Here is a 72,089-nt window from a genome sequence, read left to right on the forward strand (position 1 = left end):
CTGTCGTATTTGCTTATTAAGAGGTCGCTATAAGTACTGCTAATTGCTATAACATATATTATATATTATTATTATTGGATAATATACTTGCATAATACATGCACCTGCCCACGTAATGGTGTAATACATATAGATATTCTAAATGTATATTTGTAAAACCATATCACCATTATCAACTATCATCATCATCATATATAAAAAATAATGTCGTGTGTTTGTTATATATAGTTTATAGGTACTCGAAACTCGGTATAATCTTGGAAACCTCAAAAACAAAGCCATATTATAGTCACGGTTTGGTTGGTGCTCCCATTATTAGTATTTATGTTGGGATCTACGTCCGATTGCAGTGTGATACATTTTGGCTCATAAGCATGAATGAATTTTGTTGGCTAACGAAAATTGAAATTTTTTTGGTACTCATATAGTGTTGTCACTTTGGTTATAGAAAATAAAATAGTTACTAAGAACCTATACAACCAATGGTAACCAAACATAATAACCATTATACTAATAACTATAATATAGTAGATATACTAAATACTTAGTATTTTACTTAGTGATACATGTACTTATAGGTAGATAGGTACTGCCCAAATAAACTGCATTTTAAAATGTCATTATTTGTGAAAAATATATTAATATAGTTTAAAATTTTCAATTCCTTTACATATTGTTCAAATTTTAAACCTAAATATCTATAAAAGAAAAAACTGTTTCTATAATTAAAATATTTTTTGCAGATTATAGTAACTATGATCTATAGGTACTTATGAGAAACTTAGAGTCAGTTTGTACCATCTCCAATAAAAGTTAACCGGAGTTAAATTGGCCAAATTTGCTCGGTTAAATATCTGTTATCAGCTGCAGATTAAGCGTAATCGAAGTTTAACCACAGAATAGATTAAATTTACCGTAGACGGTACAACTGGCCATCAGTGTCATAAATGTCCAATTCTTAGCTATACAAATTTAACATTTTATACATTTTTACCTAACTAAAAAATAATTAGCAAATTTTTGGAATTGAAATGTTATGGAATGTCGTTAATACTTCAAAAGTTCATCAAAATTTCAATTTGAATTTCCGGTAAACTTTGTATGCTTGTTTAAGGTAGGAAAACTGAGGAATCTTCTGTTAAATTTTCAAATCTTAAACATAAATAAAAGATTTTTTATGAATTTCTAACTCGAAATAATTTGCAATTTTTCGTAAGTTTGAAGAATTTTTTCAAAATTTTAACTTCAGATGTTCATGAAAAATTGTGGATTTACGCTCTACTTTTTTTTTTAATTTCTACTATCAACAAATTATAAGGAATCTGGTATTCAATTTTCATAATTTTAACTGAGCAAACATTTTTTTATCGACAAAAAAAATTAATTAAAATCGAAATATTCTCAGGCCTATAAATAGATCAAAAAGAGTCAAAATGTTTTGAAAATTATATGGTGTAAATAAAATGGTAATATAAATGTGAAAATTTCACAAAGGTGTCTATATCTGGTCATTTTTTTTTATATAGTTACGCCAAAAAATGAAATCGATTTAAATAGGTATAGGTACGCTCCTGTCATACCAATATATACCATAAATAATTATATAAGCTACTATTATAATATTGCGATTATAATTTATAAATATGCATATAAGCTGCAGTAGGTATACCTATTAATACAATAATAACAATACATTTAGCGTATTTTATTATTGTATATTTTTCCTGGGGTGAAGTCGTATAACATAGCTATAATAGATACAGGCACATCAAATGTTGGGCCCCTGTGCTAAATGTCTTTGCTGGCCTTATACAAACATCCAAAATAATACATATAACCGTTAAAATATAGCAATATGGGTGTCCTATACCTACACAATTTCCAAGTCATAATAATGTTTAACCTAGATCTTAAAATAACAAAATTACCTATACTATAAAACAAGTAGGAATTTCTATAAAAGTTTCAAGAATTACAAATATATTTCAACGGCCCCCGCCTGTACTCCAACAGCCCTTGTGGGTGCCCTAGCTGTAGCTAGACGATATATATAGTTGTATTATATAATATATAAATCATGGCATCGGATTTTTCACTTCATTATAATAATATATTCAAAAAAATTTGAATTACATATTTCTAAATATTTAAGTTTGACAAAGATTGTAATTTTTAATACGCTTTTATTTATATTTTTAACTTAAAAAATTAATTATTATATATTTATATATATACGTTCATATAGGTTTAGCTATATTGATAATATTATTTAGATTTAATAAACTTTTAATATGTATATGTACCTATAAATATATATAGTTGGTCATATCGATCCAGCTATATATTATATTTGCTGGTATACTATAGGTATATAATATATCCATCACAATTTTTATAAAACATTTAAATATGTTATATTATGGTAGGATATATGCATGCTACTTTATTTGCAATTACACAATATGTTGTTTACAACAAGGAATTAAAGAGTCAAATACCACATTTTTTTTCTTAAAACAGATTCGAACACATAACTACGAGACATATGTCTAGCTAGTGTATATGTGTATAAACCGCTGCTATTGCAGCTATCGAAAATGTACCTATATAATCCCTATTCCGAGGATACCGAGGTTAGTGTAGTTACCTAATGTCTAATGCCTATATATTTGTACGTATTATTTAAACTGTAAACATAATATTTATAGGTATAAGTATAGCTATTAGGTATTATATTATATCGTCCCCGTTCATGCAAAACACACCAAGTCCAAAAACATGATTTTTGAGTATGAGCTTTTGCAATTTTTCCAACCTTTAATTCCATAATATTATGTAACCAAATTTTTTTTTTGCTTGTTTTAATTGATTTTCTCTTAAGTAAAGTAGTCATTTATAAATGGCTGTAAACAATATTACACTGTGAATTGTATTATTCTTATTATAGTTAAAATACAATTTACTAAGTTGGACTTAGTGACTTTTGCATAGTTTACATGGACTTAGTGTGTATTGCAAGTATCTAATTGTTGACCTGCAGAATCTAAATAATATAAAATAAAAACTCATTTTAATACAATTTAATTCTTTTTATTTTTTTATAATCAATAGGAAACATTTTATATTTTTTCATAATATTATAATGATATTTATAGGTATAAAAAATGCATAAACTTTAACATTTTAAAGAATAACAATTAAAATAACATTTTAGAAATTAACATAAGCAATATACTTTAAAATAAAATAAAAAACTTTAAAAAAATATTATGTAATAACTTTTTTATTCTGAAATCTTATCAGAATTTCTTTCAAGTCCTGAATTTAAATTTAATTCTCAAAATAAAATAAAATGCATAAACAAATATAAAATATAAATTAAAATAACTTTCACTTTTAAAATGTAATTAACAGAATGATTTTAAATAAAAAAAAAACTTAATAGAAATAGGTACATAATACATATTTTTTATTCTGAAGTCTCATCATAATCACTTTCTAGTATAGGATTTAAATCTAACACTCTTAATGTGGATGGGAGAGAAGCATACCAAGCATGGTATTGAGAAGGAATAACATTTTGCTTGCATAACTTTTGCAAATCATTGTACTTAGCTGTTGATATTGGTAACATACTTGTATCGGCTTTTTTAAGTTGATCAGTTTCTTTAGGTACAAACTCAGTTCGTGCAGTTGACCTTCTTTTGACTAATTTTATGTTTATTTTAGAAAACTCATCAGAATAATCATATCGATATAGCAAATGATTTGGATATTCTTTGTCATATCTCAGTGTTTTTATTAAATTTAATTTTTAAGTTTAAGTAGTTTAACTATTTAACTAATAGTTCTTATCAAAATAATATTCTAATCTTCGCGAGAAATAACTATTTATAAACTTCAATAAATATAAAATAAGTATTTATAATAAATATTTATAATCAATTGAATTGTAACCACTAACCACTAACCACGATTAAATACTTTAAATCGTGATTCTAACTACTCAATAATGATAAAAAAAATAATAATATTAATAATTTATAGATTAAAAATGGACTTAATTAATTTTGCATGTTAGTAACTATATTCTATGAATCAACTCATGCAGTCATGCACAACGCATTAAGTCCACGTGTGGACTTAGTGTGTTCTGCGTATTAAGGAAAATATAGAATGGACTTAGTTAACATTTTGAATTGTATATTAAACATCTTTAAATAATATTGGGACTTAGTTGAATACAGCACATTATTGTAGATATTTTTAAACTGAATTTTATATGACAATAAACCGGAAAACCCGATTTTTGGACTTAGTGTGTTTTGCATGAACGGGGACGATATAATATTGTCATTACTATAATTGGGAACGGCATTATCGGTTCATCACTCGTCGTTACAGATTCGACACGCCCTGCAGACATTTACCTAAATATATAATATTATTTATATACATAAAAGGTATTAGTATATGCGTCCTCCGATTAAAAATTATATTTGAATACAGTATACATTATAATAGCTATATAGTATATATGTATGTATTCAGTATACCACACTATATAATAAACGCAGAATAAGTAGTTATATTGCCTATATATAGTTAGTATTTTATAATATAATTTCTGTAGGTATATACACAAATAAATATGCATAAACATTACATTCATGACATTTTACAATATTATAATAATATACCTACCATATTCTGTTATTGTAAATATTATTATTATTTATTACTGTAATTAAAGTTGTTATCCATGTAATAAAGATAATTATTATTAACTGATTTCGAGCTTTTATATAATATTATAATCCAGCATATTATATTATATTAATATGTTTCTGTAATATAGAATATCTACCTATATTGAACAGAGCTGTAGGGATGTTGAATATTATTATAATTTGAAAGCGGGGATCGCGATCATTGTCCTTATTCTCCGCGTTTACCTCCAATCATTATATTCATATTATTAATAATTTAATCAAAATTATCCTTCGGCGATTTGTTCTACGTACGGGGTGAATATAACACTGACCACCCCAGATTAAGTCACTATATATCATTATACTATAAATAAAGATGATTAAAAAATATTATAATATTCGGTTGCAATAAATATTCGAATTTGGCGAAACCATAATAATATAAATACGGGCGGCGGCGGCGGCGGTGGTTTCCTCTCGCTCAGCATGCCAAATGTGGGCGTGTACGTCGCACTACAAAATGGCGTACAGATGGCCAATGAGGAGCAGAACGCCAGACCGCCCACCGTGCGGAGGGCGGCGACGACGACGGCGGCGGCGGCCGCGGCCGCGGTTGCGACGGTTGCGGGCTCGGTACAGGCACAAACCGGTCAGTGTCGATCGCACGCCGTCGTAACCGCCGCCACCGCCACCGCGTGACTTTTCTGGAATTTCGCCGCGACGTTCCGTACCGCTATTTCTGCGCCCCGCGAAAAGCGTCATTTCTCGGTACACACACACGCACACACATTAAGGGTAGTATTATTATGATATTTTTTCAATAATTCGAATACGATATCAATGTACGATCTACGTACACCGGATCTATACCTACATACCTAAAATAATTTATATATATATCGATAACGTAGTTGTTGGATATTATAATAATAATAATGTATATAGGCACATCGCGTCCGCGGTTGAATCGTGCGTGCGCTGCACACTAATCTATTAAAAATAATATGTTGACATGTAATATTACATTGCATTGCACTCGTACAATATTATATTGTGGCATCTGCAAATTTTAAGTGTATACGACTGCGGTTATACATAATAATAACGACGATGATAATATATACATATAGGTATACGCGCACATCATGAGTATAGTATATGCCTATATATAGATCAATATAAATGTACGCGACGAGTGCGCCGAAATTCAATATAATAATATATATTGCATAGAGTTACCTATATACAACACACGCGCCGCATTTATAAATATAATATACCTATATATATATATATTGTAATATTACATCAGTGAATTATGCGGCGGCCACCGCCGTCGATGCCTCCGCCGTCATCGGCGACCATCGCTACGGCTGTGCGACTCCGACTGCAGTGACGATCGGCAACCGGCAGCATTTGAACACTGCGACCGAGACGACGATGGTCACGTAATTAGGATGCCGCGGCCGTGCAGAGAGACGTACGGCGACCAAAAGCCGCCGTACAGTTACATATCGCTGACGGCCATGGCCATATGGAGCGCTCCCGAGAAGAAGCTACCGCTGTCTGACATCTACAAGTTCATCAGCGACCGGTTCCCATATTACCGGAAGAACACCCAAAGGTCAGTTATATACCCGTCGCGCATCAATGCAATGCACATTTAAATATATATATATTTTTTTATTATTTATCTCTGACAACGGCAACAATATGGCCATAATAGCATTTTGTAGGAGCTAGGGTTACGGTTGGTTGAGGAACACGCGCGTCTATACATGCCTGCCCCTATGTATATATTATATATGTGTGACGAGGATTTTTCACTATAAACACCCGGGTGGTCACCCATCCGGGAATTAGCAACGTCGGCCGATGCCTGACCTCGGAACACGTTAGTGACTGAGACCAACCACCGAGCCACACAAGCCCCCCCCCCCCCCCCCCGAATAATATATAATAATTTATTTATATACCGAAGTAGATATATTATACATACGCATTATTATATAATATAGTGTTATAGGCGTATATTGGTGTTTTGATATACGCGAACCAATCAAGTATAAAGGTATATTGGTATATATTCGTAATAATATAACGTATTAATATACACTATAATGTATAAATTATGAAAATAATACATAGCTATACCTATAATATGGTACTGATGCAATTATTGTATTTGGTCGTATATATTATATTATATATGTACCACATACGCCACGTTATATATAGGTATATACGTGCGTGCATATAAGTAAGTCCAATCTGAAATAGATTTAGAATTTATATCAATTTTTAATTCCCCGACTCTCCAATGTAGACCTATAAGTACGCAACTGGTCGTTTAAATTTATTTCAAATAATAGAAATAGGTATATAGGTAAAAATATTTTAAAAATATGTCGGAAATATTGTACTGTACATTATTTTGTTACTAGCAGGAACGCATAGATCCGAGGAGTAATTAGCAACTGTTGGTGATAGTTGGTTTTTTTTAATTTTGAAGGCGCTATTACTAAATTTGAAATCAAGTTTATAGCTGTTTTTATCGAATGAGGAGGTCTGAATGGAGGGAATAAGTTTGAGTGGTATGAGTATGATGGAGCATTGGTTATTAATCTGAACATTTTATTTTGAATTTTTTGTGAATTTAACTTTTTAGCTGAGTTTCATATAGGTAGATATTTTGTATGGTATTATACATTTATACATATCATATGGGTTTGGAGTAGGTTGTTAGTTTTAAGGTGGATTTTTGAATATTTAACTAGGGAACAGTTAAATCTTAAATAACATAGAATATACATACGTATTATATATAATAATATGTAGGTAAGGTATATTATACTAGCCAACTTGGAAATCGAAATTTGTACATAAATAACAGATATACAGATTAGTTAACTGATGTTTATTTTTTTTTTTTTATTAAAGATAAAGGCCTCAACATCTAAGGTTATTAGCCTACAATTGTAACAAATGTGAATAGAAATAACGTAAAGTATTTACAGATATTTACGATTTGTGATTTAAATGTATGTAATGAAAAAATTTGTAAATTGCTTCAGTGTTCTCTTCGCTGAGAGCAGGTCTGAAGGATGTTGAGTTTTTGAAAATTTACCGAGGTTCAGCGTATTTTGGGCATCTAGTGACAATGTGGTCTATCGAGAGGTGATCATTGCATGTGTTGCATACTGGAGCAGGTTCTTTGATGATGAGGAAGGAATGGGTGAGGTGTGTGTGACCTATTCTTGCTCGAGTTATAATGACCTCGTCTCTTATTTTAAGACTACAAGAGGGAAGTTCCATTTTTTGATGAGAAGCTTGATGTTCCTTAACTTATTTGAGAGGTGGACGTTGCTCTAATTTTTCTGCCGAGTTTCCAGAATTTTGAGGTTGATGGTGTTGCGTGACTCTGCGGATGTGGTTAAGTTTAATTTTAAGGCATTGTGAGAAATTGTGGCTTCATTTGCGAATTTGTCTGCTGTTTCGTTTCCAGAAATACCAACGTGTGAAGGGACCCATTAGATCAACCGATATTATATCATTAGAATTAATATATTTTAAAACAAATGCACCTATATATTCGTTAATTTATTATATACTAGTTATAAGTCAACTCGCTATATATGATTACTATTTGTCTTTTGTTTTTTTTGCGGAAAAAATCCCCAAACCCTCCTAAACTGATTACGTTTTATACTTCTTGGATTTGATTAACACACAGAGTTATAAAATTAACCTGTAGGTTTAACTTAAAACAAATAATAATAATGCCAAGTCATTCGCTATTCATTCAGCGGACATTGTTTTATTACTTATCAAAGGTAGGAAAAAACATGATAAACACATGAGATGTTTCTAGTGTTTCTACTATACCGTATAGCAGACATCTAACAGCGCTATATTATAATATGCAATATACAGTGTACTGGTACCTATACCTATAGCAATGGCCTTTAACCTTATTGGACTCGTGACCCATTTCAATAATAATTCATTTTTTACGACTCGTAAGTAAAAAAATCGTTGATATTCATAAATTCTATTATATACGTATATATATTATTTGTAAAACCAGACCAATTTTTAATTAATTTAGTATTATGTATTATTAAATATATAAATATTTTTTTGATCCGTGCAAACTGCAATTTACTGATAAGAAATATGAATTATTAAATTTATGGATTATTTGCGATTTGCAACTCATTTCTGAAGATCACACGGTCCACTGATTGAAGACCACTATATCATAATATACATTATACCTACCTCTTAGTAATAAATATTATACTATCATCGACTACCTATCAAATATATAATGGGTACATTTTAAAGAACTATTTATATAATACATATACCTATAGCTAGTATACGTACCTATAACCTACAGACTTCTTTAATATTTGATATAATTAATAGTATATGATAAGTTCTTATTGTTTTGTAAATCATGTCCAGTACCCAATGAGTAGTTACTATTATTTGTAATTTCATGAAATTCGAAGTTTTATTTTCAATATTGCCGTGTTTTTTTTACAGTACACTGCAGGATACTTGAATGACACATATTATTGGTACCTATACTTGAAATTTCATACTGCGCACTTTGTGCTCAAAAACACATTGCCTATTTTATGTTCGCTGTACAGTCTTTTATCAGAGAATCACTTCAAAAAATGTTTCATATCATATATATTTATTGACTTTTAATAAAGGCCTACACGAAAAACACTATACATACCTATTAGTCAAACAAAGTGGCACGTTTTGTCGTTATTTTCTTTCGCTAATAGTGAATATATTATATCAAAGTAATAATAGTATTTATAGGTACGAAATACGCTGAAACAACTTATATTTATTATGAATAAAGTAAGGTACAATAATAGTATTATATGTGTCAAGATACTGCAAATATATATATTTTACCTATACTTTAATTCAAAAAGACCCTGCAGAATAGTGATATGCGAGTGCACCCCTGGCCTTTCGCCTAAAATTATAGCGCCACTATAGAACCTATACCTATGGCTATTATATATCATTATATCCATATACATAAATGCTATAGGAATTAATGCACTCAGATAGTATATTATATAATATATTATAAACGTATTATGTATATAATACGCATAAACACGTGCAGTTTGATCACTGTTGGTTCGGCCGACATTGGCGCGGTCACCCATCGGAGTTGAGGGCGAGCGCGCGCGTTCGTGTGGAACGGATTGATCGCCGCGTGACAACTGAAATATATATATATATATATATATATATATATATATGTCTATCTGCTTATTGTATATTATAGTATACTTACGCAAGTTTTAGCATATAATATGTATACATTATATGCACATAGTCACACAGGTTAGGTTAGGTTAGGTTGGGTTACGTACACTGAAAACAATGGATATAATATGCGTGTGTAAATATATGTAGGTATATACTTATATATAAATTCAGTACGAATTATATAACTTTCATACTAAATCGTGTCTGTACGCCTAAATACACCAACTGATACGCAAGTATTATTATTTTATGTGGATATATATAGGTTACTATATAGGTACCTATATAAATATAATATAAGTTATTATGTATTTCTATATAATATTATAACCACTCTTGACTGGTGCAGTGAGTATATACGAATAGCTGTATTGCTGTATATATATATCAATTACTGTAAAATTAATAACTAAATTAGTATAATCGGGAAACTTTATTTTCATTATTATTATTACAATAAAGTACCTACTTTCTGACATTGTATGCGTATATAACTATATAGGTTTATATTGCAGCGGTATAACCAGGATTTTGGATTTGGAGGGATCAATCATTTTTTTCTTCTATGTGAAAAAGCTCAAAAGCAAATATAGACAATATAGTATACAACTATACAAGCATTCTAAAAGCAACCAATCTCATATTAAGTTGTTCTCACAGCTGCAGTTTAAAATTAACAAATAATATACATTATGAATTTCTAACTCAAAATATTTTGCAAATGTTTTTGATTTCGCAGACAAATTTTGTCAAAATTCATATTTCAAACGCTCATAAAAAATATTACAAATTTAAAAAAAAATATTAAGCTCAACATGAGTCGATATAGGTATTTTGAAAATTGGTCGGTGAAGAGAAAATGCTAATATAAACTTTCAGCAAAGATTTCATGTAGGTACATATCCTACGTGTTGAAAACCTAGTTTATTTTTACCCCCGACATAATATTACGGGGAATAAAAGTATCCTAGGTTTATTGTACCGCCAGTAAAAATATACTAGGATAATTTTGCCCCTGAGGGTAAAAAAATTTGATGGTATTAGAAATCTGGGATACTGAAGTTTTTGAAAACTTTACTGCAGGGCATTTAAAATGTTAACCTTCCGAATGTACCAACTAAATTCACTTTCCCGCTAGAAAATAAACTAAAGTTGAACACACAAAAAAAATAAAAACATCATTGTAAAATTAATGCATTCATCGCTCCGCTCAGAATCTAAAAGGTTATAAATATTGCATATTATTTAATATTTTATGAACTATAATTATAGTAGGTACTTAAATTTCAAGATAAATATTATATAGTTATAATACAATAATATAACAATATTAAATTAAATGCACTACCTACGTATTTTTATTATACATGGTTAGGTTTAATTTATTTATTTTATTTTATTATAAAAAGTATATTCACGGCAGCAACGGCCTTTGGAGATTTCAGAAAAAACGTACAGTGATACACTTTAATTAAAATAAATATATTACACTATTATTTTATATTTCATGGTATATTGAATATTTTGATATATTTGAATAGGTTGCAGATTAAAGCAGTAAGGTTCGGTCCGAGATTTACTTTAAGGTGGGTAAAGGAGAGAGGGATTCTTCTCGTACTTGTTGGAAATTCCGTTATAGTATAGGTATATGTTATACTGCAAACTGTACGCCACAAGTGTAGCAGATGGTAGAATCATCCCTTGACATATTATGGTATCGGTGGGTGAATGATGTGTGTCCTATTTTGAGCTGGTTGATAATTGTTTCTTGAATTCTGGAATATGTTATTGTAGATGGGCCAAGAGATGATACGTTTAATTTAATTGTATATTATCATTGAATTCATGACATTGTTGTGTACAGACCACGGATTCTTATGCAATAAAAAGTATCACAATATGCCATATGATATGAGCAATACAAATTGTAAAAATATTCAAACATTTGAAAAAAATGTATTTATTACAAATTTTCAAATAGACATTAATTTTATAATTTATTATTCATTTATATTTATTATGTATAAAAATGAATTTAACAACATATAATTATGTATAGGTACCTATACTATACAAAAAAATCATTTTTTCAACGAAATTAGTTGACAAGATTTTGAAAAAATATGTACTCGTTTTGTTAAGAACGATACAATTATAATATTAGGTTATCGAAATATACTATATAGGTACGTAGTTGAAAAAATGTATTATTACAATTTTCTGTTGACGAAATACAATAATTTTACATCTAGGTATATTATAGGTTTTGAAAACCTTAAATATAGGTTATAATATAATTTATCTTTAATATGAAATAAATATCAAATTGTATCGAAATATGCAAGAATATGCAATAATCATCAAATATGCTAAAAAATAATTGATGTCTATAGTTTGAATCTACTACGATTCGTAGGTATAACTAAACAAATTCCAAAAGCATAAATGTAAAATACTGCTCATATACAATGATGACTTAATCATTGTCTCCCATTTGCACAAATTAGTAGATATCACGACCACACACTAATTTACACTGATGCACCACAAAGTACCATGGTAGATGCGGCCCTTTTAGTCCGAGACTTCGTTCACCATCATCTTTGTATATATATATTATATAATTAACCACGGCAAATAATAAATTATACAGTGGAAACCCATGCGATTTACCAATGCTGTACAATTTACAGTTTCATCAAATAGTAAAATATAGTATGTGCTTTAATAATTAGCGACTCTCCTAGCGCTCTAACCTCACTTCACGAAGAAACACCAGAAAATAAATTAGTACAGTTCATCCAAAAGCTCATTTTCTCATCAAAAAAACAAATCAATTTTATATGGGTCTCATTTCACGAAAGAATCCAATGAAATTAAAAAAGCGGATGAAGTGTTTTTTAAGCCATTACCAACAACATATCGTAAAAACAATTTCAACTAAAGTCTCGGTAAATGAATTTCAAAAATTTATCATAAAAACATGAAAAAACTGCCGGGATTCTATGCAGTCAATGACAATAGCTGAGTAACGTCAAAAAGACAATAACCAAATGGGTTTATCCAGATAATGCAACAATAAGAGAGAACAACTGTGTTATAATTATGAATGTGGCCGGAATAGGCCACTGCCAGTGGCGTGTTGAACTCATTTTTTGGTGAGGAGCAAAAATGTATACAAGATACCCATCCACACACCCCCTTGATGTTTATAACAGCATTTCCAAATCAGCAAAAAAGTTTAAATTAAAAATTTACAAAATATGCCTACGATTTGTATAATTGGATATGATATTTCTACGATATACCTGCCTAGTTCACCTAGGTGGCTAGGTATTTTGTGGCAGGGGGACCACCCACCAACCAACAATTTTAAAGGAGCAATTTCTCCAAAATAATACCTTCGACATGCCACTAGGCCACTCACACCTTATACTCAATCTTATTTGATCACCGCGGAACCCAAACCATGGTGTGACAAATATGATATTACAAGTAAATATGCAAAACTCCTCTTGCAATCGTTCACATCATCATTCACAGCTCCGAGTACCAACTCAACAACTTATCTCATTAACAATCCAAAATCCCTCAATCAACACAACACCATTAATATTTTCAAATCTTTCAAACAAATAGACTCAGACAAAAAACTGTAACTAAACCTTATGTAACCTTTTTAGTCTAGACTAGTAAAGTTGTAATTGAAGCATTATAAATAATAATAAAAAAGCAAAAAACAAAAAATATACCTATATCATTGCATAAAAATATCCACGCTCAATAATATATGTGTAATGTGAATTCACTATAATCCTATATGATATAATATAGAGTACACAAGCACATTGGTCCGATATTATTTGGAAAAAATGTTTTAATAATATTTTAACATAATATTATAATATGTACTTAATATATATATATTTATGTTATAAGAGTTATTTTTAAAAATATTAATTAAATTATATTACAATGATTTGTATTGATTATAAAAAAATTACGTAGATATCGGTTTGTTTGAATAATCTATTATATTTAATAGGTTAAAAAATAGTTTTATTAGAAGAAAAACATTTCTTTAGTATAGATTATAATATAATATAATATATTATATAATACTAATTAGTGCTGCAATGGAAAATCCACTGATTTATGATTTATATATTAACCTAACCTAACATGCAGCAGTTTTGCATCAATGCAAATATGATGTTGTAGTGTTGTGTGTACCTATGCAATAATATGTAAGTATACATATTATATCAGTTATATTTTCACTCCTTGAACTTATATAATATATATATATATATATATATATATACTTATCATCTTGAAAAATACATCATATTATGTAGGGATACCTAATGATATATTGATATTAGGCGAAAAAAAAATAGAATACGACATTGTCTAATCATTTGTCTTAACTCTTAAATAATAATAAATTAGTTTATTTTAATAATCTTTTAGTATTTTTTATATATAAGAAAAAAAAATAATGCAGCTATACCTATTATATTATAGAACTGAATAGATAAGTATATCTAGGTCTACTGCAGTCTTCATTCAAATATTATACCTATACCTGTAGTGAGTTTTAAAATATTTCTGTAGAAATCCAAAATCATCAAATAACAGGTATATATAGGTACCAACTAGTACCTATAAAGTATACATATATATATATTATTTTTATATTTATAACGAGGGCTGTGAATTTAATGATTATCTAGAGGTATTATTCTTTATTCATGAATTTCAATCTCAATTCACAATTAGTGAGTTATAAATTTCAAATTTGGTTTAAAATATTAGTATATACCTACCTATATATACCATTACCATTTTAAACACGAAATTTATTTCAAATGACATAAGTAGTGCAAATTAAATTGGGTATATATTTGTATGTTTTTATTGCTTAAATTATTGGGGGAAGTATGGCTATGTCTTGCACACTTAAAATTATATAATGAACCTATATAGTAATCGATTAATGAATATGATATTTTAAGATAAAAATATTATTTTAAATTCTGAGCCTTAAACTCCATACAATAAATCAAAAAATGCACTTCTCCGTGAAGCAACTTGATAACATTTCCTAGGTTGAGTAATTGAGGTCCCACACCATTTTTTCTAAACTTTTCTCTTTAATCCAGTATAATCATTAATCGGCACGAATGTCAAAATACACGATTGATTAATTTCGAATTGCATAATTAAGGTGAAATAAACAAAATAATCTCTAAATTAAACCATTTGTAGTCAACAAAATGATAACACCCCTTAATACGAGAGAACGCATTTTGAAATGTATACTTAACTAAGATCAACGAATATTGCATATTTTAAGGATATTTAAACTAAAGATTTCGAAATATTAGGTACCTATCGTTTCTTAAAACTGCTCTCAGTTCAAAATTAAAATTAATGTATTTCATATTCTACAGACTGCAACATATTGTAAATTGTTTTCATAGAACAACCAAATTTACTCTCAATATTGACATTAGCTTAGAAAATATTAATACAATCACCTATCTGGCTATCTGATATATGTTAATGTTGCTATTATTATATTTCATTAAAAATGGACTCTAATAACTATATATTTGTTACGCATGCATAAATATATAGTTATATATCTGCATAAATATATACTCCATTATTTCATGTATAAGAAAATATATTAGGTGCGTATGCACATTGCACATTGCGCACCTAATCGTATTCGCACGAACTAATATAGGTACGTATAGTATAACTACCTATATAATATAATGATGAAATTGCATCTAATCTCGATTAAATTTAATACAATTAGTACACGCATGCACTGCATTTCTGATAAAAAGCAAAACCACCGTACGCATTGAACTTATTGATGCAAAAAAAAATGTAAGGTCGAATTATATTTTTACGTTATTTATCGATCACGCCCATTTATCGAGTATGAATGCAATCAGGTTAGGTGAAAAAAAATGATGATCGTAAAAAAATCGTTGTTCTGTATGTACCTATTGTACGTATTAGCTGACTATTGTAGGTATAAAGTTTAAGAATAAATATATCAATATTTGTCCTGATCTTTTATTTGCAATAGGTAACTAATAACTAATAACTCTTATGTATTTTTTATTATTGATATTTCACGTGATATACAAGCGATTATAATAAAAAAAAAAAATCAATTTGCCCTTCAAATATAACTCGTACCTATATATAGGTATGATATAATAAAAATGTTATTGCCTATTGGCTAGTTTTGATTTAATAACCAATATTTGCTTATATTATTATATATGTGTAGGACGTGGATATACCTATAACTACATAATTTTACATATCAATAACAATTTTATATATTTGAAATATTACGTGAAATTCTGGAATTAAATATAAAATTTGATTGCATATTTTTGCATGCTTTGTTATATTTTACGAAAAAAGTATAGTCGACAAATTTAACAATAATTTATTAATATCATATTATAGTATGCGTATTGCGTACCTATATTTAAAAAACATACTTTTTTCCCACATTATTTTCTATAATAATTGTAACTGCATTTTTACCTTTTTCGAGAATATTTTTGGTACCTTAATGTAATTGTATATTCACATGAATATTTCCAAAATGTTTAGTGTAATAACAGAACAGAAACCTGGCGTCGCTTAACAACCAGGGTATATATTATAAAGTAAAAAGTTTTGTCTCCTGTTTTATGAATATCAAATTGTTTTGGTTAACGGTACCTATATTAAAATTGAGCAATTTATTTTAATACAATGCTGTATGATACACGAAATTATATTAAATTATTATAATATATTAAGACTTTCCTATACACGTATGGATACCTATAGTGGATGATTATATACTGCAAAAACTGCACGTATAGTACAATACCTATATACATAAATTGTAAGGCTGTGTAGTGGTATAATAATATATAATAAAAAATAAAATAAATATTGAATACCGTGCAGCTAATAAGCGATGACTATACACAGAGGCATAATTGTCGGGAGTGTTGGGTGTGCAATTCACAGGGGCCCCGAGATATCATATAGTATGACATAATATACGATATTCACCCTTGTTATCGAGTTGCACCACAGGCTATACAATACAAACAGCTATATAGTATATAATGTCTATGGAATCCTAGATGACTTCAAGAATTATCAAGAAATATACACCAATGGCTCCATATGAAAGGGTTGGATCGTAATCGTATTCAAAAATACAAACTGAACATTCAAACTTCCAAATGAGTGTTCAATCATCTCTGCCCAAGCACAGTTTTATTGATACAGTATTGATGATTCTCTCAGCGCCATAAATAGCATAAAAAACTAATCCAACCCAAGTGCGATATCGCAATTTTCATCAAAATAAACTTGATGAAGATAAAAATTTGAAAAAAGGTGGACAAGTGGGTATCGCTCTGTTGTACAGTAGTTGTAATGGATGTGTTATATTTGAATACAATGATAAACCATTGTATACGAAAAATGATTCTGAGCGGTTAGCGTACAGTCCTTATAATATTATTATTTTTTATTCGTTGCTATAGCATATTATATGGTGATAAAAAAAGCGTTAAAAATTAAAATCCCAGTTTTAGCGGTTTTTTGTAATTTGTCGGTAGTTTTTCTCGACGCTTTCTAAAACTACTTGGAATTTTCAATTTGACCTCCCAAAAGTACCAACTAGGAAAAGATGCTGATCTCAAAAATCAAAGCATGCTATCCAAAATGTTGCTGACAGACAGAAAAAAAAACACACACATCATTGTAAGATCAATACGTTCTTTCACTCTGCTCAGAATCTAAAATAAAATAAATTATACTCGTATGGATTTTAGGACATACCAGCATTGTAGGTAACGAAACTGTGGATAAATATGCCAAAATGTCTGTTTCCAACACTCACACAACCGTACTAGACTCCCTCACCTACTGGATTTCTCGTGTCAAAAGACGAACCTCCCAGCTGCGACGCTTGTGGCCAACTTCTCACGGTCAAGCATAACCTGACGGAATGCCGTCTATACAAACAGGAGCGAATAATGAACCTAAAATTGACCAAAGCTCTCGACTCAACTCTCGGACCCGACCCAGATCAGAACAAGAAAATCCTGAAATGTCTAAAAAAAAACTAATTTAATATATAGACAACATTTAATCGTATTGCCAATTTAAGAATGTAATGTACAATAATTGTAAATATTAATTACTAATTAAGACATGTTAACTAATGGCCTCTGCTGCCAAGATATATATATGAGATCAATAAAAAAAAAACAGCTATTTTTTACAGAAAAAATCTAATTAGCAACAGCCAACAGAAGTGTTTATTTTTTTAAATAAAAAAACGTACACTTGAAACTGGTGGATGTACTAGAGCGAGTAAAACTATGTAAATAGTTATCGAATTTACTCATCGGCGTACAAGTACACTTCTGTCAGTATAGAATATATAAATATATTATAATATCTCAGATAATATGATAGATATGGGATAATATCTCATCGGACTTACGAGTTACGAGTGATAATAAATACAATAACTGTTATTGTTACGTATACCTACTTATGGCAAACACTTAAATTAAGAGTTATATAATATACCTAATCTTTATATATAAATACAGAAACACGAAAATTAAATTAAAACAAATTAATTCACTGTGATTGAAACCATTGACATGAAAATCTATATTGTTAAATAATATGTTGGTATGTTATATCTCTGTTGTATATTGTACAATCACAAAATCGTATTTCTGTGGGTGCGATGACTTCCTGCCTCTTGGGGGTGCGAACATTTTGGTTCGTACAATATGTACATGTAATACATAATATATATTTAACATATTATAGTTAAAGATGAGTGTTTTCAAAAAAATGTTTGTGTGTCTGAAAACACTTTTGTTGTAGAAAAATGCTTCGATCCCATCAATTTCAAGGGCAGTTTCTGATAGTAAATTATATCTAGTTTGTACTTTGGTGGATCAAAAATATAGAAATTCCTCAGTGATTTTTAAAATAATGGCGTGAAAAAAATTCAAAAATTTTTTGAAATTTCAATAATAGTATCATTAAATTAATCCATTTGTAACTCATGGATATGCCAAAAAGTTAGACCGTATACGTTCAGCAGAATACAATCATATGATATAAATGAATTTAAATTCAATACATCCATTACAGTGATCCAATCATTGACGATGATACTACGATAGGTACTCGTCACCTACTATATAGCAGAGTGGTTGTCTATACTTTCCCAGTTTTTTTTAAATTGATATTAGATCATTAAAATCCACACCGATACATAGTTATAACTAATATTATAAATTATATAACAATATTTAGTGATCCAGTCCGTCACATATAATATTAGGTATATACAAACTAAATTCTATTCTATAATACACTGCATGTTTCAGGTGGCAGAACTCGCTGCGGCACAATCTGTCATTCAACGACTGTTTCATGAAGATTCCCCGGCGACCGAACCAGCCGGGTAAAGGGGCGTACTGGACCCTGCACCCGCATGCCCTAGATATGTTCGAGAACGGATCGTTTCTGCGTCGCCGCAAGAGGTTCAAATTGCCGGCCGCCGACCGGGCGTTGTTGGAAGCTACGTTCGGCAGGCCGTCGTCGTCAGCCGCCGCCGCCGCCGCTGACTTTGATACCGATTCGCAGCCACTGCGCCCATTGCCGGTCGGACTTCAGCTGCCGCCGCCACTTCCACCCTACCGGAATAACAATATTGTTATGTCAGCGGACGGAGCGACATCGCCAATCGGCACCGAACAGTCGTTGTCACCGCCGTCGATCCACACAGCCATCGGCGGCACCACCGCGGCCGTCGCGACCGCCACATCAATGGGCAACCACCTGCACCGGCAGCACAAGCCCAAACCGTTCACCATCGAGAGCATCATCGCCCCGGGCGGCGCCTGCAGACGTCACTCATCCGATGACGACCATCATCACCACGACCGAGACGGCCGCGGTGACGATGAGGCCGTGCTACCGGATGTCGCACGGTCGTCGTCGTCGCCTACGCCACCGCCGCCGTCACGGACCGAACGACCTCACCGCCGGTATCCGCCGCCGGTGAGTCTGCTACCGGGACAACCGCATCACCTAGCCGACCATCACCAGCAGCAGTTCCTCCACAACACCCACCATCACCATAATGGCGGCGGCAGCAGCAATGGATACGCGGAGTTGTACGCGTACCTAATCCAACAGCAGTCGTTCGCCGTGGCCACCGCGGCCGCAGCCGCCGCGTCCAGCATATTTCCCGGGCCGTCCGCCCCACTGCCGCCGTTCCACTACATGCCGCACCACCACGTCACCACCGCCGCCGCCGCGGCCGCCGTCTTGCCACCGTTCCCGCAGCTGGCCAACTTTACAAACCTACACGACTGCGGTACGGCAAGTGTAATATAATATAATATCCCCCCCCCCTTAATGCGCCCCTGAATATACCAATATTAATATAACCAAGTACTATATAACATATATTATAATATAGTACCAATACCTACTAGTTGAAAAATTAAAACATAAATAAACTAATAAATAATTTAAATTTGTAGGTATTAGGTACTGGATTAGGATAATTTCGATCAATCGACATGTATTATTTATTTCATATGTTTAATAAGTATATGAATAATATGATAATAGTATACTAGTTTAATAGGTACCTACAGTATTATAATATATAACTGTTGTTGTACACCTGGTATAGTTAACAAATTATGAGTAATCTCACACGAGAGGATCGATGGCATTATATATAAATATCAATTAATTTGTAAAACTCATAAGTTTTTCACTTTTATGTTGTACCCATAGCGGCCATAGCCCATAGGTATAGTATACATATAGGCAGTTAGATTTATATTATATTATATCTATATACATAATACATTTATGCGTTTAAGCGTTTTCGGTTAACGATTTTTTTTGTTATTAAATATAATTTATTATTAAGTTATAGGTAGGTACTCTTTTTTTTCCTATATACTTCTTCTAAATGATTCATAACCGTCGGACCCATTGTCCGCGTTATAAACGTGTAACGAGCCCACTATTATATTGTATAGGCATAAGTGCACACACACACGCATACTCACTTACACAAAATTTCGTGTTATAGTTATTGTTGCACGCGTCGTGTAATATACTTCATAAAATATTATGCATTGTTTGGAAAGCTAATATTAATATGATGTGCTTAATTTATCATTACATATTGTGTGCATATGATGTAAGTATATAGTGTATACTGATGTGCACGCGCATTCCTATTTCCCACGACACAAATATACTTTATGGTGTTTTGTCTTCAATTCCGTCGGACGATATTTAAATTGTATATTTATATAAAACACGACCATCGTAACTTATTCGAAAGAAAAAAACACTCACAATCGTATATATTTTGTTTTGGTAGGTAAGTAGGTGTCACACACAAACGAAATCTCGTCCATTATACGTCATATAGACGCCTTGTTTACGTTTAATTTACTACTTCATATTATTATATTGTTATATAATGCTGCACTTATATTATAATACCTTTACATGCACACGAGACACAACAACAAGTTATAATATTTTACCACAGCAGAGACGACGAGTAGCGAGGAAGCACATGGGGTTCACATAGTCATTGACTATAATAATTGTATAGGTACCTATTATTTAATCAATTATATAATATCATACATACACTAGGCCATCCATTAATGTATGGTGTAGGCGTTTCAAATTTTAAAATACGATATATTCTATTATTACTGTGTATAATAATTTGTATGTACTATACGTATAAGTATATAAGTGCAATTTATGTTTGAATGTAATATTTGAAAAATCCTGCGCTTTTATACGATCATGAAAATCCATCACTTACTGGCTCAATTTATAGATGAATATAAAATGTACCTATCGTTTATGTAACTTTTGAATATAAATTGTTCACCGTTCGGTCTATATTTCGGTATACAAAAGGCGTGCGGTAAAATGTTGCAACGCAGTCGGTTGTTTTGTTTGCGGTTACCCTACCGGATAGTTTGAACACTTCACCCATTTTTAAACACATGTATTTCGTCCAATGCAGCTACCGTGTGCGTTTTCACCGTTGTACCGAAAACGCATAAAATTCCACTGGCCTAATAGACCCAAGGACCAACTGTGCAATATGTTTTTTACAGAATTTTTCACTCGAACGTCTTGAACATCCTGTCGAAGATTAATAAAAGTTAAATTTATTTAATATAGAACGATTCGCATTTAGGTAGGTACTTGTTTTACGGACAAATATTTATTTCGGCGTGGATACCGCCGCTCCTCTATCACTTATAATGTTAGATAATATATAAAGCACCTACCTATTATTAGGAAAAAATTACATAAAAATAGAAACGTTCCAAGGAATTTCTGGAACTGCCAACCTCAAATGAAATAAAAAAAAAGAATTTTATTTTAGTATTCCCTTGTATTAATTGGGTATAGTATAAGTTATACTCTATATAAATCTTTTAAATAATGAATTTTAAATATTACGAATCAGTAGATTTCAAACAATTATAATATCTGCGTTTTGAAATTTAGGCAGGGGTGGGTATATGTTCGCAGGGACAGAAAACACCCTAAATATACATTATAGTATAGTATACCTACAAACAATAATTACGATATTGTTGTATTATAATATTATGTTCGCAAACTCCACTCAAACGCGGGAAAAAGTAATTCTTTCGACTCGTCCCTCGAGTGTTGATGGTATATAGTATAGGTATAGTAGCTGTATACTTGTATATATATATGGAAAAACCTACTGTTCGTGTTCAATAATATCGACTTTAAGTCCACGTTCCACGCAACGGTGGTTTATAACTTACTAGTTCCGCCACTGGGGACTGCAGCGGTGAGGGTATACGCGGCCCGGCATAAAAATAATAAGTGACTTCTCGAGGGGCATTGAGTACTTCCAAACTTATTTTCGAGGGCGCTCTTCGAGCTAGTATGAGTGATTTGATGCAATAAAAAAAAAAAACGACAAGCAGAGTGCCAGAGTGGGTATAAAATTCGTACCTATGTCCTTAATACATTATATTATTCGTACATAAAAAATTCCTCCGTGGATTGCGTGACTACAAACTTGATAAAACCATTCGGATAACTTATTTTTTATAATCGCATATAGGTATATGATATAAGTATATGCTTTAGGTATATAGGCACTAAATATACATATTACGTAGGTACCTATTATATTATTAGCTCGTGCCTAGATGATATATTAAACGTCAAAAGTACGTATAACATTAGATATGCGGGTATAAAAACCTATACAGCCTATTGATGATATTATGAATGATTTTTTGTGTTTTGTATTTTGTGGAAAAAAATGTTTTTATTTCATAAAGAAAAACCGTGCAAAAAAAATATATATATACATTAATCTACTATTATTTGTTCATATATTATGATTCACGTTAAATGTTAAATCGATAATAATGTGACGGTACTTCGTTCGAATTGAATGCAATTCTATACTGATATGTACTGATAATTTAATTGCGATTTGGCAACCATCATATTATTATTTTAATTATCATCAGGTACTGGTTGAGTGACTTTCCGCAACAGACCAATTAGGTACTACTCAAGCGTACCTATATACCATAATATATATTATGTTTGTATTTAATAGTAGGTAGTGCTGTATTGTATATAATTTTCCACGGGTTTTTGTCCTCTGGCACCATTATACTAATATTTGCTTACTGGTTTCATTATCATATTGGAATTAAACAAATATCAATTATAGGCGGTACTTATATATATATAATATATATATAATAATATATATAATACATATATATACAATAATATATATATATAGGTATTATCATTATTATATAAGTATATACACCTTATGATAATGTATAGGTAGGACGTAGGTATAGTGACTAAGTGAGCAATGGTAAGAAATAAAATAATAATTTACTAAACCGATGATAATACGTATATTAAGTAAGTACGTAATAACTGTTTCATATTGATGCATGCAATGTGTGGGACTTTCATGTTGAGTTAGCTTTTTTTTGCATATGTGTAGTGTAACTATAATACACACAGACATACACGCGAATTTGTAAATATATATAAATAACAAAATATTATAAACCTGCTCATGGATGGAGTAAAAAATCAATAAGAAGATTAATTACCCGTTTATGTTTGCACATGATAAGTCGTCTTTTTAAACACACAGCTAAGACAATATAACGACTTGTATATGTATATCGTATGCTATATTATTATATATAGGTACTTCCTTCGTGTTGAATATTATATTATATGATACAGAAAACGATTTGGTGAATTTGTGAATAGTAATTATTTGAAGGTCAGTTGAAGGATTTATATCTTGCTGTGATTTAATTAATTTCCATAATATTATATGTGAGTTTAGGTATAGGGCACGCGTATATAATTATTTACCTACCTTCTTAAGACAAATATGGAAGATCAATTTTACTTTTAAAATAGGTTGACAGTTATTTTTATTTTTTTGTGATTTTGGAAAATAATATTACTATCTAAACTAGTATAAACTGAATTTACGATATAATATAACATGTGTGTACCTATTATGGAAATAACGTTATGTTCCCATATGCAATTATTTGTATACTTAACACGCTTTTAGAACTTTCGGTTTTAAAGTCGATTCCAGTGTTTTATTTCTTAATTATTTGATATTCAACAAGTCAAATGTAATCAATCTACACTCTGCATCAGTATAATTATAACATACCTATAGGTGTAGTAGCAACGCTAGCGTGAATGACCGGTTATCACTATATTTTTTTATTGATTTATTTTATTATTATTATTATTATTATTATTATACGACTAAACGAGCGTATTATCACAGCGCGAAAGTGGTTGGAACCAATAATGATAGAAAAGCAACACTCGAAAGGTGAAAAATGGTGTTTATAGGTACATAATGTAGCCACTTAAATTCTTATGAGATTAAGATCATCGGATCTAACGTCAGTTTTGTGGTGTAAAGAAAAGCAGATGTTTTATTTAATAATAAAGGTGTCTGACACATTACGCGCAAACGACTACACACTACTATATTATATTATATGTATATATATATATTTAGGTACACATAAACCCAAAATACATATTATATGCACCTGGAGCCCGGTGTTGATTTTCTTCCGTGTACTACAACAATACCTATATCTATATACATGTCGGCTTCCGGAGGGGGTAACAGCGAGTATCAAATCTTAGTGCTGAAGGCTTTATATAAACGTGTAATTAATTGATAATCATCTTTTGGGTTTACACTTTTTTTGTTATTATTACTTACGTATATTACGTAATATCTTTTTATACATATATATATATAATATAATAAAATACTTTAATAGTACATAATATAATTGATATTAGTTTTACCATTGGTGCACGTGGAAGGCGCAACAAAAAATACACACGTTCAAGGTCGTGTTTGTATTGTTCATATTATTGCAGTGGACAATAAAAATATTCGACAAAAACTGCAAATTGTTTTGTCACTTCATTGGTTTATTTCATTCAACAGTTGGTAGTACGCCAAAAAAATAATTGATCATATAAAACGTATATTTTAAAGGGACATCATCATTGGTGAATTATATTATAATTGTTGGTATTCACAACTGTTAATTAATCATATATAGAAAATGCTAATATAAACATTCAGTGGAAATTTCATATATCTACGGTAATTTGTTTTAGAGTTACACCAAAAAACAAAATCGATTTTGTCGAGAACTGATTTTACGTAAAAATTTGCTTTTTTCCTAAATTTGTCTTTTGTTTTTCAAGGCGCTTTTGAAAACTACTATGGAAATTTTTACTTTTGACCCCCAAAGTACCAATTTGATTCACTTTCCTGTCATAAAAGACACTGTTGAAGAAAATATAAGTATTTTTACTGTCCTAAAAGGTGATGACAGACACAAACATTTTTTTTAAAAATTTAAGAATTAAAAAATAAATGAAAAAATAAAAAACACACATCATTGTAAAATCATTACATTCAACGCTCCACTCAGAATCTAAAATTGAGAAAAGTATTTTTTAATAAAAATAATACTCAATAATAGAATATGTGTTATACATTACCTATATGTTTAAACTTTAAACTAAGACAATAGATTTTAGCTTTACAATTTTAATTCCTAGAAACGTATTTTATCTAGTTTTATGATATGTATAGTTGGGCGCTCTATATTCTAATCTTTGACCAATTAACGAAGTATATTTTAGCAATATACAGAGTAAGCTAGGTTAAATACCTATACTAAAATTTACATTTACATTTTAGAAATTTTCAATAGATATATTCCAATAATTTGCATATAATATACAATTTGAAAATTGAATAATAATCAATTTTTTTTTGCTTCGTATGAATATAGGTAATAGGTATATACAACAAACGTGAAAGTATAATAATGTACTAAAATATTATATTATATGGACAATTATTGATTATTTGTTTTTTGGTTCAACATTTCAATGTATTTCAAACGTCACATTAAATTTAATATAGCAGTAACTACATTGACATGATTCATTTTATATAGGTAGTATAAAATATATTAATTTTGTTTACGAAACCACTGATCAACAAATGCCCACCCCAAAACATTTTATTCTTTAAGGCTTAATCCGAGGGAAGACTCACTCAAATAAAATATATTATTTAACTTTCAAAAACATTTTTTTATGGCAATTAAAATAATTAAAAATGTTTTTTTTTTGTCCAAATGTGGTGGCTATCACATTAATTAAATTATAAGGTATACATATAATAAAGTATATAGTAAAAATGTATAGTAATTCATGTGAACTAATTCACTTAATTGTTTTTAATTTGTATAGATGTAATTCATTAAATATTTAAATGCCTTGTCTTTATACAATACTCTGTATAATCTGGCCGTTATTTCAACACTAATCCATCAGAGCAAAACAAGTTAGTAAAATTATAAGGAAGAAAAAATTGATTTGCCAATTAAAAAAAATATGGTTATTAATTTAAATTATTATATTAACCTAACCTATACATATTGTATTTACACTACGTATATAGGTACAACGTTAACCGCTAGTTTGTTGAGGTACCTTATTATTCCGTTTATCGTTTATGCGATTAATATTATCTACGTTCAGTAAAGTCGTATAGGTGAGTTTATTTCCGTATGTCATTAAAAATAAATAATAAACGATAAACCTTTGATGAATATACCTTCGCGTAGTTTTATTGACTTAGGTCAATACCCGTTATATGATTATCGAAATCTATTATTTTTCAAACTAGAACCAAGTTTAATGAATAGGTCAGCGTTTCTCAACCTGTGGTTCGCGGAAAGCTCATAAGTCATAAGTGGGGTAGCTCATATGCTAAGGATATCTCCCTTTATAACAAAATGGAATGAATCATTACCTATTCATTATTTGGTTTATTTAATATTAATAATAATCGTGCATATTTCATTTTCTTTTTATGCATTAAACGGTTATATAGTATAATTTTGTAGTATCTAATAAAATAAAATTCGATACATGTAAAAGAACGTATACGTTTTTGATAAGAAAAAAAAACGTTATTTGGTCAAGTGGTAAATGCAAATTTACGCGAAAGGTTGAGAACCGCTGGAATAGGTAGGTATAGTATAATAATTGGAAGGTTTAAGGTTTAATAGCCTTTGGAACAAAATACGTAATATATTTTAAGTAAACCATTATTCATTGATAACATGACCTACTTTGTATTATTGTTTTTATGTTTTTGAATACCTACCTACAAATATAATTTAATCAATTTTAATTAGGTACCTACTAAAAAACAACACAAACAATTTAATATTTTACGTTAAATCAAATATAAATGTAGATAAGTGAACACGATGAATTTTTATTTGTTGATTTTTTTTTATGATTTTACATATAGTACTATAAATAATAATAGTTCCATTTGTGTCAGTCACAAATTTGATTAATAACTCACATATAGGTAGACAACATTTTAATGATATGTCAATGTAATAAATAATAATTAATAGATACTAATAAGTGCATATTATTTATTAATTGTATTTATAAATTATTATATTATAATAAATTATATGGTGTATGGTGTATGTACTTCAAATTATTCAATAGTCAAGACAGTTTGATTACACAATAGAACCGTCTATAATGAATATTAAAGAATTCTACCTAAATAGTATTTAAATAGCTCTTCAATAATTATTGAGAAAGTTAATGAAGAAAATGAATTTTTTACTCTATGAGCCTATTTTTATTCATATTTTTATCCCTCCAAATAATTATTTTTAAATGATTTTGTTTTATTACTATTATTATTATTTCATATTATGTTGTAATTCATTTAATTATGCCACTTATTGTTTAATATAATTTATAATAATGTAAGAATATAATATTAAATAAAATACATTAAGCCCAGTGCTTTATCTATCAATAATTATCATTACAGAATATTGATGGGTATACCTATATAAAATAAATTACTTAATATTAACATTTTTGTTTCATATAATATTTTATTTATATTATATTAATATGTCATACATACATTTTACATAATTCTTCTAAATTGCTGTTTAGTATGACCATGTAAATAAATATTAGGTATTCATAATGATCTGCAAGCCTATATATAGTTTTCATTAAAAAGGTACCCATTAGAACTCTTTTAATTTTTTATTTATAAAATTTTAATTTTGATTTACTCCATTAGAAGGACACTACCTATCCATACATTAATTGTAGTCTCCGTCTTACATGCGTACGACATAGCACATTTTCGTTCACTAGCTTTACTAGTGTGCTGTTCGTTTTGATATTAGAGTTAATTGACATTTCGGGTAAGAACATTATCTGTGCATTATAAGTTTACAAGTATTAATCAAGAATATTATAAGTGTCGTTGTCTATTCTATATTTTAGTTTTCAAGTGAGATATGAGCATTTTCAGTTTGTGGTAATATACTGATATTTCACATACCCGTTTCTTGCTTGACAATTAAAAAACCAAAAAAATCACCGATAGGTAAGTTCAAATAATGTACTTAATTATGAAAGCTGATAACAGAACAATAAATTCGCTCTAATATCAACAATTCAAAACTAACATCACACTATTGAAACTATAGAGAACACGAAAATGTGCCATGTTGTACGTTTGTGAGAATGGGGTATAATTACGAATTTGGAATCAATAAGAAGAAACATTTTCGATTGTTTTTCACTTATAATATTATATTGGTATACATGTAATATAAAATAGTAGTACGCTATTATATCGAAGCAAAGGTGGTTTACATATAATAGTCACAGGCTGGCTGGCTGATTTACACAGAGATAATATAATACATATATATATATATATTGCGTCGGTATATATTATTTTCCAAACGCCTATTAGTTATTATACCTATATATATCATAAAATATTTTTTCTTACACTAAAACTTGAACGCTAACTCTACGTCTCTACGAAAAGTAAAATAAAATCGTAGTTTTTCGCATTTTGCCGCGGCGTAGTAAATAACAATAATAATAATAATAATAATAAAAATCCGTCTTACTCATTAACTTTGCCGCCTCTGGAAGGTCTGAACTCTGGGGCCATAAAAAATAAACAAGACTGAAAAGTAAGTTTATATATTTTGCGGTCCCGTATATTTGTGCTACAGCTCTACATCTATCATCCACACACACACACACACACACACACACACACACACACACACACATACTATAATAACAACTCGTGTAGGAGAAATAAGAAGAAGAAACCTTTTATTCTTATAACCGCAAATACGTTCTCCCGACACCTGGGCCCGTGTGGCTGCGCGCAGACGAAAATTATACGACCTGACCGCTGCCGATGTGTGTCTTAAACATAATACGCCATTGTATCGGGTCGGTCGGTACACATACACACAGACCGCTCGCGTTTATCTTTTTAAATTCCAATTACCCGCCTTACACACACACACACGCGCGCATTATATTATATGTAGGTACTATATGTTATACTGTTGTGCACGTATATATCACAGAGTAATAATATTTTTTTTTTTTTTTTTTTTATTGAGTAACCCGCGGCAACATAGGCCATTGGGTGTGGGGAGGGTACTGTAGGTTTTTATATTGGGTAGGTTTGGTAGGTTTTTATATTGGGTAGGTTGGTACACGTGTGTGTTGTGTTTGGCAGAATTTCTAATGGGGCACCCGTAGGTTTCTGCCGTGCCCCGGGGTGGGGGGATGGCGGCACTTGTTCTCCGGACACCGTGACTTGCCCGAAGAAAAATGCCGCCCAGTGGCCGGGAGTCGAACCCGCGACTGCCAGCGCCGCAGTCGACGCGTTAGACCGCTCGGCCACCTCGTCCCCCGTAATAATATTATACGTTTGTATTATAATATAATATATGTGTATAGAGACGTATATATAATATATATAGAGTTAGATATGGTATATAGGTATTATACGTGTAATATACTTGTGTCGGGTTGTTCGCCATCCGACCGCAAAACACTTCTGTGCCCCCTCGACGGGAATATTATAATATATAGGTACCTACCTATATAATGCAGGTACCCATCTTATACGTGTAGTATAATATGTAGCAGACGCACGCAGCCGCGTGAGCTAGCTCACCGCTCGCTAATAATAACGTTTTACTTCTTATGCTACGTATAGCTGGTAATATATTGTGCTTCATTTTTTTTGTTGTTTTTTTTTCACACGCCGTCCGTCAAACTCGCGGCGATGAGACGACCTACGCGATCGGTTCGAAAATACCCAGAGTAATAAACCTATACAATAATATATAATATTACGCGCGTATCTGTGTATATAATAATATTATGTATAACATGATATTTTATAGATCCAATCCGATTGGGTCCTCCTCTCCCTGCTGAACGGTAGCGCTCGGCGCAGGCCATAACGATATCGACGGTCGCAGAAATCCGAATTCCGAACATTATACAAGCGCTACGATATTGTGTGCTTGTAGACGATTATAATGGGCTCATACTGCGATTATAATTTTGCGCTTTTACATGCGCGTATTGAACGTAGTGGGTATACCTATAGTATGATCCAGACTCCAGAGACTTATTAAAACGTACATGTTTGGAATGTATACCATCATAAATGGATGTGAATCAAGGATCATATAATGTGATACCGAAAAGAAAAGACTAGAAGTCTTTGAAATGTTGTGCTGGATGCGCATGGAAAGGCGACAGTTTAGAATGGAGAATTATTGGAGTTTTATACCAAACTACGCGTTTGATAAAAAAAAAAAGAGCTAATAAAATATGTAAGCAACTGCCATATGTATTAGGTCATTAGGTAAGCATACCTAATGCTTCGGTGTATACTTATAATACTATTATAGATGCTGATGTCTTTATTTTTTTCAATTTAATAATATTTTAAATCTATTTCTATACCTATATTCAATTGCTAATAAATACAGTGATGTAAATTGTAAAATATCGTATTATACGTTATGTATAAAAAAATGAAATACAAATTGTATAAAAAATAAAAACCAATGATAAATGGTGAGCCGATTATGTTTAATTGTATTAAATCGTAGTCTGCTAAACGTTCTTCATAATTGTGATTTAAAGTAATTACTATAGGGCTTGTAAATTAATGCACTTAAAAAGTACTAAATATGCACTTGTGTGCTTAAAAAAGTAGGTACGAATATGCTCTAAAAATATACAATTATTTTTTTTTTTCTCATAATTTTCATTAATACAATAATTGTTATTTTATACTTCTTAGTAAACATTTATTAATAAAAACGGAACATTGTATGTCAACTAAGGATTTTAAAAACACAATACAATAATACCTAGTCAAAACTCTCAAGATAAAAATATACGTTATAATGTACTCTAAAAACCGGTAAAATTATGAAATATGCACTATAAACTTTTACTATAGTTTTCGTAGTGTCGTGAAAATGATTTCAAGCTTACTTAGCAATAAACCAGCTAATAGCTTACAACATTCAACAACTTTCGAGCCCTAAAATGAGTACCTATAGCTTACCGCAAACATTGAAAAAATAAAAAAGTTTAATAAAAACCAATTATCAAGTATCATTCTAATTTATAATTATCAGTTATCGTCCTTACTATACACTAGGGTATTTATAATTCACAATTATGTACTTAAAAACTAAACATTTTTTTTATTTTTTGTAGAATACCATTATATTATACACGTATAATACACATAATATATACGGATTAAAAATAAAAGACGGTATTTTTACATCACTGATTATAAATAATAAATGATTTATTTGACAGTATAAAATAATATTGGTCACAATAACAAGTACCTATTTACCTTTTGTATATTAGTTTTATAATATTGTTAACGATTGCTGCAAATGTTTATATTCGTTTTCCTGCGCATAGTCGTACAGACTATACCGAAGAATGTCTTTTAAAAGTGATTGCGTGCAGAATCTAATTCTGTAGTTCTGCAGTTATGCATCATAATTGGTTATTTTCCATAATCGTCAGGGATAGGTAATGTTGGTTTTTGCAGTTGACGCTATATTATATTGTGAATAAAAAAACTCACTTTTATTTGCTTCTAGTTTTCCCGCCAAGCGTATTTGCGTGTTATTGTATAGTACCTACAGAAAAAATATTGTCACGCTCCGGTTACGTTGGCGTAAAAATGCAAACGAATTTGCAGCGGCGCGATTTTCATTATAATATTATAGTCTCGTGCGCGTATAATATTCTAATATCACAAATGACTTGTAAAATATCTGATCGCGTTGATAAAAAAAAATTTGGAAATCATGCTGTGTTACGTACCTATAGTATTCATATATTTCTATTAATTAGTATATTATAGGTGTTGGGTAGAGATATATAAATTGTATATAGTCTCAATTATAGACAATCTATATAAACTGTATGTATTATGTACATCAATTATAGGTATATCGTATATGGATTTGTTATTATAATTTATATTTATTTAACTGATAAATTAAAACGAAAGGTGTGCTAATAAGAAATAGAAAATACTATAGAAAATAACAAGATTGTATAAATGTATAATATAAATCGTGTAATATACAGGACCGCAACTGACCCGATAATCATAATTTTGTAGTTACCTACGTCACATTACGCCCACCGTGATTTTTTGCTCGACGTATCCTGTGATTTGTTATGTCGTTTATCAGTTATCACTTATCACATACAATAAAATATAAATTATACAATTAGGCAAATAAACACGTGATGATTATTCCATTTTTGAATGACTGTGAGTACTTGTATATTTCTCCCCTTATATATTACAGTTCCTATTAATAATTGATAAAATCTAAAAAATTGCCAAACTTCTTTTGTACTTTATAGTTTTATCACATTTATTCATCCTTATCATGCAAGAAAAGGATCGTCTCCAATGGGCTGCCTAAAAATCCATGTATAATGCGCATGCGCAGTACCTATACACGAATATAGTTTTGAAAATGTTCGTAATAATTTTTTCCTAGGAGGGTTAAAAATACATCTGGGAGGTCTCTATAGTTACTCTGATTGACCCCCTCCGATTAAGGGTATACAAACTATAAACTACATAGCTGCAGCTAAAAATATGCGATATAATAATATAATCCCACATCAAATTGTGTACAGGTACATAGATTATAATATACGTCTTATATTATATTTAGAAAAATGGTCTGGCGTAAATATTGAAATATAGTATCAAGTGCATTGAAACCCGTTTAAGACGATCTCAGTTACTATATACGGTTTCCCGATCAACACGATCATTGTTCCGTGTGTCTCGATGAACAATTTCCCGCTACATACGATTTACCGCTTAATACGCGTTGGTCAATTAGAAGATCGTCTTAAACAGGTTTTACTATAGGTAAATATTATTTAATTAAATATCGACGACGAAACGGTAAAAGAATCGATTAGGCATAGATCTCATCATTCCACTTCGTTGCGTCCACCACGCGAGTTAATATATTATTATCGTTATAATATCATGTCTTATGTGACACATGAAAAGTTTGGAAAATGACGGAATGAGGTGAGTTTCACTTGTGAGTAGTTCTAAGATGCGAAAAAAGACCCCCAATAAAATCGTAACTTGGGTATGGTTCGTTTGTATCGTCTAACGAGTGGCGGTGACGATGATGTTTATCTGCGCAACTATGGGAACCACTATAGGAGGACAGCGCGCATATTATATTTTATATACCTACGCGTACGTACCTATATTATTATTATTATTATGTATATGTATAATACGTGTCCGCGTGTATCGCCGCCGCCGCCGCCGCGGTATACCCGAGCAACCCTATAATTACGGACGACACTCGAAGCCGTCAGTGTTTTCTCTTTTGTCGGCTCTCGGAGCGCACGTTGCGTGGGCGTGGCCAAACACTCCCGCGAGCCTTCCATCGTACACACAAACACACACACACACACACAATATTACATATTACGTATATACACACAAATGAACAAACACACACACACACTCACACAGACAGCTTGGACATTCCACAGACACGACGACCATAGTATATATACGCGATATAATAATAATATTCCAATACACCCGTAAGCTTTTTTTTCTTATATTTACACCTATATATATATATATATATATAATGCAATATATTGTTTGATATATTATGCGCACACACGCGCACGCATGCGCCGCACGCCGCCGAAGCGACGATATACGCACGGAAAAACAGAAACGTCGGCGTCGTCGTCGTCCTACGCCCTCCTCCCCTTGGCTGCGTGCGGGGGCCGCAAATAACATAATATTGTGTGTGTATGTACACGCCGCCATGCGCGGTTATTCGTAAGTGCCTGTACACATATTGTACCATGGATATTATAATTTTGACGAGACCATAATGTAATATAATAATATAATACCTCCTCGGGAATATGAATACTGCTTATGCACCCATATAATGTGTGTGTAACGTATATAGTATCTATATAATAATATCATTGTGAGCATGCGCTGCAGCCCTCCATAGAATAGTTTCTTTGTTTCCGTAGCGTACATTTTGTATTATACAGTATTGTAGTGAATCACAATACGTATATAATAATGATATTGTGTACTAGGCGCATATTACGTTATAGGTGTATTTAAATTTTAAATACATATATAATGAATATGTGTCATTTATTATGACATCACGAAACCCCCGCGTCCGAGTGCAGTTCGTGCGAATGGAAGACCCTTCGTTGATGGATGACCATGACAGCTATTGCACCACAAAATTGCAATTCTCCTTGTCAACCCGATATAATATGTATTATTTCATCCTTAAAAGTTGTGCATTAACATTTTGCCATACATCTGTCGATTACGACTATTTAATACACGACCGCGTGGTATCATTGTGCCGCAGTATTTTGATCGTCATTGGAAGTCAATAGTTATAGGTCGTTGGTAGGTACCTAGGTACATTTCGAATATTTCGATGCGTTTCTCGAAGCAAACATAATTTTAAACCGTTAGGGGTCGGACTCTTCGTCTAATAATAATTATGGCTGTACAGGTGCAATGGCACTCAATTTATTATATTTTATAATTCGTTTAATTTCATTATGTGTACCACAAAGTACGAACGCATTATTGACACTATATACAGGTACATAGTGAATGCGCCCACTACAGTCTAGAACACTGACGGTTTGTTTAATCGATACATTTAATACATAATTATACATAACTACATAACAACATCTGCAACGTGTGCACCTATTATAATACTGGTACTTACGACCGGCCGACGCCAGCCGTACGGCCGTATGTACAATTTTTTGTTTCCGTGTATTTGTCGTAATCGTAATTCGTAATTATTATACGCGTCAAACAGATCGTTCTGTAGTTGAGCGCTGTAAAAGAAAACCCGCGTACTAAAACGTATGTAAACACCTAAAATAATAATAAATAAAATAAAACGGTTTCCATGTGAAATAACTCGGCCATAAATTTTGAAAATATCGATTCGCTTAATCGTACAGATTTATAGTCGTTATTTTAATTTTGTTGTACCTATTATTCTTCGTGTACACACACGCATAACACACACACACACACACACACACACACGTATTATATTTTGTATTTTGTACGCACAGTGCCTCGGCAGAAACTATAATATAGTATTATTATAATATGACGGCGACGTTGGACGTCTTTAAGACGCACGCGTATACCTATCCAAGTCCGAAATAGATTAAAGGGAAAATCGGTGATTCTTTATTATTATTATTTTATTTTTTTTTTTCTTCGTTCTCCTCGTAAATTATTACCATAGAACGTATATACATAATAATATACACTTTTTAATACCAAGTCCGTTCCACATTATACGTACCTATAATACATGTGTATTCGAACAGCGGCGGCAAGGCGGCGTCCTTTGCTTCACACCAAATTTGCCGGGCACACAAACAAAACGCGCTCGCGGATAGGTCCCGTATAGAACCGGTTGATTTATATTATATATTATTATTATTATTATTATTATTATTATTATTTATACATATAACTAAACGTCAATGTGTATGAGTGTGTGTGTGTATGTGTGTGTGTGTGTGTGTGTGTGTGTGTGTGTGTGTGCATACAGCTCGAAACCGGTCGTGGGCCACAGGCGCAACACCTACCTACCGTATTCCCACACACACACACACACACTCGCGCGCCCAGATATATATATATATTGGGTAAAGGGAGACCGGCCGTCGCCGTTCGCCTTTATTACTATTACGATTGTTATTAACATTTTAATGGTTATTAACGCGATACCGCGGCGGTGGTGGTCAGTGAGAAACGCGGTATCCAAAATATACACATAGATGTTATTATTATTATTATTGTTGTTATATTATCATGCATCGCACCATGAATGTGATGAGCGAGAGAGAGAAAAACGAGTGAAATAAATATCAGTCGCGATGCGAGTGCGTGTCGGGGTGTCCGCGCGCTTCGGTGTGTATGTATGTATAATATGTATATATTACTATATGTCTATATATATATAATAACAATAGTAACGGCCTCGATATACATAATATTATATATATATATTATAAGTATATATTGCGGTGTACCTATATAAAATATATTATGCCTACCTACCTACCGTAGAGCGTAGAACCGACGAAATTTACGACTTTCTCGATATCGTATGAGTGGTGTTGTTTTAATAATATGACTACGGGTTACGATAATAATAATAATAATAATAATAATAATATTATATTATAATCGTATATTATATTCGGGTCCGTCGATACACAAACATTTGTTTTGCGGTTTCCATGCCGCCGTCACATTTCCATTTTCCGATACAATATTATTATTATTATTATCTATACATAGCAGACTGTGCACGCTGCGTTCTCAACGATAAATAGGATTCGGTCCGCTGGAAGTTGGCACATTATGTTTTGGAATCTCTAACGAAGACTATTATATGACAAAAATGTAGCAACAGGCTGTTTTGGATTTTAAAATTATTTAATCAGTATTAAATGATATTCACAACAACAAAATCGAATGCATATTAATTATTTCTACCTGGGAAATCCTTCCTTCTTCTACCTTCATCGGGTTTTTACTTATTTATGGTCACCCTTGTTCTAAATTTCTAAACAGAATATTTGTCTGAAAATTGTGTTAAGTATATTTATATAGATAAAATGTTTGTATATTTAATGGTTTACATCAAAATGTGCGCAGAAATATATTATGATTTAGAATATTAAGTTAAAATGTAAAATATACATTGCCAGTGAACTGGCAATCGCCTTAAAAAAAACCACATCCTGATAAAATTATAAGAGCTATATATATAATTTAATTTTCAGAGATGTAGCTTCTGTGCTTCTGATCTAGATCTAGTTACTAATATTAAGTATAAAAACATTGTAATATTATAATAACATTTTGTTGGCAGCCATGTCCACGTTAGACATCTATAGTGTAATATAAGTGTTACCTATATGAATACGCGTCATATTAGAATATAGAAATAATAAAAATAACAATATTGTAACGATTGTTACAATATACTCGATAAATGATGTTTTATTCGTCAATTCTGACTCTACTATAAATTATAATTTATATATTATATTGGCTATACAAAAAAATCAATACAAATAATACTTTATGGTGAAATAATTAATAAGTTAATAACAAACAGAAAACGAAATTATTTTTGAAATATAATATATTATTTTACAGTAGCCGTTTAGATGGCATAGAAAATTATACTATCCAACAATACGGTTCATATTTTACAATACATTTTAAAATTATTTATATTGTAATAATGCTTATGTCGTTTATAATATGTGCGAGGGTCTCCGATGAGGGTGATGATATGAATATTTTGGGTGGTCGCCGCGTACAGAAGTATAATATATTATACAATCGAGTTTTCCCATGTACATAATAATAATATGTACCTATTATATACTAAATAATTTAATGTTTATTATACACAATAATATAGCGATCGGAGGGCCCGGTCAAGTCTGACCGCATTGATTATACATAATGAACCTCATAAACACTACAGGGTGCCGTAGATTTGCGTGCTTTACGACCCGCAACACTAAATGTCCCATTTTATAATATTATTCACTAAAAAAAATAAAAATAAATAAATTATAGTACACGAATTTCAGAGTTGGGAAAATATTTTATTTGACTACGATGGGTATAATATTGGGTTGCTTCGTTTCAGATATTCAAATATTGAAAATTACAAAGTGTGTCTATATTGGTATATACCTCGCACACCGTATTGCATAATAGATATTGTACTGCTTTACGCTTACATTTTAACCGCTGGTTAACCTATATTATAAATTACATACCTATACCTAGGATATACCTATTTCAATACGATCTTTGTTCTTCGAGGAACATTAATTTTTATGCCATATACAAACACGACGTATAATACACCACTAAAGGTTAATTATTATTTAAACGGTGTGATTTTTGCGTGTAATTCGCGTGTTTTACGACCTGAAAAATACGTGCGTAGGTACATATTGTTATTATGCATTGTTTAAAACATTTTAATCACAAAACCAACAACAATGTATTATATTATTATGTTCATAATATTATATATTATTATAAATAGCGATATTATTTGCGCTGCAGCGTTATTGTTTTAATACTGCGTCGGAATAGGTTGTAGGTACATACGGGGGGGGGGGGGGGGAATCGATTTATAACACTAATTTGACTGTTATTATGTTATGATGAGTATCTTTCGTTAAATCGATCAGCCGACAGCCCGTGTATATATAATATATATAGCATTAATCATTATAAACTTTTAAGAAAAACAGCCACATAGATGTACTATGGTCTATGTGTGTATAATCGATCGTTTACATTGGTTCTTTAATGATTCTTGCACGATAAACTGCGTACAATAGATTATACATACCTATTTTAACTTACAGTGTTGTTAATTGATAGTATCGCGTATACCGCGGTACACAACGAGACGAAAGTTCTCGGCCAAACTTGTTCGAACTTGAGTCATCGAATAACGACAAACACCATAGGTAAAGCTAAATTGTTATAAAAAAAAAAAAAAATAATTGACGGTATTAAAACTAAATATTTTATTATTTGAGTTCAGCATTTATTGTTATAATATATTAATATTATAATTTATGATAGTTGTGTGGATAATATAATATAATATTATTATAATAGGTAGTTGGTCAAATATTATACTGCTGCTGCCGCGCAGTCGACTAGGTCCATATTTTAGTCGCAAGTTACTCGTTGTGGGACAAGTTAATGACGCCTCGGGGCGTATATAGTTTTTATTATTATCATCATTATTATTATTTTTATTTATTTATTATTTTACAGCCCGTACGCACGTAAACGTGTAGGCGATTAAAATGCAAGAACGCCCGGTTTTTTACGATATTTATTTATTTTTTAATTCTGTTATTTTTTTTCACGTCATCCGTTTCTTTCTATATAAACAAGTTATAATCAACACGGCGGCTCGGCGGCTCGACGTAAAAAGAAAACCAAACAACAGTAATTTAAAATATATATATATAGTTGCGCCGACGGGGATTGCGCGCACGTCCCGGTGCCGATGTTACGGATATGTATAATATTAAATAGTATACCTATATTGTAATGCGGTCACAGTAACACGGTCACTTATCGCGGTATTGTAATATTATCATACCTAAACGGAACGCCCGGAAAACCATTACGCCGCGGACATTGGCGCGCAGCGTGTCCCAATAATTACAGGAAAAACTGTCAAGTATTTGTGTACACATAGGTAGGTGTATATATAATATATATATACAGCCAAATTGTACCTACGTTTTGCGTTCCGTGTAGTATTATAATATGATATGATACTTATACCCACGGTGACACAGTATATCATAGTTATACATATAATACGATTGTAGATCGGTGGAGCGGTCAAATTATTTCGTCGCTGGGAGGGACGATGTTGATCTTTAGTACGCACTTTGATCGTTAAAATCATAACTTAAGTTGTATAGGAAAATCATTAATTAACTTTATTTAATAAATTGTACCAAATTAGTAAATCAGTTTTTTTTCGTGAGATCGACTAATGCTTCATTTGCATACTGCATCTCATGGGGTTGTATTTACATGGCCACAATGATCAGTTATTATAGCCAAGCGCATTGACACTAGAGTAGTAGAGTCTAGTTATAGACTACTGAATAACATAATAACCCTACATGATTTATAATTTTTTATAGTTTTAAATTAACGTCTTGGACATATTTTTTATCCATCTATAAAAGAAATGAGAAAAAACCAACAAAGTTATTCTTTATACTTTATGATATAAATGGTTTATGTTTGAATTGCTTATCTAATTATTTCATTTATACAATCATATTTATATTTTTTTTTAAACCTCGGGACGTCTCAGACACAATTTATTATCGGGAAATTCGAGATGGCTGGGTTAGGTAATTTTATGTTTTCAAATTTTTGATATTGTTTTCATGGACGTAGCCCATTCGTCTCCTGTCTTTCCCAAACGGCTTCCGTTTTTATTAAAAGGTAAATTCCCAAACAGCTCCGGTCTTTTATAACACAAATTCCTTCCCAATTCTGACTTAGGATCGAAATCGCTGTGGTTAAAAATGCGTTAGTTTTTTTTTTTATAGTCTAAGTAAATTATAAAAATTATATAATGTGAATTTTAGCGTTAAAAAATATGAAAAAATCATAAAACAATGTATGTAAGTATAAAAATATGTAAAGCACAATTTTTTTGCGTGTTATTTCAATCGATGAAAATTCGTCAATAATATGTTTCCAATGAGCCCCCGTTCTTTTTAATTTAGGTGTATTTATAATTTATATATATGTTTTTTCAATTTAAACTTAAATTATACAACGGTGGTATACGGTATATCGACCTTAAATCGGTATACCGGTATTACCGTCAGCCGTTTGGTGTTTGGAAATGTACCTGTTTGTAATACCTTTTTAAATGGGAGCCGTTTGGGATGCGTCTGTTTTCTTTTAGTTAACAAAAAGAAAAACTGATAAAAAAATGTATCGTCAAATGAGTGGGTGCGCCTAGTCAGAGGTAATAATCAATTATTAATCTAGGGGTCTAAAATATTTTAGCCACCAATGAGTGGGCCCATAATATATTGTTTTGCATAATATAACTTGCCTGCAAGTAATTGAATACAAGAAGCTCTACCAACTTGACGAGATTGTAAATATATCTGCAAGTATAGGCATTAGCTATACATTACAGATCTCACATCCAACTCATTTCGGCGTTCTAGAATCCGGCATCCTCCGCGGGAGCGTATTTTATACCGCAACAGGCTACGCACGCTTACATACATGATATAACATCATAATAATATTTTATTTTGGGGTGCAGGCGTGCTGCAGTATACGATATAACATACCTGCGGTGATGTTGCGGAGCGGTGTGCGCGTGTAAATACGCTACCGGACCCATATGGGCAGTGTGTGTGTAAACACCTGGTTAGGTACCGATTGTTATTGTCGAATTACATACGTTTTATACACACGATGTGGGTATTTATGACGATCCGATGCACCACCACGAGTCGAGAGACAAGGCGGCGGCGGCGGCGGTGACGATATGGGAGCGGGGGAGCGGAAGAAAAACCCGTCACGTCCACCTCCGACGGGCGCGCGGACCGTCTCGGCGTGGAGTGGCGAAGAAGCGTCGGCGGAATGCGCGGGGGGTGGAGGGGGGAGACGGGGAACAGACTCGCATCACGTCCGCCGCGTCGGCTCGCGCACCCTAATTACTGGGCACCGGCTAATTGCCCCACACCTGGACCTGTAGTATCCGTGTATAATGCGTACGCGTTACATGTTATGATATATTATAATGTTCCCTATATAGGTACCACGGGTACAGGTAGGTAGATCATACGACTATCCTCTGGCCCGCGCCGTAACACCCATATAATATTATATTATGTAAAGGTACGCGTTACAACAAGCATAGTATAATATTATACATATCGGACGTCTTGCAGAGCGGTCTCTCGCTGCTCAATCCTCATCGTCGTTCTCTGCAGTATACGTCATGATCCTATTCATATAAATATATAACACATGATATTATATTCGTATGTATACCCGTGTGTGTGTGTGTGTGTGTTTCCCGGTCTACCGTGTGTGTGTCTGTTTGTTGCCCGGTCTACCGCGTGTGTGTTTGTTGATCGCTAATGGCTCGCCGACGCGCAACGAGAAAAAAAAAAAATTATAAAACAAAACGTGTTCGTGTACCTATATAATCGAGTACATTATGTACACATATATGATGATAACATTACTGCGGGTACACACATAAACTGCACGATATTGTAATATTATTATAATATTTGCGTACAAGATATAGAAGGAGAAAAATTGTATACAGCGTGGCAGCCGTCGTATGTATATAGAGCCAGGTACTGAAGTCTGTACTTGTGTGGTGCGAAGTTATTATACCCATGCGGTCTATATGCATTTGCAGTATATATGAAATTAATGTATATTATATAGAAACGACGACGTCGATGACGATGATGATGATGATGACGATGACGATGATAATAGTCGCGGTATGGTAATCACCGCGGCGGAACTTTTTGCGCGTATAATATTTTACAGAAATTTTTCCACAGTCCGCGCCTTGTTATTTTCGGTATATACATATTATAATGTTATAATGTATATTGCTTATATATGTATATAACTGCGCAACGCACGATATAAATCTAATTCAATTTCACGCGTTTACATTTACGCATCCGTGTTAATAATCTACCATACATAATATGGTATGCGTCGAAATGTTTCCAGACTCGCGCCTCAAGTGGTGTTGAGGTAGCGGAGAGACATTTAAATCAAGCTTCAGACCACGGTTAACCTAATTGTATTTTATGCTGCGGGTAATTATTGTTTTTACGTGTGTAATTTTATGGTTTCGTAAATATTATTAAATCGGTTTGATTAAAAATATATCATTATGGGTAATGTATTCCTACACAATTTATATTGGTGAACTCATTGCGCACAATGCAGCAACCTATAGATTATGTATACATAATAAATTACTATTTACTATAGTAGCTGTTCTATATTATGCGGTTTGAGCGTTTCATGTTTTCTCATTACATCTATAGTATTGTATAGTCACAATATATATTACAATTTAATAATAAATAAATATAACATGTAACTAAACGGCTAAACACAGTTTATACATTTTCTGAAAATATTATTATGGTATTATTAATATTATATTATTAAGTTCTAGTTCAAAGTATATACAATAATTCGAATGCCTTAGGTATTATTTACTGTATTCCGTTGTATGAACATTCGGTGTCTTGTACTCCTATAATACTTGTAATATTATAATATAACGTAATATTATTGTGTTGTATTGTGTTGTTGTCTGTACCTTCGTCCGTCTGTAATACGTGCTCGTTGATGAGTAATTGACGGACCGTTTAAAATAGAATTATTTAAACAAACAGACAACAGTACAATATGGCGGGCATCGTATGTGCCTACTCTATTTGGCACCACGTTTGTTGGTTTGTTGGACAGATTAGTTAACAACGTACCTAATTGTGTTGAAGGCACCGTGTTCGGTACCTAAATACAACGTAGTTAAGTATTTGATTAATGTTCTTGTGTACATTGTGTGTACGTACTCAACTGATTTGTATAGTGTATACCTACTTAATGTTTACCTACATAATAAACCTACATATACACATTGTACCTACATGGTATAGACGTATAGTAATATTAGATAGAGTCACATACATATATGTCATAGAGATCAACAAGTTATTACATTGTTTGTATTATCATGTTATATTAAAATAAAAAAACGAATAATAAATTATTGATTTTTATTATATAGTCGATTATAATATTATTTGCAATCTCCATTAAATAATGTTTATTAATTAAAACACGTTAAAAATACCTTGGTACGAGTCATTTTATTATATAAAAAAAATGTTATATAATAAATAATAATACTTTTCTTCGGTAGAAAAATAGTATGTGAGGACAATGGACAACCTTAGCCATGATCTGAATAATAATAAAGTGGGAGGATCCAAAAACCCGATAGAGTTTATAACTTCTGATACACGATTAGCCGAAATTGGTTTTGATAAACGGTCGAATGTACAGTGTACATAATAAATTAGGTACCTATATTATAGGCCATGCCATAATGCCATATTATATTAGGCATAAAGTGATTAGGTACAAAAAGTGTAACGATGTATTGTGCTGCAATGTAATTACGTAGGAATATAAATACCTAATATAATATAATAGGGCGCATCTTAGATTGAAAAATTTAACAATACAATTTTCATTTGAATAATAATATGTAAGATCTAAACATCTTCCAGATACACTCTATATTATAATTTAACTGTAACTATACATATGCATGACCGGATAAAATGACAAAAAGTATAGAGACAAATTAACTTTTATTTATATAAATATTTCTCTTAGTGTCAAAGTTGACATATTTAAACAACTATACTATGTAATATGTATGCATAGTATCTATGTATTATGCCTATATTAATAACTGTACAACTGTACAAGTATATGTTTTAGGTATATGGGGTATACAATTTACAATCTTATTACGGTTTTGTCGGTCTAATTGCTACCTAAAATTGACCAGAGAAAAGTCAGAAAACGAAAATATTTATTTTAGTGTTACAACAGTATTTTTAACGCTCTATATTATTACTGATTTACTGAGATTATATTCTTTGCACCTCTTCTATACTTCCCATAAGAAACTTGTTCACCCGTTTTTTTTTAATCATACTGCCTCCCAGGTTATTTCAGAGGGAATTCAATATAATTTTACCTGAATGCATTTACTTTTTAAATTAAAAGTGGTTTCCAAAATGTTTCTTTCTAGAGTTCTATTACAAAAAAAACTAGTGAAATTAAATAAAAAGTACATAATAAATATCGGCTTTTAAACACTTAGTACAGTATACGCACTTATTATCCATAATAAATTTGAAACTTAAAACTGAATTTTTAGGTAGGTTCTTACATAATATTATATTTATTATCTAAGGCCAGTGGCCTTTTTATTATATAATTAGTATTCCACAGTCCATTTTAAATGAGATCCATTTTTCAAAATATTTTATTATATCTTAATTACATACAATGCTATCATTGTAAAATTATATTATTTTTATTGTTGAAGCATCAACTATAATGTTATTAGCTTACAGTTATTAAAGGTTGGACCTATAGATTATTTAGATGTATAAAGTGATAGCAAAGATTATTATATACAGATATATATTTCAGAAATTCAAATTATGAATCAAAATACCAATTAAAATAATATTCATTATAGCGTCACAAGAATAATTATACAACAACAAAAGATTTTAATATAATAAATAATTTTACTCTATACAAATATAAAATTATAAAACTAAAAATGAATTACGTTCTATATTATTCATAACGAAGTGCATTTATTCAGATAATCCAGGTATTTTGATTGAAGTTCGGATTTGGGCATTCAAATTTCCTGGTAATTAAGATATTCAGATTCTACTATTCATTCCTGAATCGCTCTAATATGTAATACGTTCATACTATAACTTTTAAATGTACACATTGTTACAGATAGCTATATATATATATAAATATAATTATATTTATTCACTGTTGATATTTGCGCATGTACGAACATCTAGTATCGGTACAATAATAATAATAATACTATAGACTTCAGGGGATATATTATATAGTATACGTCCGAGGTTGGAGGCTTTAAACAGTACCTATAGTATAGGTCCTATACCTATATCTATATACATTATATATATAATAATTATATAAATTATAAAATATATTTTCTTAATCTCACAAGTTGAAAAAAAATATTCAAAATCATATTAATAGTATTATTTGAAAATGCATTATTTACTATAATATACCTATGTTAGCGGTACAATTTTCAAAAGCGACCGAACGCCTCAACACGTTTGCTGGTGGCCCCCGAGGGCCGCTGTGGCCACGAGAGTCGATTAGCTCTAATATATTATACATTATAGGTATACCGTGCACATAATATAGTTTCATTTATTTTATCAGAGTCGGTTAAACAAATTGTGTTATAAGTCTAAACGGACGCGCACACTCACACCACTATTATTAATGCAACATAGTACCTATACATATATATTATTAAATATAAATTCGACAGACCGATACAGTTACATGAATGCAATATTGAATGTGATACAACACTTATTAACGCACAAATGCAAGTGCAGAGTGCAGTGCGTAATGGAAATTATCTATATTATAAATTTATAACTACATAATATAAGTACAACTGTACAAGGTATAAATACTATATCTATGTATATAGGCACCATGCAATATCATTGTATCTATTTCTCAATCGTGTGATGTTCCCGTCGTGTTTTGGCCATGGATAAATTTAATTTTTATTTTTTTACGATGTTTAAATTGTTAGTAGAGAGAGAGAGAGCAGAGATGTCAATGATCCAAACAAATTTTTGTTCTCAAAATTTATGCCAAATTAATCAAGAGTACAAAATATATAGTATTCATCATCGATGCTCATTATTAGTTTTAATTATGTACCTACCTATAATATAAATTTGTTCAAACACGATTCACATAATACATGTAATTATTACAAATTAGTTATTCATAATATGTGTTACGTGCAAGACATAATTTATATAGCTGTTATGTTATATTTACTCAGCATCAGGTACTATAGTTAAAATTTTACAAAATTAATTTTTAAATAAAGAATAGTGTATAGCATATTATTGAGTATTAATCGTGTTTGTTAGTTGCTACACCTAAAATATTTTTTCCTCCTTGAATTCCTGATACTACCAAACTTATTTGTTATTACTTATTATACGTCTTATTATCAACTCAAAATTACTATTATATAATAAACGACTGGAATAAAATTTCTCATACCTGTATTTTATACCTACGCGTACCTATATAGTAGTTAAATTTCAATAATTAATTAATAAATACATAATATATTATACATGCACATTGCATGTATTAATACTAAAAGTATACCTAACTATGAGAATATGAAATTAAACCTTGGATCGTTAATCGAATTAAATAAATAGTTGTATTATATGCATATATATTTTACAGTCGGTATCTCTCTATACAATACGAGTTCAATGTTTAAACGTAGCAATTAATGTTAAATTCTATAAATTATTATAAAAAATAGCGTATAATCGAAAAATTGATATTTTTAATTTTTGGCAAATTTTCAAATTATCTGTCTACCACTATTGAACGCGTAGTGTTATTAAATTATCATTTAAATGTGTCGTATGTATAGAAGAAATATTATTTATTTTTTTTTAATCTTAAATTGTATAATATATATTTCATATTTGGTATACCTATTTGAAAATGACACTATTAAATTAAAATAACCATCATGCATTCAATACTTGCAGTTACAATATTATTATTCCAAATTCATTCAATAGAATGAAAAATTGAAATTATATTCTTATTTATTTAGTAGATAATATATTCACTTATCTGATAAAAATTACCGCGGGGTTTTCACATTAAAAAACTGTTCTGAAACGACTGGCTTCATCTCGATTGCTTATACGTAGATCCACGGTACCTGTGCCTATATATGAACAATGTAAACATATAGGCACAATATAATACATTGTAAGGTGGTTTGGTATGACATTATATTATACCAACTACCTCATTAGCGTACCTACCCATAAATCATTTTATTTAAGTTATCATTAAGCATCAACGGCCATTGCTGACATTTCGAACCATTAACGATCAATAAAATAAATACTGTAATTATTATTACCACACGATAATTATAACGGCACAAAACTCACTAATGAATATCCTAATAAACGGGTACCCCGAACGGTTATTAAATTGTAGAAAAAGTACCAACTTATAATCAAATATTTACGTTACTAATTACTACAGGTACCTACTATATATACGTGTAGTATAATTATAATTTGTATTGTCATATACATGTGATATTGAAATGTATGATGTGTAATTCGAAAAAAACATATTTGTTGATTATTTATTAATTATTATACAATATATATATATATACGATTATACTGTAATTATAATAATATACACTATACCTTGCCGCGTGGAGGGTCTCTGGAATATTTAAATATCCTGCAACGGGTTAACCTATGAAAATTAATTTTTAACACGCAATTAAGTCGTTAACGTTTTGTTTTTATGATTTATTTATATAATATACTTTTATCAAGACGATTAATATGAATATACTTATATTTTTTATGGGTATACTGTGTACACTATAAGCGTAAAGTATAAATAAGTACTTATGTAGGTATATAACAGGATACTATACAAATTAGAATGCTTATGTTTAAATCTCCAATACATTACACCGGCTATATCCTATACTTATTCTTCATAATATTGAAATCAAGCGATTCTTTTGTCGTGATTGTCACTACCGGCATTTTATGCTAACATAATGACGTGTACACTGTACATATATTGTATATATTTTGATGTATAATATTATATGCTAGTACACTAGTAAACTATGGTCCACTACTTTTACAAACGCCGAAGCATATATCTTGAAATATTGTATGACCATATCATATTCTCATCATATATTCTTATAATATTTTTAGTATATTATATTTTCAGTGTAAATAATAATTAGCTGGATTTTGAGAGTTAAAATTAATAATAATATGTCATATTCGATAAGACACGAACGAAGTGTTTTTCTTTATGGTTGTAGGATTATGTTATTATAATATTACCTATATTATCATTATTTTTTTCAATTGTGTGTCATAATCCAGAGAATATAATATATAAATACTTCTTTTTAAAAAAGATACTTCATACAAACGTACTTGAATAGAAAACTTATAACAGTTTCTTACCATCAAGATTTTCAAAAAAGAAATGTGTATCGATATGACGTATTGTTTCAACTTCAACTTGAGTGTCTAAGGAGTCACACGCGTGCAGTATACAAGCGACTCGTATCGGACTGTGACTTCGATAAGAGTCGGTACGTAACTATAATTCCTATCGGTACGTTATACGTCGTACTACACGAATCTAATTTTTCTTCTTAAAAATCTTGCATCATTAGAGTGGTAAATTATTAAAAAAATAACTGATGAGCGTCGCGAATATGTTAATTTTTGAAATCGTGTTTATTATAGGTTTTTTTTTATTGTTATTTGTTTTATTTTATAATAATGAGCTGTAAACCTATACATATTGTGTATATACACTTTACAGTGTACTTACTATGCCTACTTCTACGAACATCTTAATATCACTATATACCGGAGACTCAATTTTTAGCTGTACATGCGTATAGTCGCGAGTCGGTTAGGTATCTACCGTAATACGAGAGAGTTATAAATGTTTTAATTTAATAAAAAGGGGCTGGCGAATCGTGGTTATAGCGTACGATATAATATTTTAACGATTGGTTTTGGCCATTTTGTCGTCCGCGAACTGAACTATTATCGTAGGTACTGCACATCTGCACCCATGTACCTATAGCATTTATAATTTGACTTATCTATGTACGCATAACATGCATAATAATTATATTTTAATATAGGTAAGTAGAATTATAATTATAATTATCTACGCGATGAAATTTTCGAAACGCGTGACACCGGCAGGTCTCAAAATTCGACAGCAGATCGCTGGGTGCCGTATCCGTGTTCCTCATAATATCATTGTATACCTGCTATGTTTATTTTAAAATATGAATTATTAAAAAATAATATGAACAATTATATTCGAAAATTAAAAAAATATTGTAATAAATAGTACAGGTTGGCAACGCGTTCCACTCATTTTCGTGCGCAATCGTGATGTTTCTAAGGGTCAGCAAAATATGCTGGTAGATATATCATAATATTATAATATCGTTCAAACGTACCGAATCGTGCTATACTACCAAAAGGGACAATATTATCGTACGCAATCGTATACCACTAGTTATATACATAATTGGCTAATACAATAATAGTTACACATAAATATATTTATACCTAACGCCTAAGTATTATTTTGTTGGCATATACGCGTGCGGGCGAGTATAATAGTATATAACAATATTATATACAATATTATAACATAGTGTCGGTCGAGAAGTCGTCGTGTGTATATAGTTTTACGTGTACGCCACCATCGGACCGACGCACAGACACACATGATATAATAACGCGCTGCTATATCTACAATGCGTACGCATAATATAATATTATTATATGTGTGTGTGTAATATGCCTACGAGACGTGTGTTGTGTGTGTGTATGTGTGTGTGTGTGTGTGTGTGTGTGTCTATATATTATTGTACCATTAAATGGAATGCCGTAGCGTCAAGCTGTCTGCTCTGTTCGGGCTCTCTGCCGTATATATACCTATTATACGTCCCAAATAATATTACTATATATTTTATAGGTACCTACGCGTCTGCGTGTTCGTATACGAGGGCAATGCACACACGTCGCGTCCTCACAGAACGCGGTGAAATAATAATAATAAATAAATAACCCGATGGAATATTATTATTATTCTTGTACGCCCAAAGTAAATTACGACCACCACGTGTGCATGTGCGTTGTGCCTATATGTATGTAGTAAACGTAGTTTGGCCATTACCGCGACGACACAAGACGTGTTATAGTTATATTTTATACATATATACGTGATCGTGTACATATTGTTATTGCTTTAGATCGTACACTTACCTTACAAGTACCTAAACCACCACCATATCGTTATTATTATTGTGTTTGTCGACGACACCTAGAATCGAGCTTTATCTGCAGGGTATCATCATGTTTTATATTTTGCGGGTCTTGATTAGCATTAAATGTTTTTTGGGCCTCAACATTCTTTTTCCAAATACACCTTTATTCATAAGCATAATATAGTGTATACTGTATGTCTGTATAGTCTATCTATTAAAGTTTTTAACAATCATTCCGTATTCTTGCAGCTTCCACTTGACCAACAAAAAATTATGTAAAATGATTGACAAATCTAGAAGCCATGCCACTCTAAAGTGTCAACTTAAATCGAATTCCATTATATTTTCATTTAATGAACACTATACTGATTGAAACGTAGGTACCTATGAAACAAACTTTTAATGCGAAATATATTTTACTCAAAATGTATTTAGTCTTCTGCGGAAATAATCCTCAATTTTGGACCGCACGTATTCGATCAATTATATAGACGATCGTTTTAATGACGACAATTGTACACACAGTCTAAGTAATTTAAATCTGTATGCCATTTACTGTATCGTACTTTAGACCAGCGGTTCCCAAACTTGTACCCTTGAGAAAATGTTTCGTGTTTCGTGGAAATCCAATGTCTGAAGAAGTAGAACGAATATTTTATAGCAATATTAGACTAGTAACTATTATTTAGGTAAACTTTTTTTCCAAGTATAATATAAAATAATTTTCTCAATATTTACATACATTTGGCGTAACCCTTATAGGTACCACACTTTGGGAATCGCTGCTTTAGACACAGTTCGATTAGTCGAAAAATAATCTAGACATAGAGGAAAATATTCTTCGACAGTTGCAGTTTATTTATTATTTCCAGTAAGATATACAGTAAGATGTACATGCACATGTATATTATAACTGCATCCATAATTTTATATTTTTCAATAAAAACTGAAAAATATAGGTACATTACCCGTGAAGACTTTTTTTCATACGCTATTTTTATTATTCGTAGAAAATACGAGTGTTTCAATATTCTGTGAAAAATACTTAAACAACCTAATCAAAGAAACCAAAATCATTAGTGTTTCATCTGCACATTTTTCAGCATTTACATAACTATATGCATTATACATAATAAAATCATATTATATACTATTCATAATATATTATTTATATTACATATTATATTATTGGAATTCAGAGAAACTTAATGTTATAACATCATTATTATAGGATTATGCAAATTGCATTGCACGTTTGATCTATAGAATAACTGCAATACAGCGCCCGCGTATGTTTGAATGCGTAGCGCCGCCTATAATAATATCATATTTATAGTGAAGATTCTACGCGAATCGGAAAAAAAAAATTGTGTAAAACCGATTTCGTAGCCGAGGTTAATGGCGTTAATACTGCAATCCAATGCCTAATTGACTTCTATAGGTATATATAGACTCAGTGATAAATTAATATTTTCGGATATTAAAACAATCCGGTTATCCGTACAGGTGACCTCGCCGCGTGCACCGTGGCAGTGGATTTATAAGGTGTATATTATTGTGTGTGCGTTGAGCGGTGTTTCAAGGGTATAAAAAATAATAGAGAAAAAAAAACTATAATCTAAATATTAGTTATACACGTCAATATTACATGGTATTATATTATATTATATTAGACGACGGGCATGGTGCATTCGTGTACGAGACACATCTTCTGACCTCTATACACACACGCTAATCGCCATATAAAACGGCTTATTATTAGTTTACAGCAACGTTTATTATTATTAGGTATTATTATTTTTTTTTACCCGTCGATTCGGTATTTCTATTTTTTTTTTTTTTTATATAGGTACTACGTTGTTATCCGCTGTCTTGTATAATATAATAAAGTTGAAATTCCTATGTATTTTATATACCTACACCGCGACCGTCGTCGTATATTATATTATATATATCATTATCTTTGTGTGTATAAAAACCAAATTTATAAAAAAAATAATTCCGTGGTCGCTCCTTATTTTATTCCTCCAAATTGATATGTTATAACGTTTTATCTACAGTAAATATTATTAGAAAAGCAATATGATAAAACATAGTACGAGTACATACGGTGTATAGAGGGTATCGATAAAAAGCAATAGAACACATCATTTGTTTTTAAAAATCAATACCCGGAAATTGTGTGATACTTAAATTAATTAACTCATTCGTATTTATAAATAATAGCACCGTATATTAATGGAAAAAAAAGTATTATCAAATTTTAAAACCAACTAATGCACAATTTTTAGTACTGTAATTAAATTACAATTGATGATTGTTTTATCATATTAACCTTGTTTTTCATCATTATTAATTTATCGTTATTTATAAAATGTATAAAATATATTTTTATTTAAAATAATATTATACAGTACAAAAATATTATTGACGCTTAATTAAAGTTAAACAGAATTTAGTTGATAATAGACTGTTCAGTGTTCATCACTTCACCATATTATGCATTTTTAAGATAATAATATAAATTACACCATGTTATAAAATATACATAGAAACCTATTATTTTCATTATTACTTTATACCTTTTATAGACGGATCAATCTTAATATTTATAATGAGTTAGAGACTTGAAATAATAATATATTGACAGTTATATCGTGTCTGATTTGTTAATAAAAACCTCCACGAGTAGGGTGATCCGTTTAAAATATACTACAATTAATGAAAGACTTAATAAAAAAAGTTCCCAAATCAATTAAATTATCTTGATTTTCAACTATGTAATATAATAGAAAACTTAATTGATTGATTTTTTTAATTTCAGGTTTGGAAACAATGGTTGGACCATTAAATTTTGCGAAGAGGAGACGAGACGAGGCATGAAACTTATTTTCCGTGTTGTATAACTGTTTCATATAGACTTTTAAATGGTATATTATATCATGTACATGTTCATACTGTTGTATATTTTATTATAGCATTTTAATATTAAAATAAATGTATACAATATAAAACAAATTATAGACGAAAAACTTTTATGATTATTTGTGTTTATAGAAAACAATAATAATATCGTAGCTTTAATAAAACATTATGATGTATAACTTACTATAGTATCTAGATCCTACCTATATTGTATGTCTGTATATTATTATAGTGCCTATTGTATTTTATGAATTAATGTTGTCCGTAGTGTTTTAATGATGGTGTAGATAACTCTGCCAGTTGTTATTAATTCTAAATAACTATTTAAGAAAATGTATTCAAATATAATAATAATATTTTATATTAATATGTTTTTGCTTCAATTATAAATAAAATAAAAAAAACATAAATAAACAAATCATACGACATATTTTGTGCCTACTATTAGTTATAAGCAAATGTACACAACAGTCGGACAATATTGAAGTTTGTTCAGTTCGACTAACCGCACACCAACATACATTATAATGTAATATTAGCTTGTATTATGATTGTATAATGTGGTTTTTGACGCGGTTTAGATATACAATTGATTTGTCGGCCGTAAAACACCACGCGACAACGTGAATTATTATAATTCCTCGGAGAAAATTAATAATTATTTCAACTTGAGACCTTTTATATATTATGATGATAATATAGCGTTGGATTAATAACAGTGTATCGGAATCGTTTGCGTTGTCGAGGGGGGTGAGAAATCGTGCAGCTACGGTTAATTTGCCGAAAACATTATTGTTAAAAAAAATATATATATTATGTATAGAGGTGCCTATACTCCACCTAATATATTTATAATAGCTGGTGCCTACATTATAACGGCAAAACTTCTTTTTAATTTCGTTCGCTGCTTTCACGCGAATATAATAAATAATAATATGTACGGTCGCGAGCATAACATTATTACTATAATACGCATATGAAATTATAAGACGCGTACCTACGAACAACGTTAATACACCTGACGACGTATAACGACCACCTTAAGACGCCGTTGCGGCCATTCCAACACGACCCAACGACTGCGCCGTCGATCGTTTCGTACGAGCACACAATGCGATATCTAAACGTGCGCGTAACACAACCACAACAGTGTCTCCACTGCACTGTTTTGCATGGCAATTAAAAATGGCAAATAAAATATAATCTCTTTCGTTGTAATAGTATTTCCTTTTACGATTATCAATTTGACGTTTCACGCCGCCTCGCTCTGCACACTCGTTCGCTCTATCTCCATCATCATAATATACCTGCTCGAAAATCTTTTTCTTTCTCTCCGTATCATAATATTATGCTCATCGAATATGGGATACCACGACACCATGTAATTATCACGGGTCAACTGGCGCGCGCGATACACGTAATTTAATACATTTTGTACGTCTTGTGGCCAATATTATAACAACCTCCATTAAAATCCCCGCCGAAATGCGCTTTTCGGACGGACACGACGACGTGCTATATATATATACCGCAAGCGAGTAAAATTATGATAATAATAATAATAATGACCAAGTGCCGGTGTACGCACATTAGCATTGTCGGGTCATCCTGTGAAATTTCAATGTGGCACGATTCGCGGAATCGAACCATCGGTTCGTGAAGAGGAATAGATCCGCAGCTACAACCGCAACGTCTGTTGGTCCACTGCGACTGCGCCGACGTTGTCGGAAACGACTTGACCGCTATATAAGAGATAACAATAATATAATACTAATATAATAACACTAGTGGAGGTAGTGGCTCACCGCTCATGATAATATTATAATAGTAGAAAATATGAATGAAAACCAACGATTTTCTAAAACTATTATATATAGGTAATAGGTACGATGAACGATGATGGTAATTGGTAAACATCGCCTGCTGCAGTAATCCACACGCCATAAATTAAATAATATGTAATGTTTAGGGCAATGATGGAGGTATTAAAATATGCAAATAAATATTAATATATATTTTAATAAGCTCGGCTTACCAAATTTGACTTGTGTTGAATACGGTTCAAAAGGTTTTGCTTTCTGCAGGATAAAACAAGCCAATAGTTATGTATAGGCACCTACAACATTATATTTTTAAAAACCTTATATATACTTCATTATCTTTTCTCATTTGTAACCATAAGTAATGTAAATCAATTAATAAAAATTCTTATATTATACAATAAAATAAAATTAACGTGAATGCGCATCGCTATCAACATGACTGATTAATTTTGAGCGATTATGCGAACAATAGTGAAACCACCTATTTTATTATTTATATATATATTTTTTATATTATAACATAATAATTGATTTAACTAATATTTCGTGATAAATGTGAATTTATAACTATAGTGTACTAAAAACGTACTGAAAACACATATATGTGTTTTTTTAGCATCTTTTTAGTACATGTAGGATCAGAAAAAATGCTTGAATCTTAAACTTAGTGGGTGATTTCTATTAGAAAATTAAAAGTTTGTTATTTTAAAAATAGTTGGAGAAAAAAATTACCACGGGAAAACTGGATAATATATAAAACTATAAAAGTGAATAAAATTTAAAAAATAATTCATTATAATATAGGTGCCTATATAATTTTTAATGTAACCCCCTCCATTAAAAATATCTGTGTACGCTACTGATGTTAAAATACTTAAAAATGTTGGTACATGTTTTTCATAAGTTGTTATTGATAAAATTCGTCAAAGGGGGACGGGGTGGCCGAGCGGACTAAGGCGTCGTTGGTTCGAATCTCGGTCACGGGCGCACTTCTCCCCGGGCAGACATCTGTCTGGAGAGCGAGGCTGCTATCCCCCGGCCGGGCATGGAAAAAACCTATAGGTGCCCAATTTGAAATTCTGCCAAACTAAAACACACGTGCTTACAAAAAACTACAGTACCCTTTCCTACAGTTAAAAACCACCCAATGGCCTAAGTTTCCGCGGGTTAATTAATAATAATAATAATAATAATAATAATAATTCGTCAAAATCATGAACATCAATTGTAAATTGTTTTGTAAGTTAGGTATCTATATTGAAAATTCATAGTTTTAAATTTGAATAGCTTATGATACTTGAAAATGTTATGAAAGAGAATAAATATTCCCCTCTATCAGAAGAAACAACTTCACTGTTCGTATGTAAGTATATATAATATAGGTACCATCAAATAATCATATAGTGCCCTGCTATACCTATATAACAGGTATATAAATGTACATAATATATTTACATCAAATTACACCCAGAAAAAAATGAGGGAAATATAAAATATTAAAACGGCATGTCTAACTTAGATGTTCTAAAGAGAAATAAAAAAAAAATAGCTTAAAAAATAGGAAGTGATTACAGTTTGTGAATCTGCCATAGCTATAAATATAATATTATAATTTATAAATGTTGACTGCGACGTAAATTGAAAATATTTCAAAATCAGCTATACAAGACAATATTATATGCATGATATCCAATAGGTATACTATAGGGGTGATAAGTGATAACCAGGGCTCGGAACTTTATGCATTTGCATCTTTCTCAGGAAGCTGCATATTTCTAATCTGATTTGATACAAATTCGTTTCATGAACCATACTATTGAAATACAACAATTTATGTTGCATATTTTTGCATATTTTACTAAATTTATGTGATTTTGCATATTTAAAGATTTTGAGTATATAAATGCATTTTATGTTAAAGCGTTTTAGAAATCAACAAAAATAAACAAGTTTTCAATAATTGAATATTGTAAATTAAATGATTTACAAATAAATAGTACCGTATATGATAAAATGTGGGAAATCTATTTGAACGCATTCTACTCTAAAATGGTACATGTGCTGCTCATGGTCTCTATAGAGTTTCAGAGGAAGTATACGAAATCAGTTTGGTACTGTTCGTAAAATCGTAGCCAACGCAAAAAAAATATTTAAAAAAGCACCATCACGTATACAAATTTTCAAAAATTACGCACCGGAGATCCCTTTACTTCTAGAACCAATCATAACCCCTTGGAGTACCTGCATCAATGCAGTACTTTATTATTGTAAATACTATGAAAAATGTGTGATGTAAATATGTTGGATAACTACTAATTAATACCTAACATTATTTAATAATCGCTGTATTCGGTAAATTCTATTTTTTTTAAATTTAGGATTCTGGGAATAGATTTAGTATAACAGCTCCAAATCATCAACAAAAAAAAATATAAATAAAATATTTATGATCCAAAAATATTTTTTTTTTATAATTATACCTTAAAATATATATATTTTATAAAATAATATATGCATATTATACTGCATATTTGCGTTTTTTTAGTACATACGTATGCACATATTTCATTGTTTTTTAGCGCTTAAAGTTCCGAGCCCTGGTGATAACTCTAAAATACATGGTGCTTGGCTGCTTGGCACCCTTATATAGCCCTCATACAATCGACTAAACTGACACGACGTTATACGTTTTCAATAAACCACAAAGGTTTATTATTTTTGTGCGGTCGTTAATAACGGACCGTGGACTCGAGCATAAATCCATGTCCATATTATATACTGTCTACAACAATATACAAGCTATCCACATATTATATTATGTACTTATTTCGTAAAAGAGAAATGATCAACTCGATGACATCTGCACATCTGCAGCCGTTGACCGACGTCTGCATCAGTGAAATAAATATATTATATTATCATATTATAATAATAAGCGCACTGAACTGAGATCGTGTGCCTACCTATATATACAAGCGAATAGCGACTTATACAATACGTGCATTATACGTATAATATTATAATATTATTTTTATTCGGCTTTTGGGCTCCGATATAATATAGCGAGTCCGACACACGAGAGAGTAAACTAGATTCCATTCCACTCAAAGTGTTTTATTCGACAATAATATTCTTCTTATTCGGTCAACCGTGTGCTTGATGCGATTATTGTCACGGCCAGTTCTCAATGCGCCGTGTATACCTAGGTATATAGTATAAAATTATAACATACAATTATATTGTAACAATGTAATGTTTACAATAACCCAACAACGCGTATTGTGAAAAGTCAGAGATCGATATTATGTGTTAACACTCGCGCAATATATAATAATATGCCCTTCGAGTTTAAAGAACAAATTCTAGCCGTATATATTTGTTGATTACAATATAATATAATATACGTACAATGTACATACATATAATACATAATACATTGACACACACGCAAGTCACCGGTGTTACGATTAATCAAAAACACGTTGCTTTGCGTGTATGTAAACGGGTATTACTATAATAGTGGTAGCCGGTAGGTATACGGTTTATACCATGTAGTGTGTGCATACCAGATAGGGTTGGGCTGTAATCAGTTATACATATGACGTAGGTATCGAATAGTTACTTAGCCAAGTTCAATTCGTAACTTGTAATCGGTTACATAATTTTCAAGATACTTAAAAATATAACTAGTTTAATTTTTTATTGTAATTATTGTTCATACATGTAGGCATGTATAAAATTGAAAATAATAGATAATATGTGTTATTTCATACACTGAACTAGGCAGGTATTTTTTTGATTAGCTATATCTTCATTCTAAAATTCTCTTTTCTAAATTCTAGAACCAATACCACAAATTCCATATAAATATAAGATGAAACATCATCTATAAAAATTAATTTTCATATATTTTCAGTTAACGTCAGAAAATATTTATAATATATTAAACGGGGGCACGGGGCAATAATACCTATACTGTAATAGGTATTATTGTATAATTAGATTTTTACAAGAGTACTATTTTGAAGAGTATTTTAATATTTTAAAAATGTATAATGTATCTATATAGGTATGTTACTTATACTTTTGTGATATTTAATATCGTTCTTATTTTGTCATAATTTTTAATGATGTTTGTTGGTTAAGTGGTTAACCACTCAAGTCTCAAACAATTATAACTTTTTAAAATCATTTTTTACTTAATTACTGTGGTTAATGCCTAGTTTTTCATAAGACAATGATTTTTTTAAACTAAAACCTATATATACTAATAATTTAGTACGATTTAAGTACTTTTGTTGGTAGCTATTGCCCCAGAAAAAGAGACAAGGGGAAATATTTTTGTGTCAGCAAATTGTACATTATAACTGTATGTAGGTCACGCACATGAATTTATTACTTTGTCCACAACTATAAGAAACAGCGGACTAGGTACCTATAATATTAGGTATAATCTAACATCTAGACCATAGTTATTACAAATTTTTATGTATCGACTATAATCAAAGAGAAATGTATCTCTGAAGTATAAAATAATATCGAAGGTGGGTTTCAGCCCACACAGCTCATCCCTTGTATCCAACCCTGTGTAATATTATATAACATATAATAATATGTATAATATTGTGTACAAATGAAGAGATCGAGAGAACGTCATTAACAGTTTATATTTTAAACGAACGCTTATTAGTTATATTATTATTAATAAAGAACGCGTAGAAAAGAAAGAGAGAAAAAACGTTTATAATAACTTTGAATATAGTGTGTTATTTGAAAGAGACTATAATAACAAAAAACTACATTTAATTTATGTAAATTACGCGCTTTAGTCGAAATGTAATACGATAATGGCCGAGTGTAACAATTAGCTTGTGAAACGTTTCAACACGTTGAGTTCGCGAATGACGCGACGAGAGAAGGCGCTGACAAGACGGTCGTCCATATTATAAATATATATATATATATATTACGTTTATGTATTATATTGTGTGTGAATTAATTACGCACATAAAAACAGGTTTGCTGTTATTATATTATATTACCATTATTGTTGTTGTTGTTGTTGTTGTTGTTGATATACATGTGTGCATTTTACTTTTAATTCACTTTGGTTACATTTTTCAGAGAAAAATATGCATTCATCGCACACATGCCGATCATATTCCTTCATCAATTCCGATCCCCCCCCCCCCCCCCCCCCCCCCCCCCGATAATGTCACGTTCGTGTTGAACGTGTTATTTAAAACTATATAATTTATAATGTTATGTACCAAGAAATAATCTGCTAATCACGGATAGAATGGAATAGTACAAAAAATAAATTATTTTTATAATCTGCAATACCGATTGAATAATCATAATTAAATTATGCAACTCTGCATGCACGATTCTATAAATGTTTTGATTCACAAAGTATTTGGTTTATCTAGGATTTATTTTCACTTTTATTTTTGGTTCATTACCACTGTTTGTGGTAATTCATTAGTACAATTCATGTAAGTAATTTGTCGATTGCACTTTAATGTTTTGCTGTGATACGACCTCATAGCACGCTGATTGATTTTTTATAACTGACTACATATAGGCGTATCTATGGGGGGCTAGGGGGTGCTTAGCCCTCCAGTGTGAATATTATATATAATAAAACGCATCACAAGAGTCACTGTCACCATATTGAGCTTTATACAGGGCAAATGACAATAATACCTACTAATATTATATCGATTTTGTAATTATTTATCATAATTGTGTTTCACATCAGAACATAAGAAATAATATCATTTTAGATTCTGAGCAGAGCGAGTTGTAATTTTGAGAGGTAAACATTGAAATTATCTAATCAATTACCTATGGTATTTTTGTTTGCTCTATAAGAAGTAGATAAGTCATCTTTGTCTGGACTTCTCAGCATTCACAGTCAACATTATGTTTTGCTGTGGTTGTCAGATCTCAATGCTCTCAAATTACATTCATTCGTTTAGCTCAACATTTTGGAAATTAAATAAAGAAAACTCGTTCGTAGAAAAAAAAGAGGTTTTTCGTAGTTAATAATATTGAATATTTATAACGTATATAATATAATACAAACAGTATACAAGAACATTTAGATTTAATGAAGTATAATATAGTAAAAAAGTCAATAAAAATACTATTATTATGTAATTTTTAGTTAGACATCAACAGCTTTGATAAAATACCCATTTTTGCATGATAGTTGAAATTAAATTTTTATAATCCTCGACACACGTTTGTTACGTTTAGATACTTGCAGTCTTATTTTAATATACCTACTTAACATACTTATCCTACAAAATATAATTTAATTTCTACCAGTTTGAATAAATTGTTGTTGGTGTCGCTTAGAATTGAGTTGAAAAATGTTTATACAGATTGCTGGGATTCTTCCAAATTACTGTTTTAATACTTATACACGAATTGTATATCATAGCCCATAGGTATCTTAAATCTGTATAAGTTATTATTTATTATTAATGTAATTATAAATTGAATAATCAAATCATTACAATGTTTAAGTATAATTTTTTTTCTAAGTGAAAATTATAATTTTGTTATTAGACAGTCATGATCATTATTTGCTCACAGTCATGTTACTAACCCATTAAGCGACTAATAACGTCTGTTTATATGAATAAATTTAAATTTGTCTGAATTCTGGTTGCATGCGCGGTGTACACTCACTAATCGTTTTTTGTATATATTTTTTGTTGTTGTTGTATGCATCAAATATATAATTATTATTATGCCCTTATACTCACTCAATTCATCATAAAGGTTTTTTAACTGTAGGTATATTGAAACATAGGAACTTTTCGATGCATTTTAAACCAACCTCTATTAGTTGAAACGAATAATTATATTTATATTATTGAATATAGGTAATATAGATAGATAATATTAATATGTATTAACTATTAAATACTGACCATGTTTTTTTGAAATCTCATCGTACATCCATATTAAGCAGTCATACAATACATAACAAAATACTGTATTGTGTATGATTTTTTATAATACAATGGTGTAACTTGACTATCGATGCGTGAATGTTTCCGGTATTGAATAAATAACTGTCAACCATCCCGAGTGGGTTCAATTCGTTTTCTGTTTTGAGATAGGTATATGCGTATCCGCAACAGGTACATAATATATTTACGTTTATATAATGTCGACATCGCGTGGCGATGGTGTGATATACTGATATAAATGATTTCTTCGTGGGTTTCAGATGAAATAATTGAATGAGTCGTCCGACGGTAGGTTAGCGAAATAATTGAAAAATATGTGGTTTTGCGGCCGCGACTAGAGTTTCATGTTAAAATGGCCGTGAAACAATTGCCGAGAATCCCGCTTCGATGATCAAGTATACCTATAGGCAGTGGCGACGTGTCTGCGCCAAGGCGTAGTTATACAGTGATTTTTTGTCACACGTTTAGGCGCATCCGGTTAACCTCAATCGTTTAACGTCCATCGTTCAAGATTAATAACAAATTATTCTACTCCAAAAAAACGTAAACTTCGTGTTATACATCAGCACAATCGATTGTCACGACTCGTGGGACTTAATATAATGTACGCGCTGGTATGTATATTTTTGTGTTGACGTTCCGTTATACAGTTGACAATAGTGAAAACAGTTTCTAAATATTCATATCATAACGTGTATATGTACAGTAAATGTGTATTATTTATTTCATTTCCGTAAATCTATATAATATTATACTTCGATAGCGTTACTGTTTCCGTCACACCAGATGCTAAAATACTGCGTCCCTTAAGTAAGTGGTACATAAAAGAGGGAGGATTTTTGGGTGTTACAACCCCCACAGGTTTTTTTTGCTTTAGAAATCTGTCAAAAAAATCTGTCTTGGCTAAAACAACGTATAGGTATATATAAATGTAACTGAGGGTCACCATTATCCCAATCCTACTCCAACAAATAACAATGAAATTTAATTTTCTAAATTCATAGAAGAATTTAAGTCAATCAAAAATCCTCTCCTTTCTCTTCTCCCCACTCTTATTCCAAGCCTCATAACTAATAGTAAAAATGGTAACTAATAACCTAACCTCAAATTACACATCTCACGTGACCCAAAAAGACGCTGAAACGTAAAAGGTGCCTAGAATAATTACCCTTTGAATAATTATTGGATCATTCCTCATTAAAACTCAAAGTTTCATCAATGGACAATGATGGATGAATTCTTCTCTCAATTATAATGTATTTTAATGTCCCTCACTGGGTCGCCTATATTCGTCCTCCGTATTTCAAACTTAAAACTTGGTCAATTTGAACACTGACGTATTTTGTGTCAATCAGTATTAATTCAACACTTGGTCTATACTATTCTATTTTATTCACGTATCTACCTTTTTTAATTAAAATACGATATTTGACATTAAAGATAAAATAGTAGGTCAGCGCATTTCGGTGGTGGATGTTTGTCCATCGTCCCTTCAGGCCTCGGACAGGATAATGTAATTTTACTGTATTCGATTTGAATGCAATGATTGCATTCGATAAAAAACGATTCTGAGCGGACGAGGGAATCTTTTTTATTTAATTGTATTCGTTTCTATGGTGACAAACAAAGTGTTTTAAGAACAGCTTAAGAACGATTTATATAAATAGGTAATTTATAAAATTATAATTAGGAAATATCATAAAAATGAAAAAAAAATATAAAATAAAAGAAAAAGCTCATAAGTTGCTCAGATGTTTTGAAAATTTTACCATATCTAGGTATGGATAATATAAGTAAACAACCCAAATTTCAAGTTTTTAACTGAATTACAACAAAAAAACTCCCAAAATCAAAATGTCTATAAATAGCTCAAAAACGGCTAAAATTTTCCGAACTTTAAACCGTAAGGAACAAAATTCAAAATATAACAAAAAATATGTCTTGTCATTTTTCATTTTTTAATATTATAAAATCGTGAAATCGTATGTTTTTTCTCCTTTAACCGCTTTTATTTCGAGTAGCGTTTCGAAAATCGAAAAATGACCTCTCTAAAGTACGAGCTCAAGAACATTACCTTTTAGAAAAGATGCTATACTTGATACTTTTGAGCAAGTTTAGAGGGAGAAAAAGTGTTTACAGAATAAAAAAGAAATAAACATCATTGTAAAACCATTACATTTCTCGCTCCGCTCAGAATCTGAAAAACCTATGATATTTAAATAACAATACTTACGTATAATATATTATATTATACTGTAATATTATATATTATATTTACATTTCTTTAAAAACGGTATTTTGTTTAAGCGGAAGAGTTTTAAAAACGACAATTTTAATATTTATAAGGGTACACGCAATCGTTTTATATTGATTTTACCTTTTAAAATAGGACACGATGTCACGATTAATGCAACCCCATTTGTTCACGTTTATTATTACATTTTTACTGCATTACGAATTTATTAAGCGATTAGGTTTGGAATATGCGAGTTATTATAATATATGTATTAACATTTAACTTTGCAATGTTTTAAGCATATAAATTATTTTTATAGACAAAATATAATTTTTAATAAACCACTAGTTCTTAACTGAAAGTAAAAAAAAAATATTTGCAACACAAACATAATTATTTTTAAAACGAATCACGAATGTATATAATAATATAAAAATATAGTCATATACTGCAGGGGTGGTTCTTGACAAGTAAAAGGGTGGAGAGTGAAAATATTTTGCATACCTATACATTATACACATCTCACCTTTCCTACTGGTAGGTGCACGAGAAATAATTTGATGTGTTTTATACACTTTATATTATATATATTATATTCGTATGGTTTCGCAACAATACATTAACATTACAATTTTGATAGAATAAAAATTAACAATGTTTATAAATAAAATAAAATAAAAATTATACATTATAATTTATAGGCGAGAGGGAGTTCAAGTCAATTTACTGCGTCTTTGGTGAGATTATGTATAGATCACTATTAGAGTACCTTTTTTTTTTTTTTTTATTTTTATTATTCATAAAGTTTTACTGACGAATGTCATCTTAACTTATTGTTAATAACATAATTTTTTTTTTTTTTTTTAACATTTAGAAAATAAATAACAATTAAAAATACTTTAGTGATATAAGATACAAACGGCTACATATATGTAGTATAATTAGAAGGTTAGGTAAAATGTATTATACATCGCAATCGTCGATTATGTGTTTCATCGTTTGTTTTTTGGCACCGCATTTACATTTTACCGAGTCTTTGATATACCTATATCTGATACTAGCTGATCCCGTGCACTTCGTTACCCGTTAAATGTACAAACTTTTATATGACTCAAACTTTGTTCAATGCGTTATTTAATATTCGGTGTATGATGTTCTAGATTTATCTTAAGTTTTCTGTTGCCCGGAATAAAAATTCTGATTCGCAGCAGTATATTATTATAGGTAGATCACGGACCCCGTTCTGTATGAATTAACTCTAAAGTATCAATGTTTTACCATTAAAAAGTAAAAGTAAACTTAACCCTTTTTAAAAAGCTAATTTTTATTTACCCTTTAAAAAAAAATCACCCCTTTAAAAAGTATTTAAAAATGCAACCCTTTTAAAAAAGTTTAAGCATTTTTCAAAAATCTTTTTAAAGATAAACCCTTTTACCCTTATCTAAAATTACCACTTTTAAAAAACTTATTTTTATTTAAGCCTTTTTTAAATACCCCCTTTAAAAATTTTCAAATCCCTGTTTGAGCACATTCCCAGGCTTCTGTTAATTTGTCGTAGCGTGGTGTTATGTAGCCTATAGTTTTCCTCGATGAATGGACTATCCAACAAAAAAATAATTTTTCAGTTCAAACCAGTAGTTCTTGAGATTAGCGCGTTCAAACAAATAAACAAACAAACTCTACAGTTTTATACATTAGTATAGATGAAAACAATTTTATTTAAAATAAATATTTCTAACGAAGGCGGTAATGTAATTCAATCTCATTGTTCACAACGTCTTTGGTTGATTAATGCCACAATCAGCGTCGCCGGATAACTAGAAAAACAATAACACTACATTGAAAAAAAAAAAATTTTGTACCTACTTCGTATTTATACACATTTACACATTTCACAGACTGGGGTGGCGACCACCCATCACTCCCTCTCATAAAATCACCACTGGTCATACACAATAGACGTACCTATGTCATTTAATAGCGTTATAAAATTCACATTTATCTAGAATCTATAGAGAGAAAAAAAGTCGATACTATAGCTTAAGTCTTATTTTCAAAATTAAAACTAAACATCAAAATATGCTCGTCTAAGGGCTTATATATTATATAATAAGTAATATTGTTTAATACCAATATAGTTCAACGACAAAATACAAGTATTGATTCTGCGACGACAGGGTAAAGGTTGTACTATTATATTTTATATAACATATACGTATAAACTAACTCGCGCTTATTTCCAGCTCCACCACGTGGTACGTCAAAGTTGCGGAAACGATAACCGGAAACACGACGTCGATGTTTCCGATTTATTTTTCCTTCCTCTAGCCCCCTCTCAATCTCACTCATAAACATACGCGCTAGCACACACATACATTTAAAAATGTATCTATAATAACAAACGCGCTCATATATACGACGACGACGACGATGACAAGGGGAGCAGAAACCGACATATTATTATATATTATATTGAGTATATAATATTATATAGTTGTCCATTGTGACGGCGACCAGTCTCGGTCTGTCGATTACACGTCGTACGTCGACATTACCCTATACATATAATAATATAATACATATATATAAATGTGTGTGCACGCGTGTTCTGCAGCCGAAGACTACATTATAATTGTATATACACTATATTATGTTATTGGGGATTTATGTATTATTATTTATTATGCATATATGTGTGTGTGTAGGCTCAGACTTTACGAATCTTAAATGGCAATACCGTGGTTGTGTGTGCACAATAATAATATTATTATATAATGTGTGCGCGTATACATCGCGTGCGGTATAAATTATACAAAATATATAGAGTGAGGAATCGAGAGGATGTGCGGTGGGAGAGGGTAAATCGCGCGTAGGAAAACTCATATGACCGTGGCGAATTTCCACTAATGAAACCGATTGTGTTCGGGTGCAGCCTCGGGGGTGACGGACGCCCCCTCGTAGATGCAGTTCACGCGAAAGGGATGAAAAGCGCTCCTCGATGCGAGTGTTTATATCAATACGAATATAATATGACGCATTATATTATGCTCGTACAGTCGTACGTGCAGTCCGTGCCATTAGGTATAAATTTGCACTTATAAAAACGTCGATTCAAAAACACATTGAGAAAACAGAGAGAGAAAAAAATAGTTGTCGGAAATAATAATAATTAGGGTCAAAAAACCAAATGGCAAGCGGATATCGCTGTTGTCCCTAGAAACGACGGGGATACGTTATGCGTATTTGCATTATATACGTAATATTAAGGTATGTTGTATGCACGTGGACATTCCCACTCAAAAATATTTAATTTTGTGTACGAAAGTATATGGAGTAAGCATGGTGATAATTGATATTAATTGGCACCAAGATGTTATCATTTATGTATGGACTACCTAGTATACATATACAGGTGGACAGCTATAGTTACGTACCTACCTATATGGATGATTAATTTGTACACGTGATTATTATATTTCAGTATCGGATTTACAAAAATACAATTTGATTAATCAAATTATGTTTGTAAACTTGTCGGTACTAATACATAATATGAAATCAAATAATATAATATGGTTTAATTTTTAAGTTATACATTTTTTCCCTGTTGTTTATTGTTGTTATAATTGAATTTACATAAAGATTTGAATTTTCAAAGTATACAATAAAAATGAAAAAATATGTGTTTTAAGCAAATTAAAATTACAATAGGCAAAAATATGGTCAGCTATACTCATTTTAGGGCTCGGAAGCTGTTGCGTGTTATTTTTTAGGATATTAGCTGGTTTATTGCTAAGTAAGCTTGAAATCATTTTCACGACACTACAAAAACAATAGTAAAAGTGTAAATTGTGTAAAAAAAAAAATAAGTGCATATTTAGTACTTTTTAAGTGCATTGGTTTACACTTTACGAGCCCTTTAGTCATTACTTACAATCACAATTATAAAGAACGTTTAGAAGACTACAATTTAACACGATTAAAGATAATCGGCCTACCATTTATCACTTGTTTTTTTTTTTACAATTTGTATTTATTTTTTTATAATACGCTTGTATTATACAATATTATACAATTTACATCACTGCAATTTATATACAGGGTGATTCACCAATCATGCTCCCTCCCCCCTCCATAAAGACCGCATATTTTTAAATTCTTAAGATTTATTCGACTACTATTTATTGTATTGAGTGTTCTGTGGTTATACAAACTTCTCTTTTTCAAATGAGGAACCCCCTTTTTTACTGTTAATTATTAAGACTGTTTAGAAGATTATTTTTTTTTTTGATATACCTACCTAATAAAAAATTCGAACGAGAAGTTTCTCATTTATCAGAAAGTTTATACTAAGGATAACAATATAATATATAGTCCTTAAAAAAGGTTTAAAAAAATATAAAATATATGTAGGTAATATTGGAACTATAAATTTTACTATCTTTTGACCATTTTTCTTCTTCTATCGAAGGTTGGAAATTATCACGGCTATATTATGGTCTTTGCCTTTGGCTGCACTGAATTGTTGTTCCTTAGTGTTGGCACCACTATCTTAGATTTTGCAGCCAGCTTGTTCTTGGTCTTCTCCTTCTCCACTTCCCGCTAATATTTCCTTTTACTATGAGATTTAAGAGCTGATATGTCTCACCCCTCAGAATATTGCAGCTTCCTAGATTTTATACTATTCATCACCTCTGGTTCTTGCCCTATTCTTCCTAAAACTTCTAACGCGTTCGTAACCTTGTCAACTCAAGAAATACTGAGAATCCTACGGAAACACCACGCCTCAAAATTCAAATGCTTGAATTTTTTGAACATATGCTTTCGTCATTATCCAAGTTTCCATGCTTTACAACAAGGTAGAACTTTTTTAGACCGTTTTTAAAAACTATAAATGTTGATGGATTAATATTAATAACTAACATTTTCTAAAACTAAGATTTGAAAATGTGATATTTAATATAAGAATCACTCTGTATATAATATAAACTGCTATAGGTATATAGTTACATTTCATATTTACTTGGCGCTGTTCAACTGTAAATATTCATTCTGTTCGTGTGAGCGTTGCATTACATGCATAAAAAACTTAATTAACATATTTTTCATAAATTAAAAATACTATAAATAATGTTTTTTTTATATTATGTATATTTACTTAATTGACACAATATAAGTGTATCTATTATTAGTATAATTTATATAATATGTTTGGAGTATGTGTTTAAAAAAATAATAAATTGTTAATTAGTAGGTAGGTGCACTATAAAATAATATATTTACGAACAACATGATGTAATACCTAACTTTCATATTTCAACGCTAGAATTAAACGTTTTTACCTGTATACGTAATTATATTATAAAAAGTTTCAATTCTGTGCAATTAATATTTTTGATTTTAAACTAAATACCGAACTAAAATCATTATTAACTGTCGTTTTAATATCAAATTCCATCTATTCAGCTTCAAATGTCCAAAAAAAAAAAATTGTGCATATAATATATATATATAGTTTTAATACTTTTAAATTCGTGTAAAAACAACTAATAAGTTATAACCTACCATGTAATGAATTGTCGAGCTTTTTAACTGAGCATGAACATGCTTTATCAACATTTATAAAAAATTTAAATTTTACCAAAATGTTTTTAAGAATTAAAATGCATATGAATAGCTTTAAATTAGTCTAAATTTAGACATTAATGTTAAAAAATGTTCCGTTTTATACGACGATCTGATTTACATTTTTCTAAGGTATTAACTAATATATGTTAATACAATTTATTATGTATATGATATTGATATATTATTATATAATACCTTTATTAAAAAAATAAATTACTAATATTTATATAAAATTTATGAAATTACCTTAGAAATAGAGGCTGACATACCATCCTACTTAGAATTGTTTTTCGTGTTCAATGATATATTCTTAAATTAAAATTAAACACATCCATAATATTATAGACGCCCATTCAATGACGAGGCAAAACCTACAATTTACCATGGTAAGTTAGTGACTTCCATGATTTTTTTTTTTCTAACTTAACTTTATGTCAAGTACCTACTCTTAAATAGAATACTCAAAATGGTTTTTAATTTTGTTTTGTTTAAAAGACAATTAGACGTACTTAATCAATTGAAAAAAAAAAATGACAACTAGTTGAAAACAGCTCTTTTAGGCTGTAAGTTGAGTTTTTTAATTGACGATAATTTATCATTGTGGACGGGTTCGTGCGCGGTGACTAACGCAGTACCTAGGTATAGGATAAATCTGGAAAATTGACTTGTGAAAAAAAAAAACAATAAAACTGCAGTTGTTTTAATTTCCTTTGCAGAAAACAATCGATTGTTTCGTTAAAAAAAATAATAACAATAATTAAAATACGAAAAAAAAGCTGTTATTATAAACAGACGTATAACAATTATTTTCTTTACAGGCCGACAAT

At 30.7% G+C, this 72,089-nt stretch overlaps 1 protein-coding gene across 2 annotated transcripts; it reads left to right on the forward strand.

Annotated features, from left to right (window-relative positions):
* The first annotated feature begins 5,361 nt into the window (after window positions 1–5,361).
* LOC132949292 (fork head domain-containing protein FD4-like) lies at window positions 5,362–55,007 on the forward strand. 2 transcript variants are annotated; one of them, XM_061020106.1, is made up of 3 exons: window positions 5,362–6,336; window positions 19,487–20,486; window positions 54,489–55,007. In XM_061020106.1, exons 1-3 carry the CDS (start codon window positions 6,170–6,172, stop codon window positions 54,513–54,515), a joined length of 1,194 nt encoding a protein of 397 aa, XP_060876089.1. In that variant the 5' UTR covers window positions 5,362–6,169; the 3' UTR covers window positions 54,516–55,007. The 2 variants fall into 2 exon arrangements, with proteins under 2 accessions (XP_060876089.1, XP_060876088.1); XM_061020105.1 differs by having other exon boundaries at window positions 19,487–20,481.
* Window positions 55,008–72,089: the final 17,082 nt, after the last annotated feature.

The sequence above is a fragment of the Metopolophium dirhodum genome, chromosome 7 (genome assembly GCF_019925205.1).
Source record: "Metopolophium dirhodum isolate CAU chromosome 7, ASM1992520v1, whole genome shotgun sequence".
In the NCBI taxonomy this organism is placed as follows: domain Eukaryota; kingdom Metazoa; phylum Arthropoda; class Insecta; order Hemiptera; family Aphididae; genus Metopolophium; species Metopolophium dirhodum.

Excerpts from the sequence above, each read along its gene's own strand:
- LOC132949292 (XM_061020105.1), top strand. The coding sequence starts at position 6,170 with ATGCCGCGGCCGTGCAGAGAGACGTACGGCGACCAAAAGCCGCCGTAC. Across the intron at positions 6,337-19,486 it reads TACCGGAAGAACACCCAAAG|GTGGCAGAACTCGCTGCGGC; the intron begins GTCAGTTATATA and ends TGCATGTTTCAG. Across the intron at positions 20,482-54,488 it reads TACAAACCTACACGACTGCG|GTTTGGAAACAATGGTTGGA; the intron begins GTACGGCAAGTG and ends TTTTAATTTCAG.